Source organism: Uloborus diversus, chromosome 2, assembly GCF_026930045.1.
Source record: "Uloborus diversus isolate 005 chromosome 2, Udiv.v.3.1, whole genome shotgun sequence".
NCBI lineage: Eukaryota > Metazoa > Arthropoda > Arachnida > Araneae > Uloboridae > Uloborus > Uloborus diversus.
Window position 1 is genome coordinate 144,398,300 of NC_072732.1, and position 72,089 is coordinate 144,470,388.

General features: G+C 32.9%; 2 protein-coding genes across 3 annotated transcripts; both read left to right on the forward strand.

Annotated features, from left to right (window-relative positions):
- The first annotated feature begins 3,174 nt into the window (after positions 1 to 3,174).
- LOC129217388 (high mobility group protein 20A-like) lies at positions 3,175 to 40,683 on the forward strand. 2 transcript variants are annotated; one of them, XM_054851683.1, is made up of 9 exons: positions 3,175 to 3,298; positions 3,783 to 3,870; positions 16,235 to 16,296; positions 26,518 to 26,739; positions 30,616 to 30,730; positions 30,839 to 30,885; positions 32,920 to 33,004; positions 35,220 to 35,435; positions 39,811 to 40,683. In XM_054851683.1, the coding sequence occupies exons 1-9, from the start codon at positions 3,293 to 3,295 to the stop codon at positions 39,945 to 39,947; spliced, it is 978 nt and encodes a 325-aa protein (XP_054707658.1). In that variant the 5' UTR covers positions 3,175 to 3,292; the 3' UTR covers positions 39,948 to 40,683. The 2 variants fall into 2 exon arrangements, with proteins under 2 accessions (XP_054707658.1, XP_054707659.1); XM_054851684.1 differs by having other exon boundaries at positions 3,228 to 3,359.
- A 14,363-nt stretch (positions 40,684 to 55,046) lies between these two features.
- On the forward strand, positions 55,047 to 66,606 carry LOC129217389 (uncharacterized). The gene is made up of 4 exons (XM_054851686.1): positions 55,047 to 55,277; positions 58,387 to 58,519; positions 63,984 to 64,127; positions 66,377 to 66,606. Exons 1-4 carry the CDS (start codon positions 55,137 to 55,139, stop codon positions 66,550 to 66,552), a joined length of 594 nt encoding a protein of 197 aa, XP_054707661.1. The 5' UTR covers positions 55,047 to 55,136; the 3' UTR covers positions 66,553 to 66,606.
- Positions 66,607 to 72,089: the final 5,483 nt, after the last annotated feature.

Consider the following 72,089-nt stretch of genomic DNA (forward strand, 5'->3'; position numbering starts at 1 on the left):
GATAATTTTAGGGACTTCAATTTCTACAAATTTGTGGCGCACCCATGAACCCGAACAGTGCCGGATCTACCAGGGTGCATTCGGAAACAAGGATCGGTCGCCTCGGTGTCACTGCAAGCCTTAGGAAACGCCTGCGGTGGAACTGGAGACGACGTCACTTAACCGCGGTTGGAAACGCTGCAGTCGACTTGGTAGCAACCTGTCGCAGCGCTGTCTGGAAGCTGTTAGCAAGATCACAAACTTTACGAAGTCTGTGTTGGACAATCCGGTCGTGTTTCATGTTTTAATCGTAACGCACGTGACCTTTCCCATCGCCGAAAGTTACGCTTTGATTGGAGCGTCGTTTGCTGCTGAACTAGAACTACCGCGGTGTGACCACGAGCGTTCGGAAACACAGCTGTTCTACCAGAATTCCTAGAGGAATTCCAAATACGTCATAACCTGTGTAACCGGTGGATCAATTCCGTACGCAGCCTCACTGTTTTTCCTTCAAGATTTCTAAAACGGCCGCAGAAATATAGGAATTTGCCGCTCCCGGAAAAAACCGCCAGCGGCAATGGCTCTTGCCAGAGCCGCTATATAGACAGGCCGACGTATCAGCCTAAGTTTAACCACTTTGGATCGTTTTTTTTCATTGTTGCGAAGCTAGGGTTACGACAGCAAAGTTTCGGGTTTCGAAAAATTTGCGGAAAATAATACTTTATTTTAAAAACAATTCACGTGCCGCTAATAATCGCTTGCAGTGAACAATAACCAAACGCGATTCGCAACTCCAATAAACTATAGGGGGCGCTGCGGCCACTGTCTAATGGCGGATAAAAAAAGGTAAAGCAAACAAATGCCTAAACTTATAACTTGCTTTGACGCTTTGTGAATGACAGTAATTTTTTCATCGTGTTTGTGGGAAGCTTTCTTTTCTAATCTTCTGAAATTACATTACATCATAAAATGTCTGAAGCTTGTAATTTACCCCCCCCCCCCAAAAAAAAAAAACATGTGGAATGGAATGTTTAACCTTTTTCTTTAGTATTGTTAATCACCACAAGTTAGCGTATCCGAACTCTGGAGTTGCGAATTGCTCACCAGAAAAGACAATCACTCCAAAAATAAGCATTTTGTTTGAATTAATTTTAATGCTGCCGTATATGTTTTGGCTACGTTTGTCAATCTCATCGGTAGCTACCAGTCGGTTGATCACATGACAGCTATGACGTCAGACAAATAACACGCAGGTGAAAAAATACTTATTCACCAAATATCCTAAATAAACAAACAAACCACTGACGTAGACCGGAAGTAGCGAGTCTTATTTCCGGTTAAGCGCCAATCTCCATTGCTAGAGATAGGGGTTCATAGCGAAAGCGATTTTGTTGTTCTTCTTTAAAAAGCAGAATAATGTCTTCTGCGTATTTCAATGCATTAAATGAGAATGACAAACTTAGTTATTGTTAAAAATTATCTTTCAATGGCTGTGACCTTACCGATCCTTTAGTAGATGGATGGCGAATCTATTGCTAACGATTGATGTTTACAGTGTTCAGGCAATTTTGTTTTCTTTCAGTTCTAGGTAGAATCATGTCTTTTGCGTATTTTAATGCATGAAATGAGTATAATAGGCTTTGCTACTCTCAAAAATTGTCGATCAACGGATCTGATTTTCCTGATCCTTTAAATACAGAAATAAGGAAAAAAAAAAAAAAACGAGTCTTATTCGTTTGTCGATCATTACCGTGATTTCAATGATAAGCATTTATGAATACCTCCTAAACAGAAATAAAGTTGATACAAAGTCTGCTTTCAAGAATCACAAATCTACTGGATTGCAAGTATGTTGTGAATTGTAATTCCTATTCTTAAGTTGAAGAGCTATTTTTTCAAAGATGGAAGCTTTTCTGCACTGTGTTCACACAGAATGGCTATGACAGGGAGTTTTGGTGTCATATTCAATCAATTCTCCTGTTGTAGCTTTTCAGTTCACACACACTTATTGGTTTACAGTTGCTACCTAATTTTCAGGTTTGATATTTAATATATTTTATTACATATTTGTTCATCACTTTTTTTTTTTGTTTAATCAACTTGCTTCTGTAGCAAGATTGATAGGCATAAAAAAATTGAAAGATAACAAAATTTAAATTTAATCTCGGAGTGCTTTCTCCTGCGTTAAAATTGCTTTGAATGTAATACCAATAGCTGTACTATGATACTATACTATAACTTTAATTAATGTGTTTGTTTACCGATTGTCGAATATCTAAATTTATTTACAATTTAGAGCGCCTAATATTAAAGTACCGTCAATAACTCGAAGTCCCAAGAGACGGGTTAAATGGTTCGAGTTATTGATAGTTCGAGCTATGGGAAGTTTTTTTCTCATGAGGTAATGAATAGTGGTTCTTTATTTTAATCACACAAATCAAACTGTTTGAAACCCGTCAAAACACTGGAAACTTTCAGCTTTGCAGGAAGCAAATAAAAAATTGTTCAGGTTGAGTTTTTCTAATAATCAATTTAATATAGATCAATATAGATCTTCACACATTACAGTAAAAATACAAAGCTGATGAAATTAAGGTGAATGTTTCCAGCTCGTAAATACATCGCACAAAGTGTGTTTACTACATAATATTCATTAAGATTCAATCCTTTCGCTTTAAAGCATTGGCTTTGATTCGACGATCAGGACCTTTAGAAATTTGAACATCTTTATTTCTGACATCTTATTTGCTCCTGTCCTCATGCTGTACCCGAAAGCAGAACAACATCCGCTCTTTTTACGAAAATTTTGCGCCTTTGAAATTCATGATTAATTTAAAAAATTCAATCAAATTACAGATACGTAAACAGAGCAATTCGTCGTAAGAAGCAATACAAATAAGACTTCCGCCGGAAGTTTTGAGGGACCCCGTGCAGCCCGCCACCTAGTGTTCAAAAGAGTAAGCGTGGCTTGGAATTTGGTGAATTGGGCAAGAATGTCACGTGCTTCAATCAACCATTTTAAATTGCGGTCGACCGATAGATCATATAGCTGTCACGTGACAATCAACCGATAGCTACCGGATAAAACTGCGGTTAGTCACCGGTAGACAAGTCGAGGTCAGCGAACTCAACCATACCGGTTAAACATTTTTCATTTTAGACCACTAGATGGCGCTTAGAATGGATCTTTAACTGCTGTAACAGATGACATTTGTGTTTCCTCCGCGGTTTTCTCCATCTTCACAAACAAACAAAACAGACGCCTGAATTAAAATTTTTGCGAACTCGTGTACTAACTTTTTTCTTTTGCAAGATGAGGGTAAAATCTTTTTGAAAGTTGTATACTTGTCTTGTAATATGCATGCTATAGTTTTGTAAAAGTGAGTTGCGAAACTATTTATTTATTACCCGGCTAAATTAAAATTATAGTTAAAACACCTTTGCTTTAAGCATTGATTCTTCTGAAAATAGTTTTTAATGAATTAAATACATTCTTGTGTGTTGTTTTTAATTTTTCAGTTTTGACTATGAATATAACTTGTTTTGATTGATTTACTAAGCCCTCTGTTTTTCCTAGTTAAAAAAATATATATATAAATTAAATAAATAATAAAATAAAACTGACGAAGTTTCTTGCCTTACAATTATGTCAAAATAGCTTTCCCTAGGTGTGTTTTCCCACAATGTCTAGTTAGTCAAAAGGGAATTGACTCGGAGATTTCGTTATTTATTCGTAAGAATTTTTCAGGAATATGGAATTGATAATTAAGACTTTGAACCTTTAATGCTAATTCATTTTTCAGCATTTAATAATGCAAGGTGAAAATTTGGCTGCTCCTCCAAGTAATAATGGAAGTTCACATACAAACATCAGCGCTCCTTTGCCTTCTGGTAAGATAAATTTTGTTACCTTATAGTTAAGTACTAAAAAAATTAAATAGATGTCATTAGTAGAAGCATAGAGCTGTGCTGTTATATAGCTGCATTTATTTGTAACACAAATATTGATTAAAAATTTAATGATAAGACTGAGAATCCTGATGCATTTTTATTGCTGACAATTAAGTTGAATAACCTTGTTGATTTTCAGGTGAAGAATAAGGGGCAAAAAATCCATCTGGAGAGTTTTCTCTCTCTTCTTTCTTCAAAAACTGGAAGGCAATAGTTTTAGTTTATGCTATACTTAATTTTTTACTTTAGGGTTCCCACTACAGATGCATTTTCGTTTTCTTGTTCAAATAAATAAATAATTAATTAAAAAAAACCTAAGATCCAAGAGACGAAGCAAGCATGGCAATAGTAAACTTTATCTTTTTTTAAATCTTAGCTAAAGTATTTAAATTACTATTAAGTTAAGCAATACTTAGTCATATTCAATTTTTTTGGTTCAATTAGACTTTGTCCCTTGTCTTAAGGATCATTTTTAGTTTTATTTTGTAGTGAGCCATTTTTAAATATATATTGCTTGTCTGACTGTTAGTCTAAAACCAACTTTTAAAGTCTACCAAACTCTCCCCTCATATTTGATGCAATGCACTCAAAGCAGTCCTTCTTAGATCCAGAAAAGACAAGTCAAGGTACAGAAAAACATCTTTTTGTAAATTAAATAGGGTATTTGCCTATATGTATAGAATTTCATCAATACCTACATGGTCCTAAAAACTTAACAATTATCATTGGTACTCAAGCAAAAAGAAACTCTTCCTCAAGTAAAGTGCTGTCCATTCCTTCTAAAAAAACACACCTTCATACAAATTATTGGGGGGAGGGGGGCGAGCTTTATCAAGCCCCATGGAGTCTGCTCTAGTGCATCTGTCCCAAAAGCTTTCCGAAGTTGAATTTCTTAAATTATCTTTGTAGATGCCAAAGAAGATGAATAGGAGATCAGGACCTTCTCAATCTTCTCATTGGCAGCATCTCTATTTTATTTGTTTTTTTAATGAAAATGCTATGGGTGCTCCTGCCCTCTCTCCCTCATAGGTGAATCAGATATATAATAAGTGGTAAAAGATAAAAATAAATCACCTCCTCCTTGAAAAATTTCTGGATCTGCCCTTGTCCCAAAGAGGAGAAAAAGTCCCATAGAACACTCCCCAAAATTTTCAATGAGTCTTCGCCAACCCCCACTCTGACCATACATATGGGCTAGGCTCTTTGGATGATGGGGAGGGATTTTTTTTTTACTTAACAAATTCATATTAAAATCAAACTAATAATTTCTCCTGCTTTTTTCTCTCAAATAAAAATTGATGTTGTGCCATTTTAACAGACTTCAGAAAGGAGGCTATTATCAGTTCATACCGTATGTATGTTTTTTTGTTTTGTTTGTCCACTCACAGTGTCGCACCTAGTGAATCAATTTTGATGATACTTTTTTTTAATGGATAGGGGATGGCTCAACTTAGGTCCGCTTACTTTGTTTGACCACATTTGTTCTTTAAAAAAAGTTACGGGCAGAAAACAGTAAATTTCATGCAATTTCCCTATTAAATGATTCAATTTAAAACCCATTGTTACAAAAGCTTGGTGCCCTACATCAGTAATAGTAATTGTGGTGATAATTTTGAATAAAGAATCATTCCATACAGATGCAACGGATGAGTGCGCTTGACCATTTTTAATTTTTTTGAAACTCATATCCCAAAAAGATGCAAATGAATGATGTTTAAAACCACTTTTATTTTTTCTCTAAACTGGACCTTTGATTTTTTAGAGGTCATCAAAAGTGGTTTTCGCAGTCAAAAATGAGACTATTAGACCTTTGCATTTTGGCCGAAATCTATTTGAAATACATTTATGGCAGTTAATTTTACGCTTTGATGTTAAAGTACATAAGATGATAGTCTTACATGCTGAGTTACGTGGCTGTATTTTAATAATTAAAATAATGGCAACAGGTTAAAGTTCAAGGTCAAATGTAAAAATTTTCCTCATTTCAAAGGGGGATAACTCCCGTAGGGGACGGAAACACAAAATGAAATATGGCTAAAACTAATCACTGGAACCACGTAAATAAGAATATGTACCTGGTACTGTTTGTTTGTTTACCCTTTATAGATTACAGCCCCTCAAAAATCGGAAAAATGACAAAAATAACATTTTTAGATCTCTGTAAACCAAAAGGGAATGGAATTAAAAATAAAATTTCTTGGCCAATTGAATATTCCATTCAAGTACTATATATGTTATATATTGGCAGTTCTCAAAAGGTGGAAGCAAACACAGACTTCGACTTTGAAGCTTCAACACCAAATAACTTTCATTTTAATTAACTCTAAAATTTTTGAGATAAATTATAATGCTGTATAGAGACAAGAATTGACATAAATTATGGAAAAAAAGCTCTTTAAATGCCCTTAAAAAAATATTTTCTTTGCTAAATGGCACAATTTTGGACATATCAAAACGTTAACTGAGCAAATGTACCATTAAAAAATTTTTTTAAATTATTTCCATACGTTTCAAAAAAAAAAAAAAAAAAAAAAAAATTAAAGGTATGAATCTTACACTGAATAATTTTTTGTTAATATTTTACACAAATAACAAAAGTAAAGACAGATTATTTACTTTGTAAACGATTTTAGAAAAAAGTAAGTTTGAAATTTGATGCATGTCCAAAAGTTACAATCTTTACAATGCTATTATTTGAGAACTAAGTATATGATGTTTTCGTTTTAAAGGTATTTATCGAGCCTCATAATCAATTTTTAATTGTTTAAAAGTGTTTTCATAAGCTTTTATGCAGTATCTTAGAAGAAAAATAATTTTTCTTAAACATACATGTGAGATGTCCAAATAACGTTACGATCTTGACGCCGATAATTCTTTCCGTTTATTCATAATTTTTGATGATCTACTGTCTTCTAACCTCAATAAAAAAGGTTATTATGATGTTATCTTCTTTAATCCGTTGGTATTTTGCATAATTAATGCATTACACATTGAACAATGCATAAATTACAGCAGAAACATGGCTGGTTATGATCTTTACGAAAGCCATTTTACGCGAAAATCGCCAAGCAAACCTCCATGGGCAACAACACAGTATACGATAAGCCAAAGGTTACCAGAGGGGAATTCCAGTTTGACAAATGTAGTTAATCATCAGCTGCACCAGTTTTGGCGACTTTATCACCTGCGCAACCATTTTTTTCCCGCCGCTTTTATTATTTTAGATTTTTTTTTTCTCTTCTTTCTTTTGGAAACATAATTTATAACAATCTCCAAATAGAAATAAGAATTTCTTTTTTCAATAATTTGTTTTTAGACATCGTTTTAATTCTTATGACCTTAGAAAAAATATTCATTATTAAAACTGATGTCACTTTTTACGTTCTTTCTTAAAGCATATTTTGTTTATTTTTCCTTTAAAAAAATATATGTCGTATTTATTTGTCTCTTTTTTTATTCCTTATTTGTCCCAATTAGAGACGTACAGAGTAGCACTTTGGCCGAGTACCGAGTACTCGGCCTTTCGCCAACTCGGCCGAGTACCGAGTTACCGAGTACTCGGCCTTTCACTATTCGGCCGAGTTAACGAGTACCAATTATGTTTTAAAAAAAACCACCGACACGCATGTGATGAATTTTGAACTTATTGGAATAGTAGTATAGACCTCTTTGTCCATATAATAGTTTTTAAAACTAAATTCCTGGTGAAATTCAATTACGCATTATTTAAATATATATATATATATATATATATATACAAATACAAATACAAATGTGACGACCAGCAACAGGCACTGGGCCCAGCTAGGCTGGTCCTAGTCAATTAATTAGTCCCCAATGAAGATCAATGGCCCTCTTAAAGCTATCCACCCCCTTGCTCATTACCGCCTCTTCCGGTAAGCTATTCCAAGTGCCCACGACCCTGCTAAAGTAGTAGTTTTTCCTGATTTCCAAGTTAGCCTGAGATTTAAATAGCTTAAAACAATGACCCCTTGTCCTGCTTTCCCCACAAAAATTTAATCCATTTACATCTTTCATATTGATAAATTTAAATAACTGAATCATGTCCCCTCTGACTCTCCTTTGCTCCAGGCTATACATGTTAAGCCTATTAAGTCTGGTATCATAATCTAAATCTGAGAGTCCCCTTACTAATTTAGTTACCCTTCTTTGAACCCTTTCCAATACAAAAATATCTTTCTTCAGATAAGGCGACCAAAACTGAACAGCATACTCCAAATGAGGTCTTACTAATCTCCTATATAAAGGCAGAAGAACTTTCTTAGATTTGTTTGAAATAGATCTATTGATGAACCCAAGCATTTTGTTGGCTTTGTTACTAGCAATACTGCACTGTTGACTAAACTTGAAGTTCTGATTAATAAAGACACCCAGATCCATAACATTTTCTGCCTGATTTATGACTGAACCCTGTAAACGATATCTCATACGCTTATTTCCATGACCTAAGTGTAGCACTTGACATTTCCCTACATTAACTGCCATACCCCATTTATCTGCCCACTTAGTAATATGATCTAAATCCTCTTGCAGCTGTTTTACTTGTTCTTCATTTTCGACAATCCCCATAACTTTTACATCGTCAGCAAAACAATTCATGCTTCCAGAAATATTTTCATTGATGTCATTCATAAATATAATAAACAAAAGAGGCCCTAAAACTGATCCCTGAGGAACCCCACTTAAAACATCACTCCAATTAGAATGATTTCCTCTCACAACTACTCTTTGCTTCCTACCAGTAAGCCAATTTCTGACCCAAAGTAAAGTTTTTCCTCCTATTCCAATGTCAGCTAACTTGCTGAGAAGAGCAACATGCGGTACCTTGTCAAAAGCTTTTTGAAAATCAATATAAACAACATCCACACATTTTTTGTTATCTAAAGCTGAGGTAACCTTGTCGTAGAAATGCAATAAATTAGTAGTACAGGATTTCTAAAACCATACTGCAAACTAGTCAACAGACTATTAGTCTCTAAGAACATCATGATCTTGATTTTGATCAAAGTTTCGAAAATCTTACAAATCACCGAAGTCAAACTTACAGGTCTATAATTCCCAGCAATACCTTTAGACCCCTTCTTGAAGAGTGGCGTTATGTTAGCCAGCTTCCAGTCCTCTGGCACCGTCCCCGAGTTATAAGAAGCATTGAAAATATTCAAAATAACATCCACTAATTCCTCTGCACATTCAACTAAAATTTTTGGATAAATATTATCTGGTCCCGGAGCTTTAGTTGCTTTAATCTTTTTCAAATGAAATAAAACCTCCTACCTGGAAAATACAAAATCCTCAAGCTGTATAATAGCTTGTGTCTTGTTAGTGTCAACTGTTGAGATACAGTTATCGTTAAACACACTGGAAAAAAAGTTATTTAGAACATTTGCAATATCCCTATCGTTTTGGATTAAATTACCATGCTCATCAACCAAAGGCCCAATTTGACTGTTTCGAGCTTTCCCAGAATTAGCGTAAGCAAAAAACCTCTTAGGGTTCCCATCAATGTCATCTGCTAGCCTTTGCTCCAATTCCCTTTTCTGAATCCGTACCAAATACTTAAAATTTCGCCTTGCCTTACCATACTGGAGCCTCTCCGCACTCTGACCAGTTTCTTTAAACTTACGAAAAGTGGCTTGCTTATAATTAAGAGCTTCTTTAGTCTCCCTGGAGAACCACATGGGCCAAATTTTGGTACTAACACCTTTTCTCCTAAATGGAACATAGTCCCCAACTGTTTTAGCAAGTTTATCCTTAAATTCCGTCCACTGCTGATCTACGTCGCTAATTTCCAACCCTGACGAAAAACCTCTTTCAAGCTCTGCCTAAGTGCAACAAAATCGGTGTTCCTGAAATTGGGCACAAACCTAAAATTATCATCTTTGCACACTTCAAATTTAACCCGGAACCTAATGCTGTTATGATCACTATCTCCAATATGCTCCCCTACACTCAACCCCTGAACAAAACTAGCTATGTCACAAAAAACTAGATCCAAAATGGCCTCCTCTCGAGTTCCCTGAGTTACAACTTGATCTAAGAAACAGTCACCAATTACTTTTAAAAATTCCTCTTCTTTGCCATTACCAGGATAAAAATTATTCCAATCAATACCCGGAAAATTGAAATCCCCCATTATGATAACGGATCCCTTACTGGACATGTCACTAATAATACGGTACATCTGTTCATCTTGTCCCTGGTTTGAATTAGGTGGCCTATAAATGTTTCCAAAGCATAGCTTTATGCCCTTACTGCTCATCAACTCCAGCCAAACCATATCAATATCAGTAGGCTTATCATTTATGACCAATTTATTGCAAATAAAATTGTCTCTAACATAAAATAAAACCCCACCACCTCTTTTACCTACTCTATCCTGTCTGAATAAATTATACCCAACAATATGTAATAACTCTGCATCAGATTCGGTAGCCCATGTCTCTGTAATTCCGATAACATCCAACTTCTCATCCATAACTATGCTTTTCAATTCATCCATCTTGTTCCTAATACTGCGAGCATTGGTATAGAAAACTTTAAGCATGCCTAAGTTGCTTTTATTTAACACCCTGAAATTTCCTAAATTACAATTGTTAACATTACTACTCTTGTTTGTCACTTTATTTCCATTTCTAGCAATACCCAAAAACATTTCATTCTCTTGATACCTGGTGCTTGAACCATGCCCCCCATTCCAACTTAGTTTTTTGACTCCGAAGCCCTTAAAATTAATCCACTAACCATTTTGACCCCTGTAGAGCTCAGATGCAGGCCATCCCTAGCAATCCAATCCCGTTTACAGTGACTCCATACATCAATGAACCTGATACTGCGCTTTTCGCAAATTGACTTCAGTAGCAAGTTCATACACCTCGCACGTTGATTTAGCCAGCTCCTATGCACTCCATACCTGGGAAGCAAACCAACCACTTGGACATTCGTCGAAAAGCTGGTTGCTTTATCCAACAGGGATTCCCATTCCCTAGAAAACTCCTCATTTTTACTGTGGCCTACATCATTTGTTCCCACCCACAAAGTAACCATGTCCTCCTTATTCAATACTCCCTTCTTTTCAGCAACCATATTAACGTCTTTTACCCGACCCCCTGGTAAACAACACCTAGCCACCTTACGCTTTACTCTCCCAACTGTGTTACCCACCTCCCTTACCATAGAGTCCCCCAAAATTACACCCTTAGTTTCCCAATCTAACTCCTCATTTGAAACTTCCCCCTGAATCTCTGGAACATTTATACCCTCTACAACTGGCTTACACCCTAATGCTAACTGGGCTTCCAAAACTAGCATCTTAAGTCTTAAGTCTGAGAGTTCAGCACATTTAGTGCAAATATAATCCTCTTCAAAAACAGACTCATTTTCCCCCTTATACAGGCAGAACATATGACATAAATCACAAGAGATCCACCTGTCCCCCTTCCCACTCTTTACCTCTTTCTACTCTCTTTCTCTCTCAACACCCAATTCTACTCAGTGAATATGTTCCAAAAGGCAAAACAGTAAGATAAAAATGCACCATATATATATATATATATATATATATATATATATATATATATATATATATATATATATATATATATATATATATATATATATATATATATATATATATATATATATATATATGTGTGTGTGTGTGTCAAAAATTTTACAAAAAAGTTAGTTTTAAAATTAAAAATAAATAAAGGTATGATTAATCAAGTTGGAATTAAAACAAAATTATTACAATTATTATTATACCAATTTATTACAGTTCTAGTTCGCTAAACGTAAATAATTTTTAAAAGCAAATAAAACAAATGTGCATGAACATTGCAGACACGTGTTTCTGCGTTATAAGGAACGTCTTTTTCAGTGCATAAAATGTGAGCTAAAGAATGTAAAGACATTCAACAAAAAATCTGACTTTTGTCGGATGCCTTTAAATCCACCATATCACATTTTGTGCATCGAAAAAGGAATTCTTTGTAACGCCAAAACACGTGTCTGCAGTGTTCCTGCACTGTGCTTTTAACGTTGTTTTATTTCCTTTTATTTTTTAAGAGCAAAGGTATTTTTATATTTCTCATAACTAATTTTTGTTTGTAGCAAAAATCCATTTTTAATATTAAAATTCTATACTTACCTTTTTTGCACAATTTTTAATAAATAAGTTTTATTAACTTTGGGGACATTAAAATAAGGATTTACTCCATTGAAGCATTTAAAACTTCATTATTCCCAAAATTTAAATTTGACTTGTAAACTTGGATTGTAAATGATTGCAGAATATTATATATGATTGAGCTTTTTATAAATTTTTATATCTGTCTTGGACAACATTCAATTTTTTGCAACTATTCGGTATTGGTAGAGTATCTGACCAAAATTTGGCCGAGTACCGAGTACTCGGTACGTCTCTAGTCCCAATAAATCAAACTACAAGTTTGTATAATTATTTCCATGAAGCTTTTTTCTACCTTTCATCAACTTCTTCAAAATCATTCCAAAACTTTATTATCTGTAAAGAGCAGTATGTATAGCCATTCAAATACTTCATTAATATCCTCTTTATCATTAAATTGCAAAATTCAAAAAGCAGTAAATAAAATTTTCATTGGAAAAGTTAAAAATCAGATTAACAGTTGTCAAAGATGGTGAAACTTACATTATGATGATGTCCAAAATCCGTTACCTACAGGACAACAATGTCCAAAATCTGTTACCTACAGACTGCTAATTTAATTTGCTAATTAACAATTTTTACAATTACCTGCTGTCTTTTCATGTTCATATATTGTGTTCTAGGTATGCATACTATAGAATAAAAGCAAAATTGATATCAAATTCGAAAATTCTTGAAATTGCTCAAAGTTAACTTTTTTGTTCCCACCTTTTGAGAACTGCCCACATATTGTTTTGTGTATTTGGTTTGTGAAAAAGATACAGGTCTTTGAAATTGAGTAATTTGGCTAGTTAATTCACACACACTAAAACAGAAATAAAAAAGTGAAAACTTCATTGAACCTCCTTTAATTACGTATTTTGTGCTTTATATAATAGATTATACTGAAAAAACATAATGTAAGTATAAAAATAAATATTTTAATTTGATAACTTAGAATTTTTTGGACATGAATGAGTAGTTCATACTTGATTGACTGCTTAAATCATTAATTTATAGATTATACTATACTGATAATCTACACACACAAATTTTCAATACATACAATCATACGCTCTGTAGATTAACTTATCTAAATTGCCTTAAACATATGCAAAAGCATTATACATGCAAAATTTAAATTTTAAAAAGTGCTTTTCTTATTTCTCGTTGGAGTGCAGTTTTGAGAAAATGAACTCTCCTGGTAGTTCTATAGTTGTAATGGTGACTTAACTATATGGTGTTTTGCAATGCTTTACCTAGCCACATTCAGAATTTGATACTTTGAAACTGTACCAGGACCAAGACAATGACAGGGGTTCTAAATTTAGTGATTAACCCAACCTATGTAATAACCGTTTTGATAATAATGAGTTTTTTTTTTGGCAGTCTTTTTAGAAACTCATTATTCTTCACTCTTATTGCTAGTCAACAATAATTTTACTGTGATAATATTTAAATAGGGTTGCATAAAGCAGTGATAAGATGTTGTATTGGGAATTTTATTTGCAGAGACAGACATTTCTTGCAGCATTTTTTCAGCTAGTTTAATATACTGAGTGCTCACAAGGATACATGCAATGTTCAGTAGTAAAAATGCAGAAGGTATACATTTTTGAAGGAATTAAAATGTGACTTTTAGTAGTTCTTTGCAAGCTAGTCTTAGTATCAATTCTTTTTATCATACCTCAGATTCCGTTATATTGTCCATTACCATGTAATACTGCATAGAAACGCCATTCAGCTCTCAAAATGATATCCATTTTGTGATTACATAAATTCACAAAGTTCTTTCTATTTTTGTAGTGTGTTTGAGTAAAGTATTTCAGTGCGCTACATACTGTGTGACCACCAGAACTAATGTGTGAGTTCATTTTTTCAAAAGTACACTCAAACAAGAAATGAAAAAGCACATTTTTTTTTTCGATCATGTAGATAATGTTTTTGCATTAGTTTAAGGCAAGTTACATAAGTTAATGTACAGAGAGTATGTTTGTATGTATTGAAAATTTGTGTGTGTAAATTACCAGTATAGTCGATAAATTAACTACTTAAGCTGTCAATCAAGTATGAACTACTCATTCTTGTCCAAATAATTTTAAGTCATCAAATTAAAATAATTATTTTTATGCTTACAATATGTTTTTTTTTGGTATAATATATTATCTAGAGCACAATAAACGCAATTTAAGAAGGTGTAATGAAGTTTTCACACTTTTTATTTGTTTTAGTGTGTGAATTAACTAGCAAACTTACTCAATTTCAAAGACCTGTATCTTTTTTACAAACCAAATACACAAAACAATATATATAACATGTATAGTACTTGAATAGAATATTCAATTGGACAAGAAATTTTATTTTTGATTCCATCCCCTTTTGGTTTACAGGGGTCTAAAAATGTCATTTTTCCGATTTTTTAGGGGCTATAATCTATAAAGGGTAAACAAACACACAGCAACAGTTATTTTTTCTTATTTGCATGGTTCCAATGATTACTTTTTGCCATATTTCATTTTGTGTTTCCGTCTCCTACGCGTATTATACCCCTTTGAAGTGAGTAAGATTTTTACATTTGACCTTGAAATGTAACCTGTTACCATTAGTTTAATTATTAAGTTATAGCCACGTGATGCAGCATGTAAGACTATCATCTTATGCACTGTAGCATCAAAGTGAAAATTAACTGCCATAAATGTATTTCAAATGGATTTGGGCCAAAATGCAAACGTCTAAAAGTCTCATTTTTGACTACGAAAATGACATTTGATGACCTTTAAAAAATCAAGGGTTAAGGTTAGAGAAAAAATAAAAGTGGTTTTAAACATCATTCATATGCATCTTTTTGGGATATGAGTTTCAAGAAAATTAAAAATGGTCGAGCGCATTCATCCGTTGAATCTGTATGGAATGACCCTGAAGGCTTCTCTGAAGCAAACATCAAGTTTCTCCAGTGTCATTGCTTTAGATTGGGGGTATTTATATAGCGACTCTAGGTAAAGCTAACATGGAAGCGAGATAATGCAGTGATTAAAATCTGCTTAGCATTCACAATGCTACCAGGGTAGGTTTGCCTCAACCATAGAAGTATTTTTATCGTTATCATCTATGGTCTGGGCTAAGTAAGGAGACAGTAAGGTAACATATGATCTGGGCTAAGTAAGGAGATAACGGATTGCATCACAAGCAACTTGTATGTTGTGAAATGTAAATCGGTTAGGAAAAACATAATACTTAAATGATTATAATTAAATTAACACACAAATGAATTCTAGGGAGGAACAAAGATAAAATTTTTTAGCTCTTGTTTTTTAGTATGGAGCTTTATGAAAAAACATAAGGTGAAGTGAAACACATTTCACTAAAAAGAATAAAGTAAAAAAAATTTGAAAAAAAAAAAAAAAAAAGAACCCACTTCAAAATTGCTCTAAAAAGGGAAAAATAATTTTATTCTTTAAACACCATTTCGGTGATGCTTTTAAACATAACTTTTGAAGTTGGCACAAAAGCTATTGATAAAATCATTCACAGCCATAACTCAACTACTAATATAAATTTAACCAGACCCACTTTCGTCACTACCGCACACGTTATGCATTGATGACAGCATATGTGAGTAACTATATAAAAGTTTCTTTCCTAACTTTGGATGATTTTCTGAAAAAATATGTGCAAAGCATGGTTACAATGGATTTTAGTTTTTGTTTTTGTGCCAACTTAAAAAATTATGTTTAAAAGTATTGTCAATGGTGTTTAAAGAATAAAATTATTTTTTCCTTTTCAAAGCAGTTTTGAAATCAGTTCTTTTTTTTTTGCAATTTTTTTATTATATTCATTTTATTTGTTTTTATAAAAAAGCTAAGAAGTTGCTGACCAAAAAAAACCCCTCCCATTCTCCCTTTTGGATAAGCTAATGTCTTGGAATAAAAGAAAAAAAAAATCCATAAATTACTTTTTGTTACCAATAAAGTGTATTAAAATAATGTATTAATTGTGAAATTTTTTAAAACTTTTTTTGCCTTTTTCAGTATACAAATCTGTATGCACAATAGTATTGTTTCCAAATTTTGATTATTTATGTTACAAACAGTTACGTATTTATTTATTTTGTTCAATTAGATATCAATCCCACTGAAAGCAATATGTCCATGAATACTGATCAAGATTCCAATATGGTTGAGGTAGGTCATTATTATGATAGATTAAAATTACATTAAAAGTTTTTTACTTTTAGTGTGAACTTTCCAAATTTTGTGTTGCTGTCTACCAACAAATGAATATATAGTTGGACCCCAATTTAGCAAATTCATCAGGACCGAAACTTTTACCTTGTTAAATCGAGGTTATTTGTAATATCAGGATGAGAAAAAAAAAACTTTTAAAAATTGCACTAATTAATATTTGAAAGCCCTGATAAGCAACTGCACAAAAATATCCATAATTAGGAAGTGTACACTTTTTATTTAGTATTGTGCGACTTATTACACACTTTAATTTGAAAATTTGCTTACGCCTTGATACTTGACTCAAAATAGTTCTCATTCGACTTTATGGCGAGAAGAAAATACTGTGTCATTTACAGCCTGCTGCATGAGATATGTTTTTAGTTTCCATTCAATGTAAAGCATTAGAAAAAGTAAGTTTTAATGAGAGTTTCATTATTGCTTTCTGCAACAGATTGGCTATTCATTGGTTGCCCACTCGCCCCTCAAACATCTGATTCCACAAAAAGTCTTTTTCTGCTTCACACAAGATGGATGTATCATTTGGAAAACAATCCAATATTTCCTAACTCATTTTAATAATACAGTAGAAGACCGTTATAACGCACACCTTGGGACCACAGCTTTTGTGTTATACAGGATTTTGCGTTATATAGATCATTTCAAAAATTTTGAAACTAAGATTCAGAATATATCTATATATTAGCACTTCAGAATGAGTTTTATCTGCAATGAATATTAAAGCACCAATACTACAATTAGTTATTCCCAAATAAATATGTTTCACAATCAAAAGAAAGTGAATTATCCTGCACTTCTGCTAGCTTCATGGTTTGCACAACAGCTGCATTTTCAAGAGCCATCTGGTATTTTCTGTTTATTATTATTACTAATTCTAAATTTAAAAGCTTTGAATTAAGATGGAAAGATAGAAAACTTTCAAAATTTAATTTGCCTAACAATTTTTATTTTTGCAAAGCAAAACACAGAGATTTTTTAAGTTTCAAAACCTATTGTTTATTTCTTAAAAGTTGTGCGGTTTTTAGAGAATTGCTTTATATAGGTCGGCGTTATAACGGTCTTGTACTGTAATAAAATTTTTTTAAAAAATCGGCTGTTCTTTAAAAAGGGGTTCATTAAATCAGGGTCCGACTGTATGTTTACATTTGATAAAATAGGTGTTCACAACCCTAATTTCTTTTGCAAATTACCAAGCAGGTTTCTTTTATTTTTGATGCTTACTCCATGCTTATCATTCAGTTTGTTCCCATCAAACAGTTGGTAAAATTAGCCGGCTTCAAGTTCACTAAATGGATGAGGAGGGCGGGAGGGGGGGGGGGGGAGAAATCATTTAATTACGCTCTCAAAAAATAAATTTGTGACTTTGAGTGCAGAAAAGCCAAAACACAATTGGTAATTTGTGCTATGCCAAACCAAACCTAGATGCAGCATTAATGAACTATTTTTTGAAAAAAATATTACAGTGAAGCACCGGTTATACGTTTTTGAAGGGACCGTATGAAAAAAGCGATTAAATGTAAAAAACGTATAATAGGTCTACATTAATGTGTATTAGACTATGCAGGGACCAATTTAAAAAATGTGTAATTGATAAAAATATATAAAAGAGAAACGTATAAACGGTGCTTCACTGTACTTACACTAATTAATGTATTTAGGAATGTAAGCTTCAACAAATTAAAAGAATATATTTATCTCTGTGAGTATACTATTTCAAAAAAGTGACTGCTGATATTAGGGCTGAGTGATGATGCTTTGTGAAACATTGGTGTAGATCTCACATCATCAAACAGGTATAAAATTCTTCTGTAAGCTGAAGCATGAATGCCTCATTGACCATAAACCAAAATACTGATGTAGGGGACATCAGTCCATGTTCTCATTGCCTTTGTAATCTTTATCGCGTTGATCTTGAATTGGCCATGAGCCAAATCCCCATTAAAAGTCAGCCAGGTACTACATGACATGGCCGTAACCAAACTTTTGTTTCGGGGAGGGTTTTACAGACACATTTCTCGTGAAATCTCGTATATTATATTTGCTTTTGTAACAATAACTTATTCAAATCAGGGGATGGTACTTTAAGGGCATTAATATGACCTTATGAACACATATAACCAGGGTTCGCCGATATATATCGGTCGACATATATCATGATATATATCCGATATTTATTTTGAAAATATCATGATATTTTGATATTTATTTTTCCAACTACGGTATTTTCAATATGAAAATTTGATTAATCATTGTTATATTGTTCATTTGTTGTTAAAAATAACCAAGAAGTTATATACTATATTTTTATGATGTATTAATACATCATTAATATAACAAAGTAATATAATATTCCTTTTCATTTTACATTCATAAAATTATTTGTAACAATTTTGATTTATATTGAAAGTTCCTCATTAAGTATTAAACATTGGTCAGGTCTTGCTATGCATCAACTACTGCATATTTTTTTACTTCTGGATAATAAAACTATAAAAGCAGTTAACAGAAGAAAAATGAGTAAAACAGCTGATGCTAAATTAACTCCATTAAAATTGATAAAAATGTAAAATAAATTATGAGGTATAATTATAAAAAAATAATCATAATTTTGAATCGACATGTAGTAATAACAATATAAGAAAAGAAAGTGATTTGAGGATGCATTTACTATTTTGAAGACTTCAGTTTGTGCTGATTGAAAATATCAGATACATATCAAAATATCCGATATAAATCAAAATATCGGGTATTTTCGAACCCTGCATATAACAGGTGACGTATCTATTAAATGTAGATAAAAAAATTATGTAAGCATGCATAACTTCACTCTTATTAACTATTTGATGCCTTTTTAATAACTAGTCTATTTCTTGCACTCGTATTTTTGACACTTAAAAATATGTATTTTAAACTTATAGAGTTGTCACTTTTAAATGTAAAGAATTTTGATGTTTTTTTTTACAGCTTCACTCACGATCTGAAGTATTGTTTTGTAAGAAATGAAGATCACCATAGGCACATTTAGGGCTCACCATACGCAGATTTAGGGCTGAGTTCTTGGGGGGACAGACTTTTTTTTGAGCAAGATTAGTTGTAATTCATACTTACCTGCTCATTTTTGTATGATTTTTTGTAATTTTTAAAAAACTCGTCAGTTTTTACAATTTTATAAAGATTTTTTACAGTTCTACTAATCTGTGTAGGCTTTTAGAGCTTTTTATCAGATTACAGTAATTTTTCCGAAATTTATGATGCCTAAATCATCACGAAACTAGTGATTTTCATCAAATTTCTGCAAATTTTCCCAAAACTTTTGATGACTGAATTATTTATATTTCAATAATGACATTGACTGACTTATTTAGACTCAAATGATAATTGATAATAAGTAAAAACATTCCCTAACAGTGGTGTACATGTGTTTCCTTTTGAAAAAAAAAGGAGATGTGAGGGAGGGTGCAAGATGGCCAAGCTTAGCCCTCCTTCTCCATTTTTTTTTTCTTCATAATTTGAATATTTTGGAGGTGGAGGCAACAGTGCCAGATCTTGAATTTTTCTGAAGTGTGGCAAAGACTTGATACTGTCATCCTATTCATGATTCCTTATAGAGTTTTCTTTCTTACTTTATTTATTTTTATACGTGGAAATGGGAGTAATTCATAAAAACTAGGATAAGATTAATACTGAAAAATTTTTCATGTGCAACTTATTATTTTGAAGCAAAATGAATAATAAAAGTTACTAGTCTTAAAACATCAATTTTAAAATATCTCTGGTTACGTCAGAGGATGGAGGTAGGAGAGCATCGGTTGAAATCCTCTGGAAATTTTTTGAAATTGAAGTTGTAAAAAACAGTTTTTTTAGTCAATCTTTCGGGATATTAGGAGAAGAAAATATATGTATGGAGGAAGGGGATTGCCTGGCAGAAATATTCAAAATTAAGGTATAATACTGTAATTTTTGGTATATGTAGAGAGTAGAGGAAATTTGGGTTTTCTCCGGAACTTGTTCAAGAAGTTACGCTATTTTTGATGACATTAGGGAATCGGGGTTCCTCTGGGAAGCTTACTGACACTATTCTAAATAAGCAATTTATTTAAGCTATCTTTTGTGACGTAAAGGGAATTGGGAGGACGAGGTATCTCCCCCGAAATATACTGAAGCACAACTCAGGATATGTTTGTTAATTAAAGAGGAAGGAGAAGAGGTTCCCTCTTTTTTTTTTTTAACTTTAAGTCAATTTTAGGCTATCTTTGAGAAGGAACATTTCGGAGATCCTGCTTTAAAAGGATTTTTAAATTAAAAAACATAAATTCAGGTTATCTGTGGAGATGTTAAGTGGTGAAGGGCGGTTAGGGCCATCCGAAAATTTTAAAAATTAAAATGTTAAAGGCGTTATTTCTGACTATCTTTGGTAGTAAGGTTATGGAAAGGGTGGTGGTTTGGGGACTCTCCTCCGGTATTGTTTCGAAATTGATGTCCCAAAAACGAATTCAGGCGTATTTAGATCATTAATTTCCCATTATTACTTCAACTGTATGATTAAACCTTTTTTTTAATTTCTTGCTTGGGAGGAGAGTTAGGGGGAGACTGGGGTAGTGGCAGACACCTAAAGATAAATTAATATAAAAATTTACTTTGTGATAAACTTGAAACGCAATCATGCAAAATTGCTTACATATTTTTTTTTTCCTATTACAGACTCAAATTGGGCCTTAATTAATCTTACCTATTGGAAAAATAAAAAATATTGGAAGATCAGCTTTGATCGGTATTACCCCTACCCTGGGGTAGTGGCAGTCAGTAATTTCATTTACTACTTAATGGTTGTAAAATAAGAAATATGAGGATTTTGTGTGTGTATATTATTACATATATGTTACAAATGGGAAGGGGGCGCAGAAGGTTTTGGTGCTCATAAGGGGGTCAAAAGTCAAGAAAGATTGAGAAATCCTGGTTTATCCTATATTTTCATTTATATACTTGTCCTAATGGTTTTCTCTTCAATACAGTAATTTTAGCACCCTCTTGACAGCTTTGCTATTTGCATTTTATGTACGGTGTTTTTTTTTTTTTTCTGCCATCAGAAAAGGGCCTTTAATATTTCTCTTCATTTTCACTTCTGGTATATTCAAAAGAGAGAAAAAGAAAGAAAATCATTATTTTTTGTTTTAAGATTTTGTAAGATGTTTTGTTACTATTTAAAGTACTCCCAAAATTGGGGGGGGGGGGATTGCCCACTATTCCTCTCCCTTAAATCTGCCCGTGAAGATTACAATAACTACCACAAAAAATAAATTCTGCAGCACTGCATTTACACAATTTGTGAATAATAATAATTTTATTTTTTAAAAGAAATTGAAAAAAAGAAAAAAAATAAGTAAGTAAAGAATGCAACAGTAATAATAAGTTTTAAAGTTAAAAAAATATATATAGTAAAAAGCATATTTTGAAATAGTTTTGAAAAATTTTGGAAGGGGTTTCAACCCTAAAATCCCACCTCTTAAATACGATCATTTGTTGATGCCTCAAATTTCATTTGGTTATAATCCACTTGAGTGGTAGAAAATCTATCATGGATCATTTCCATTTCTGCAAATTTGAGCCATAAATTACCTTTGTTCTCAAGCATCAAGTGTTACCTTCCGCAATAGGTTTTAATATCTTATAAAATTTTATGAGATAACTTTGAAATCTTGCAACAAACATGTCCCTCCCCCCTTCTGTATGTGCTCCAGGGAGATAGACATAAAACTTCCTTTTAAATGCTTTGACTGTATCCTAATTTTTTATCAAAGTACTAGTCTCACACTTGGTAATTAATTTCTTAAAGTTAAATTTTCTAATCTATTGCCTAAATGGGAAAAATTCTTACCCTCCTTAAAATTGTACATTATTTGAAAAAACTCACCCCCCCTTTTCAAATTGAAGTTTAAATTTCAATTGCTTATTCAATTAGAACCTTACTAGCATTTTGAATTGCTCAAAAATCCTTTGCTAAACTCAATTTATGCTTGAAGTTCTTCATGCTCATTAGCTTCTTTACAGAAAAAAAAAAGCCAGATTGCCCGGCTTTTACTAAAAAAGACTGTTTTTTTTTTGGCCTTTTTAATTATATACTTTGCTATTTATACCAATGACCTCTACACATTTTAATAAGTTTACTAATGGTCAATTTAAGTAATAAAACTACCTTTGTTGAAAACAAAATGATAAAAGCAAGAAAAACTTCAAATCATTTCAAACATCTGACAAAATCCTTACACTTTTAGCTGGGGAGCTAACCGATGGAAAACTGCAAATTATGATAAGAAGATACCACTTGGTAGGAATGTTGTTTATGACTATAAAATGAAATTAAGACCCAGAGGCATTTTCAAAAACCGTTTAAATCCAAGATGGCGGCGTTTTTCAAAATGGCTACCCATATTAGAGTTTTTTTAATATATGTCGTACAAAAAAGGTTTTTGTATCGAATTATAGGTTTTTCAGGTCACAGATTTCATTTTTTATGTTGAAAATAAGCTAAATCTTTATTTTGGTTCTTTTTTTTTTTAGTATAATTTTATTACTTACAAAAGAGATTACGTGCTTTTCAAAGTACCAATATAAAAATAGGGAAAATATTAAATGAAAATATGTACCAAAATATTAGTACTATATCGTTAGTCAAACACTGCTTCATTCTTCGCATTAATTTTTGCATAGTAGTGTGCAGGACAGACCAGCACTTCTGCAGCTACACTTGTTTTTGCAGATTTTGCAGGTGCACTTAATGAACTCAGTGCACGAATCAGAAATTTTCAGTAACTCTGACCATTTCAGCTGCCATCCAACCCTATTCACTTGGAGATGGTGCACGTATAATATGTTAATGAGCTTGTCCCAAAATGTGTTCAGCCTGGAAAGAAAGCACTACGCAATACTTTGTTGGTGGCAAACTTTCAAGTGGCCGATTTTTTTATCATATTCAACTCTTTCCTTGCTTTATTTACAATTACGCTATTACTAGTGGAACAGTACAGTAGTACTACTACGTACCTTTCAGATTGCGAACTAAATAAAAGCGCCACAGTTGCTTCTTTGAATATCATCCATGCCTTTCAAGTTGATTTTTTGAACTTCCCAGTAAAGCTAGGAATGCTGTCACAAAACATACGAAGGCATGAAATCCGGGTACAGCTTTTCTTTTCCTTTTCTTTTTCAATAGCTTCATATATGGCATGAACTGTAATGCATTTGCTGTTGTTTCTTGTTACAAAAGCAATCCAATGTTTTTCCAGACTTAATGTCGACAAGGAAAAAAGTAAGATATTGCAAAAACTAACACATCTGCATCAACAAAGCACACGACAATATTCCTGAAACGGTTTTCTACCATGTCTTGAAGATGCACTATCATTCTTGAGCTTGTTTCTTCTGGGTCAGGGCAAGTAACATCAATGGAGGAAGTTTTTGCAGTACTATTTCTTTTAATGTCTTCATCGAAAGTCGTTGTACATTTGTTATGGTACTTACAGCTAACGTACCTAACAGCAGTGGTGACGGTTGAGGCTTATAAGTGGAGTAGGGGGGGGGCAAAAAAAAACACTAAAAGCCATGTGATTTTCAGCGGCAGCAAAAGATTTAAAAAAAAATGTATATGAAAAGGAATTGACATCACTGTGCACAATAATACTGCTATCGATTACGATAAGGTTCTGGTCATTTTCCAAAAATGGATTTCCAAGTTCCTTGAAAGTGCTATAAAGAGCTCGAACCTTAGTAAAATATTTAATTTTAAATGAGTGGTACTGTTCAAGATGGAGTCAACTATTTTCTTCGTGTTTTAGCTTAATATCACACTTAAACTCTTCTATTATTAATCGACTTATTTGTGGTCAAGGAACCATCCAACGCCTAAGTGCTGATGGATCCTGTGTCAATCCTATTGCACCGCCATTTCCTTTTACTATTGCATTATTTTGTTGGTGTGCTTGGTCAATACTGATTTTTGAGAATAATCTATTAGATTTTCTTATCTTAAACTCCCGAAATAAATGATCGATGTAGCTCTGATGGTAGTTCAATCTCTGCATCATAAAGATGTTTTTAGATGGATTGAAAACGGACGTGCGTAATTTAAAGCCACGAACCTCTAAAACATTTGTTGATTACTATGAAAACATATTTAAACTTTACGTTTGTAAAGATATTGAGACTTTCCAATGCCAGAGAATTGGTTTTATTTGGGGCATATATGTTACACCAACGATTAACGGTCATGCTTTCACATGGTACTTTACCTAAAAATTGGCCAGGATTTTTAAGAAATTCAAATAACAAAGAAGGGTTCTTTGCTCTGTTAGGTACGTTTAGCTGTAAGTACCATAAAAAATGTGCAGGTTGTAACGACTATAGGTGACGACATTACAGGAAATAGTACTGCAAAAACTTCCCTTTGGATTGCTTTTGGAACAGGAATCAACAGTAAATCCATTACAGTGCTTGCCATATATGAAGCTATTGGAAAAGAAAGGCTTTACCAGGATTTCATGCTTTCATAGGTTTTGTGACAACATTCCTAGATTCACTGAGAAGTCCATAAAATCCACTTGAGAGGCAGGGTGATAATTAAAGAAGAAACTGGCTTTTATTTATTTCACAACCTCAAAGTTCTATACCGAGCAATATTTTTGACATTTTTGAAAGGTAAATTGTAGTACTACTGTACTTTTCCACTAGTAATAGCGACACTCTAAATGATGCAAGGAAAAAATGGTTTATGACAAAAAAAAAAAACAGGCCACTTGAAAGTTTGCCAGCAACAAGTATTGCATAGCGCTTTCAAGGCTGGACACATTTGGGAACAAGATCACAAACATATCATATGTGCACCATCTCCAAGTGAATAAGGTTGGATGGCAGCTGAAATGGTCTGAGTTACCGGATATTTCTGATTCGTGCACTGAGCTCAAAAAGTGCACCTGTAAAATCGGCAAGAACAAGTGTAGCTGCAGAAGTGTTGGTCTGTCCTGCACACTATTATGCAAAAATTTATGCGAAGATTGAAGCACTGTTTGACTAACAACGTAGTACTAATACTTTTGTACATATTTGCATTTAATATTTTTCCTGTTTTTATATTGGTACTTTGAGAAGCACGTAATCTCTTTTGTAAGTAATAAAATTATGTTTAAAAAAAAGCACCAAAGTGAACATTTAGCTTATTTTCAACATACAAAATGAAATCTGTGACCTGAAAAACCTATAATTCAATATAAAAACCTCTTTTGTACGACATATGTTAAAAAAACTCTAATATAGGTAGCCATTTTGAAAAACGCCGCCATCTTGGTTTTAAACGGTTTTTGAAAATGCCTCTGGGTCTTAATTTCATTTTATAGTCATAAACAACATTCCTACCAAATGGCATCTTCTTATCATAATTTGTAGTTTTCCATTGATTTTTGTCGTTTAGCTTCCCGGCTATTTTGTTCAAACATCTTCCATCTAGTTGTTTTTTACCAATCATGGTGCATATTTGTGTAAAACAACTAAATTCTGCATTCATTAAAAATCACAATTTAGATTTTTGCCGCTTTGATGAGCACCTTAATTTATATGAAAGTTATGATGAAAGTCAAAAGTAAGCAATGTGATAAAAACATCCCATTTCTCATTTAAAATTGATAATTTCTTTAAAGTGTGATAAAAGCTTGCAGTAAAGAGGTACGTTTGAAGAATTGTTTCTAGGATATTGTAGAAGGAAAATAATAAAATTATTTATTTACTAGACTAGGTTATTTAACAACTGGCAAATTTTTAGTCTTGTTTCACAGAATTTGTTGATACAGTAATAATTTCATTAATAACTTAAATATAAGTTTCATTTTGGTTAAAGTAAAAAAAAATGAAAAAAAAAGGATTTTTTTTGGGAGGGGGGGATAAATAAAATAAAATAAATGTTAAGTTCCCCTGGATTTAGGAAATTAATGTGTTTCTTTGTATGTGGTGGTGGTTTTACCTATTTTTGGTACATTTACATTGAGTACATCTCCCCCCCCCCGCCCCCAGAATGCATTTTGCATATTTTTCCTTTTGATCTTCAAATATAATATTTAAAATTTTTCTTATTTTTAAAATTTACATTGTTTTATTTTTTAAAAATTTTTTCAGGGAGATTATCCACAGAAAAGAAGAGGTGGCTGGCCTAAAGGTCGAAAAAGAAGGCGCGGACCAAGAGATATGAATGCTCCTAAGCAGCCGCTTACTGGTTATGTTCGCTATTTGAATGAAAATAGAGAAAAAGTGAGAGGTGAAAACCCTGGAGCCAGTTTTTCAGAAGTAACCAAAATTCTTGCTTGTGAATGGAGCAAGCTTCAGTCTCAAGAAAAGCAGGTTTGTGCTTCAATATTTTAATGAATATGTGCAGTTAAATAGCATAAAATTATGCTCTTACAAATAAATAATGTGATTTTTTGAAATTATTTTACCAAAAATATTATAACATGCTAATGACAAGTTATTTCTGTCCTGTCATGCTAATTATAGTTAAGATTTAAGTTTGACACAAGTAATGCTCTAATTACTCACATTTACGTTGCATGAGCTCATACAAAAGCAAATAGTTTGTCTTTTTTGCAACACATTTCAGGAAAACATGAAAAATATCTTAGAATACTTTCTTAGGGAGAGGGGGAATCTATCTCTTCTATTCTCTCCTTCCTCTCTTATTGTTCCCTTCCTATTAAGATATTCCTGATGCTATTTGTGCACTCTTAGCTCTTATGAAAGTTTTAATCAGCATAAAGGTACTTTTATTTGCAGTTATAAACAAAAGTTAAAAACAAAAATGTCAATTTTTAAGTTTTAATGTACTGAATTTCATTCCCCCCCCTTATGCATGTATTTAGATTGTTCTATTAAGGATAATTTTGCAGTAATTAAGAATTTTTCTCGTTTTGGAATTTTTTTTTTTTCTTTTTCTCTTTTAGTTTCTATTTTTTGAATATCATACTTTCTTAGATTCTCACAATTCTACTATAAATAATTTAAATTCAATCCATAATTTGATACAATTTTTTTTAACCATTTAGTCATTAAATATTTTCTGTTTTTAATTATTGGGTTGTTCGGAAAGTAATTTCGTTTTTTCCCGTCAGAGGACTTAATTATGTTTTTTCGAAACCAACTTCACACTTAAGCCGCATAACCATTATATGTCTTGAGAGCTGATATTGCAAGGCTTGTGTGTGAAAAAGTTCTATTAATTCTACGCAGTAGTTTTTGGTTGGTGCCCTTTTAAATATGGAGAGCAATAAGCAGCATTTTCGTCATATTTTACTTTTTTACTTCAGAAAAGGTAAAAATGCTGTCCAAGCGAGAAAAAAATTGACGGATGTGTATGGAGAAGGCGTGTTAACAGTACGCCAGTGCCAGAACTGGTTTGCAAAATTGCGATCCGGCAATTTTGATGTCGAAGATGCACCACGGTCTGGAAGGCCGGTCGAAGCTGACAAAGATGCGATAAAGGCATTAGTTGATGCAAATCGGCGAATAACCACACGAGAGATCGGTGAGAGATTAAATTTGTCGAATTCGACTGTTTATGGCCATTTGAAAGGCATGGGCTTAACCTCGAAGCTCGATGTGTGGGTGCCCCATGTCCTTACGGAGCGAAATTTGTGTCGTCGCGTTGACGCGTGTGATTCGCTCCTCAAACATCAAGAAAATGATCCATTTTTGAAGCGGATTATTACTGGGGACGAAAAATGGGTTGTATACAACAATGTTAAACGCAAGAGGTCATGGAGCAGAAAAGATGAACCGGCTCAAAGCGTGTCAAAAGCCAACATTCACCAAAAAAAGGTGATGCTCTCCGTTTGGTGGGATGTCAAAGGAATCGTTTTTTTTTTTTTTTTTTTTGAGCTTTTGCCGGACAATACAACGATTAATTCAGAAGTCTATTGTCATCAGCTGGACAAATTGAATGATTCACTTAAAGAGAAGAGGCCCGAATTAATCAACAGGAAGGGTGTAGTGTTCCACCAGGATAATGCGAGACCTCACTCAAGTTTGGTCACTCGCCAAAAACTTTTACAGCTTGAATGGGACGTACTGCAACATCCGCCATATTCTCCAGATCTGGCACCTTCCGACTACTATTTGTTCCGGTCCCTGCAAAATTTTTTGGATGGCAAAACCTTTACCTTAAATGAAGATGTCAAAAACCACCTGAACCAGTTTTTTGCCAGCAAGGACCAAAACTTTTATGAGAGGGGAATTATGTTACTGCCAGAAAGATGGCAAAAAGTGTTGGACCAGAATGGCCAATATATAATTTAACAAAATATTTATTCATTATACGAAAACTGTCTTTCATGTTCCCCAAAAAAAACGAAATGACTTTCCGAACAACCCAATATAACCCTTCCTGCTCTGTTTCTTAATGAGATTTTCACAAATGCCTAGCTCTAGCATTTCGAACAGGAAGGTCTAAATCAGTTTTTCATAAACTTTCTCTCATCTACTGAAATCCCCTTCATCCCCTGAAAGAATTTTACCTAAGCCATCAACCACCTGCTAAAACTGCACTAAATTAAAAAAAAAAAAAAAACCCTGACTCTCTTCCTCCAATCAACTCTTATTTGAATTCTGAAACTTTGAATTCAAATTATGTTTTTCGCAATCACGAGTGGCGAAAAGACCCTGCTCATTAGAGCTATTGTTTCAAGAAATGGCTCCCCTCCCCAAGCATGTCCCTCCTCCTGGGCGGTTATGTGTGTATAGTTGTGTGTGTGCAGGCTTAAGTGTGTGCACGTAGGCCTGTGTATGTGTGTAAAGGCGTGCGCATGTTGGCGAGGGTGTATAAGCATGCGTGTGTAGGATATGGACGCCCCCACCCAGCAGAAGTGGATTCCGGGGGACAGTGCTCAGGACCAGAGCAGCCGCGCCGGTAGGTGGTGATGCTGCTGGTCCAAGCTGAAAAAGGAACCACAACGTCAAGGACTGTCAAATGAGAACAATAAGCAATCGTGATTGCTCAAAAAAAAAAAAACTTTTTTTTTTGTTTTGGTAATGAGTAATGGACAGTCTGATTTCACTCAGATGAACAATGTAAAGTGCAAACTTGAATAATTTGAAGCTGGAGGTTCCAGCAAAAAATATGATGAAAACTTTTAAGTTAAAAAAGTAACATTGCTTTCATAGGGAGGTTAAGAGACTAGAAAATATCTCCTAATTATCTACAAATTTGAATTAGAGGCATTTGAGTTATTCACGTTGCACTGTGTAAGAAAGTAAGATGCCACCCGAGTAAGCAACTTTCAAACAGAAGAAAATTTCATAACATATAGTATAAAATGAACTACACACAATATTGCAAAATTATAATTAATTGTTAAATTTAAAAAAGTAATAAAAATTTATTGTATTAAAATTAATTATAATTAAGAAATAGCAAATGCTTTCAATGAGAGTTGAGCTTGATCTTAAGCTCTTAATTAAGGTAGGATTAAGAGCTTAACATCAAGTTTAACATCTTATACTCATATTCCTCTACATGTGATAAACTTCAATTAATGCTGATGAAAGAACTAATAGGTAACAAAAGCATTGGCATTACGTAGTGTGGTCACTAAGGATACTGTGGAATCATACATTGAAAGTAAAATATCAAACCCTTAGTATGAATTCAACAAAAATGCTTTTTAGATTTATTAACTTTTCACGCCATATAGCTTAAAAATGCTTCTTTTATATTTGCTTATAAACTTTCCACAACCCTCTCTTTCTAAATGTAATATGTATTGCTTGAATTGCATTGCAATGGTATCTCTAATTCTAAAGTTCTGCACATAGTTATGAACTGTAAAAACGTTATGATGAATATTAAGGCCTAAAAGTAATACAATTGTGTGTCAGGTATTATACTTAACAATTTGTTTTTGTGTTTAGGACTTCAATGTATTTGTTAAAAATTTCATATGGTTTAACAAATGTACCTGGAAAATCACTTATTTATAAAATAACCGTAAGTTAAAATTGTCTGGACGGATTCTGACCAATTGACTACTGTTTTCATTTTCCAGTCATTAAATTTCGGAAATTATTCTAATTTTCTTCCTCAAAATGGTTTTATATTTTTAGAATTTAATTATTTTTTAGTGTCATCATGAAGTTTCAATACAAAATTCAATTTGTTTTGGTAAATGATACTAATTTAAATCCCAGCAGTTCTAATTTTATTATTACTATTTTTTTCCACCCCAACAGAAATATTTAGAAGAAGCTGAAAAAGATAAGGAACGGTACATGAAAGAGTTAGAGCAGTACCAGCAAACAGAAGCGTACAAAATATTTAAAAAACAACAAGAAAAAAAACGAAAAGGTTTGAATCTTGTTTATTAGAATAATTTCAAAATGTATTTTAAACTTTTGCTTTTTTTTATGATTTCATTTAATCAATTTAATGATTCACATTTTGAATATGTCTTAGAATATGAAGATGGAGATGGATCATACTACACATCTTCAGCAGTTGATGTAAGTTCACAATCTATGTCTTATTAGTTTTCTGAAATCTGCAGTGATATTGAATTTTGGCAAACCATTCAGAAAATAAATGAATAAAATTTTGGGAATATATAGCTTTTCAATTAAGTAATCTCTCCCTTATGCGTCAGGTTTTTATGCTCTCAGTTTTACATCACTTATCATAAGTTCAACCTAAACTACCATATTTTCCTACTATCCACAGCAGCATATATTCCATAAGCCTTAAAATTGACCTGAAGAAAAAAAATCTTTGTATAATCCGTGGATAATATGATGTCAAAGAACAAAATTGTTTTGATTTAACATACAATTTTAGCAGCTAATTTAAAAACATGAAGTATTAATTTTTGAGGTATAATCAAAATTAGTCTAAAAATAATTGCAGTATAATCTCGATTTAACATTTGTCAAAGAACAGGGAAAAGTTATCATTAAACCGAGGAGCATAGAGAGCATAGACTTTAAACCCAGACCAGTGAAGTGTAGTATCTTAAATTAAGGAAATTGCTAAATCAAAGTTATACTGTATTAGTTGCTAGAAATCGTGATTGTAATAGGCTTATTACTTAAAGACAAAGGAACAAACAGTCTAGTTCAAATGTAGACTGCTTCTTTCATGACTGTACCATTGTTTATTTTATGCAGCTTGAATCGTGCAAGAGGAAAATTGAAGCTATGTAAAATAAACAACCCTACAGTTTACAAAATGATATCCATTGGTGAATCTTGCTATAAATTAAGGTTCAATGCGTTGTCATTGAGAAAAGAAAAAGCACAGATAATCCACGAAAAAGTATAATCCTCACCTCATTAGTTTTACATCTTTTAAACAGATAGTACTCAGGAAAATACTGCATCTAACAATTAATGATATGTAACTTTGATTTATGTGTCAATTTCATAGGTATTTCTCAATTTTGAAAATATCACGCTACTTTTTTCCCTTTATTCTTTGCAAGTCTTTTTTTTTTTTTTTCAAAAATAATCTTAGACAGAGTATTGATGTTTCTGTTGTAATGCATTAACATTTAAAGAAGCTTCAAAATATTGTTCCAAATAGTGTAGAGGAACAATAACAGTCCTCTTTTTTTGAAGCTCTTCCAAAAGGTTGTAAAGCTGGTGTTTGAATTTCATTGTATTTTAACTTGATTTCTTCATTGAAAAATTAATTCGTTAAAATGAAGTTGAAATAATTTTTGCATTTGTCTTGCTATTTATTCACTTTTAAACTTAATTTAATCTAAGACAAAGTTAAACTTTGTTTATGTCTTTCTAACATTTGCCTTTTTAATTTTTTTATTATGCTGACTTACAAATGAGACTGTTGTACATTCTTTATTCAAAAACACACCATCAGTTAAAAACTTTCTGGGGGAGGGGGGGGGGTGCATACTCCATGCAAATTTTATTGGAAATCAACAAAAACCAGGCCTTTTTATGTTTCAAAACATTAATTTTTCAAAGCTGGGAGGACGGGACAGCTCTTGAATGAGGAGCATGTTTAAAAAGGAAAGAAAGTGATTTCTTTATTTTTTTGTATCAAACTGTAAAGCACAGCTTTGTGAAAAGTTAATTTTTGTTTATAAGGGTTTAACCACTTCAATTCGAGCGCAAGCTCAATTCGAGTATGAGAAAGAGCAGTGTCTTAGAAGAAAAGTGTAAATTAAAAACTAATGTTCTATTTTGATTCAATGCTTCTTTTGCTCTAAGTCAGTTCAGGTATCCCAAATTTCTTTGTTGGAACTGAACTTTTGTGATCTAGACAAGATATTCAAAAGTTAGTGTAAAGTGGATTCTAAATGGTGTATATCCTTCATTATTAAAGTTTTCTAGTTAATATTGAATTATGTCTGAGACGAAATGAAGTAAGAAACGGGGGGGGGGGGGGGGGGTTCTAAATATTGAAGTATTAAAAACAAAAATAAATATTACATTTGCTTAAAGTTACTGAAATTGTTGCTTAAATTAGTTACAAAAAGTAATTACCTTTTTGTGTATTTTGTTTTTTCTTCTAAATAATAGCAAATGCATGAATCTCATCACGATGGTGAAGCACCTGGGTTTGACATCCCTATTTTCACTGAGGAGTTTTTGGATCACAATAAAGGTATTAGTAAGAAAATATTTCAAACAAACTTTTATTGCTAAACCACACTACAAACCCTTATAGGTTTTAAGACTTTTTTTCTCATCTAATATTCTTTTTATATGGAAAAGGGGGGGTCCAAAATGTATTTGTGGGGATAGCAAATTTTATATTTTTAGTTTTTGTGAACAGAAGAAGTTCTATATCACACCTAAAAGTAAAATTAAGAAAAGAAATAAGTTTGAATCATTCAAAATTACATTTAAAAAATCTTTACTAAACTCTTTAGGAATTTCTCTGAATCAACTGTTCCTATGTTTTCTTGTAAAAAATTTTAAAACTTTCTCTTCGACAGAATGAATAGTTTGAATTGTTGCAACCAAAGTACAGCTTGTCTTCAAACAGGATGGTGGCCAAGAAGTATGATCTATTGAATGTAATTTACAAGAAAAAAAATTCAAGTACCTGATTGTTGTTGTAAGATAGAGAAACTGTCCCCTATCTTTAAGGTTGGATGCGACTCCCTACAGAGTAACAAAACTCTGCAAATGTACTATCGATAAACATTTCTTGCCACAGATTTTTCGGCATGCTTTTGTCGGTCAAATCGAAGTGCTGATTTCTGATTTTAGTTCAGGAATGGATGCTGGAAGTGGCTGAGTGTAAATTCATTTGGTGTCCAGTCAAAAAATCATGACCCCAAATGGGTGGCGTAATTTTAACTGAATACCAAGTGAGGTTACACTGAGCCTATACCTGTATTCATTCCGTAACTAAAATTAAGAATCAATTTGTTTGATCCACAGAAACATGCTGACAACTCTGTGGCAAAAACTAATTCACCAATGGATGGGATATTTACGGATCAATGAAAGAAAGTTATATTGAACATTTGTGATAATGATAAACTTGGAACTGTTTCTCTGTCTTCCAACAATATTTATTGTCATTGTTTTCCTGTAAATTATGTTCAAGAAATCATCCTTTTTAACCTACTTTCTTAGATACCCTGTATAATGTAGTTATGTACTTTATTACCTTCGAGTTATTTAGTTCTGTTCCTAAAATATTCTAATTTTGATTTTTTTATTGGATGCATTTTGTTTTTACTTTTTGACAATAACTTTTGTGTTTGAATTATCTTATTTTAATATTAACATTTAAGTTTTAACCAAACTTCATTAATAATTCTACTTGGTTACTTTACAGTATCCATGGAGTAAACATCATAGATATGCATTTACTAAGAAATGTGTGTGATTTTGTTTATCTTTATTTTCAAGAAAATATATTTCATTTGTTATAGGAAAGTATGCCATATAATTTCAGATAGTTCCAATCCAGCATACAACCTGCAGTTTTATTTTAAGGAGTAAGTTTGGGAAAAAAGAGTAATCATTAATTATAGCAAGAAATTTATTCAATTTTCTGCATGATGGATGCATAAGACCTTTAAAAAAGAAAATAAAATCCATAAAAACATTTTAGTTCAATACAAGCAATTGCATATCATTACAATTACAGTGAAGCACCGTTTATACGTTTCTCTTTTATACATTTTTACCAATTACTCGGTTTTTTAAATTGGTCCCTGCAGAGTCGAATACACATTAACGTAGACCTATTATATATTTTTTCATTATACGCTTTTTTCATACGGTTCTTTCAAAAACGTATAAACGATGCTTCACTGTAATTACATTGCAATAAATGGAATTTTTATTATAATTGGAAACAAAACTGGTTTTTAAGGGTCATGGACAAATGTAGCTTAAGCTTTTTTTGTCTTGGCAAACTGCCTGCATAATAATTGTTTGGAGCTTGAAAATTTTGCACTGTGACTTTGATATGTATTCAAAAGATTAATATAATAGTACAGTATTAAACACATGAGGCAGTTAGAAGCAAAGGAATGTAAGTGACCTTTTTTAAGTTTTAATTACAATGCGCGCTAAGTTCAAACCCTTGGTGAATTTTCATTGAAAAGCTTTTTGAAATCATGCTGTATAGCAGCACCTACCAGGGCTAATATTTCTTGCCATAAGAAAGGTTATAATTTCTTCTACCATTTGTATCAGTTACCCCCAAATTTTTAGTTTTGGCACTTACACCCCTTTGCTTCTAGATGCTTTATATGGTTCTGTACTTCTGAAATTAAACATAATTTTTTTATTTTTTCAAACTCTTCTGTGAAAATCATGAAATTAATTTTTGTCTTTAAAATTATTTTCTTTAGCACGAGAAGCCGAACTACGTCAACTCAGAAAGTCAAATACTGAGTATGAAGAACAGAATGCAATCCTAACAAAACATATTGAAAATATGAAATCAGCTGTGGAGAAGCTTGAAGTGGAGAATTCTCAGCAGCGTAGCAATAATATTGCAATGCAGCAGCATTTGGAAGCTTTGCGCAACATGTTATTAGATAATTTTTCCGATTTTCCTTTGCCAAGTAAGTATAACTTCTGGCAAATTGTTTGATAATTCTATATTAATAGTATGTTTTTGGAGTCTTGTTAGTATTATCCTGTTACTTTTGTTGCACATTCAGATTAGTATTAAACACTTAATAGTAGATTCCCTCCCAAACTAGCAGCAAAATTATCTATACATTCATTTTTTTTTTTTAAATCTTTCTGTGAAAGATATGATTTTTCTTAAATTTTTTCCATTTTGATGTCCAAGCAATTAGAGTTGAATCATTAAAAAATTTTGTTTGTTTCATTTTCTTTTTCTGCATATTACTTTTACTATCTTAACTCACTAGACAAAAAAAAAAAAATCAAAATGTTTGATGTATAGCTGTAAGTTGAGTACTCTCCAGATTTATTTTTTCGATATCAATTACATCTTATATATTATGCAAAAAGTAAAATATTGAGTAATTTGGTTACATAAAAACTATTTTTCTTGGGTTAAAATGAGGGTTCATTGATTTCAAACAGCTTAATTTAAATCACAATTTGGATCAAGTGATTTTTTTAAATTAATTGATTACAATCATTTAAAGATGGTTTAAAAAATGATTTTTCAAGTTTTAGAATTTATTGCTTTAAATTTAAAATATGTTGCATTTACAACCATAGCTTCAATCAACTAAGATCCTTCTCTGCCTATCCTGTGTGTATTATTTCAATGCTTTAGAGCAGCGGTTTCCAACCCGTGGTTCGCGAACCCTGAAGGTTCGCGAGAGGTTTTCAAGAGGTTCGCGAAAAAAATATTATAATGGTGGAGTTTTAACATGCCTGTTTCTGATGAAGATTCATGCTCAAGCGGTTTCAAATAAATTTTGCTCCTTTTTTATTCATTTGTCTCTCGCACATTCGACACTCTTAACTTGAAAATATTTGCTTACTTCCTGACATATGTTACATTTGAATAATTTTCTATGTCATTGCAAAGTGCCGGTTTTAGCGCTTTCTTTGACAATGATAGCCTTGAACCCATGCTGAAAAAGCTGTACTTATGAATACAATGTCCTCAAATGAAAAAATTTGAAAGAAAGCTTTCGTTTCCTCTGAGGTTTTTGATAGGAAAGACTGATTAAACTTGATGGAAACATTACATGTAGCAGTAGCATATATGAGCATCTAAAATATTTTGATGTTTAGTTTCTTTACCATTTGAATCCGACTAAGAGCTCTCACGGTCTCTCTTGTGTTGAGTTAAAAATGTATAGAAGTGAGATCATGCTGTTGTTTTTTGCTATTATTTTCACATTACACTGACTACAACTAACTTCAAGTTTTATTGTCGAGAAAGGGAAAGAATGGCTAGCAATCCAAGAATGCCGCAGGAAGTACGAAAAATTAAAACTTTCGTGGGTGAAAGTTTAGCAGTGTGAGATTTATACAGGAAAAAAAAATCAATGAAGTTTAACCATGCAACTTAATTTGCGCTATATGTAAATAAGGAATTTGTGAAATTTGTGTAGAAAATTTCTCTTGTAGTAAGTGAGCTTAAAAATATTTGTTTTGTTAAAAATTACATATTGTGTAAAAATTGGAGTAAATGCGTATATTGAAAATAGACGACGCTATTATTTTTCAATAGTATATGCATTTTACTTCTCAATTATAGTATAATTACAAGAGAAAATTCTTCAGTAATCAAACAATTAATGTATACAGTATAACTTTATCAAAGAGCAAGACTCATAGTTCTCTTCAAGGAGACTTAAACCTAGAGATCTTTCTCATTTTACTGTAAGAAAAAAAGTTCATTTATTTAATCTGAGAGTTCCCTGAAAGGTATTTTAGAGATCATTCTTATTTTTGGTGAATTCAATTTGTATTCATTTTTTAACGATCATTTTAGTTTGTATCAATATTTGTAAATATACTTTCCAATTGTGTTTTCGTTCTCGTAATAAACTATGCAGCAGCATCAAACTAAAAAAAAAAAAAGATGCATTTTTTTTTTTTTGCTTATTACTTAGTACCCAAGGGTTTCACCAACTTCTTTTGGAGTTTGAAAGGGGTTCCCAAGGGAAAAAAGGTTGGAAACTGCTGCTTTAGAGGCTAAATTATATTTTCAAAACCTAGTAATGTTGCCATTATTTTTCTTATTCTTCACAAATGAAGAACAGTTAAAAAAAGAAAAAATAAATCTGTATACACTAATATGGCCATGAAATTAAATTGTTCAATACAGAATTCCTCTGCTCAAAACATACGTATTATTGAAAACTATGAACTTTTAACTGGATTGATAAGCCCAAAAACCAATCACCTCTTGGGTTGACTGGTTTTGGGGTTCATCAATTCAATTTTATTCTAAACAAAATCTCATTTTACACTCCACAGATTTTACATATTTCATGTTAAGGTTCAGAAATATATTATAGAGTATATCGTAATTTCATTAGTGAACTGCATGATTACATTAATTCAGATTGCTTTTCATAGGCTTTGGTAATGAAGTGAAACAATTCATATGATCTTACTCAATGGGTCGTTAAAAACATTTTTAATACAGAAAATATTTTGAAGTGTACTCAGTCTAAAAAAAAAAAATAATGTGTCATGCTCATTCAAAACATGACACAATTACTTGTCTTATTTTTGCTTTCAAAAGTAAAAGAGAATTCTAGTTAAACTTGCCCAGGTTTTTTCACATTTAGTGTGCAATTATTCTTGGTCCCTTTAATGATAAATGTGATTTAGGTCATTTTTGTTCAAATCTTTTCCTACCTTAAAAAATAGTTATTTTCAAGCTTAAAATGTTTTTTTAAAAGATATTTTTCAAATATTACGTATGTTCATAAATGCAGCGCAATTAATAACTAAAATCCTTGAAGTACGTTTAGAAAAACCAAAATACAGTCGGATCTCCATATATCAAAGTAGCAAATTGCTAGAAAAAAAATCGATATATAGAAATTTCGATGTGTAGAAACAATTTTATTTTATCATAAGAATCTCCTAAAACATTAAAATTAAAGCTTATTTTCGTGTATGGAACCCAATTTCTAATTTATACCAGCATCGGATTAAATAAAGGTTAATAATTAAAAAAAATGAACAGAAATTACTTTTGAGCCTTCATACATTTTCATTCTTCGGCAATTCAACATGATCTGCAACATTAGCGGATTTTCGTTTTGACAATGTAATCGAGAGAAAAGTAAAAAATCAATGTACTTAACTTGAATGATTTTTACTGAAGCTAAAAAGACTAAGAATAATAATCAACAGACAAAAGGGAGAATTTGAAACTGATTTTACAATGTTAATGGTTACAACTAAGATTTGAAATAAACTTGAGGGAATTTAAGAACTCCAGAACGAAACAACAACCTATCCACATACCCCTCAACCCCAGATTCTTTATGAGTTTCGTAGGAAACTTTAGTGAACATAATTTTCTCCCCTAACTTTCATTTTTCATGAGACAAACAGTCAAAAGTGGGAAAAAAAATCTATGAATGCCTTGAAATTTTTTCGAGCTATAGAGATTTTTTCGAAATATAGAAATAAATTATTCTATGGGATTTTGATGTGCAGAAAATTTTGATATGTGGAAGTTCGATATATGAAAGTTCTACTGTAATCAGATCTAAATCAAAAAAGCTGTATGCTATTGTATTTTTTCTGTATGTGTTAAAACATTTGAAGTTCAATTCTTTTAATATCATTGTGCAGCAAAAAAAAAAAAAACCATTTAAAATTTTTCTCCCTGATTCTTATGTAAAATGTCATCCTGAATCTAAATGTGATCACTCCCTCCTCCCCAATTTTTGGAAATGGCACCCCTTATTATTTTCAGTTAATGACAGTTTCAAAATCATTGTTTTTATTAGAAGGATATTGAAGCATTATGTTAACCATTAATGGGTTCTTCTGAGGGGCTAGAGAGGTGAAAAGTTCAACTGCTACTAACTACTGATTGATAAATAAATAAATAAGTAATAATTAAATATTTAGGTTATTCGGGCAAACTCATGTATTTTTTAGGAGATATTTTTATGTCCTATTGAAGTAGATTTGTTAAATTACAATTAATAACATATTTTAATACTAAGTAGATGTACATTCAGGTGTACCTGTACATCAAGGCTGAAAGTATTGTCCAGAACTAAAGTTCTTAAGATTTTATTTGCAATACAATTCAACAAAAGTATTTAAGGTGATAATAAGGCAGTAATTCCTCTATGCTTTAAAAAGCAGGATATTTTCAGGATTTCCGTGTACTGCAATTTTGGTTATAATTCCCAATGTCATAGAAAAGAAGAATAAGTGTAACATTTAAAAAATTGCATTTACACTTCTGAAGTCAAAACATCTTGTACTAATTTCTATATTTATTTTATCCCTTCAATTTTTCAGTTACCAATGAAGTTCCTACGCCTGAATCAATCGACAGCTACATGGCTCAACTTCACAGCATACTTGAAAATCCAGCTGAAAATGAAACTTTGATAACTAAAGCGAGAGAAATCCTAAGCAAATTAGATTATCCATAAGTTGAAAGGAACATCCAGCTATACATTTCAGCTATCATCTTATCTCTGTTTATTTGAATTTATTTGAAGGCAGCCCTGCCGGCAAACTGCCACATAGGATGCATTCCCCTGTGATCTACCCCTCTCTTTTTGTAAGGCAGTTTTGGTTTTGAGTGAAATTATTATAACTGCTACACACAAGGATATTTTTCATAATTCATTTTGTCTATCATTGGTCAAGTACAATCATGCTTTTGTAACAACTGTATTTATTCATTTGAGGGGGGTATTTAACTATTAAATTTTACCACTCCTTTTTATGTGTACAATATTTTTACATAGGTAGTTCGAAAGCCTGACTGTAAAAACAACCCAAGTTTTAATTTATTTTTTCAAAAAGCTGGTGTCTAACGGAAGCCATTCATTTTATAAAACTGCCCATTGCAAACATATTTCAGTCACACAAAAAGAAAACACAGAGGCTGAAATTTTGAACGAGCCCTTTTCAAAATGACCAATTTAGATATGCTTTCCTACCTGTTCATGATATATAAAGATGCGCCATCTTTACATTAATGACATGTTACTTTGCATAAAATGTATGTGTAGCGCAATATAAATGTATATTATGTCTTTGCTAAATACTACCTTAATTTGTTTAGCATCCTGAAATGTGATTGCTATTGCATATTGTGCATTAAAGTAGATATGGCATTTATAATTAACAAACCCAATGCTTTTTTTGTACCTGTATGTGATAAATAAAATCATTTAGGTAATGAATTGTTGATGTTAAGTTGTTGATTTGAACACACAAATATAGGTAATGTGCAGAATATGTATTAATATGGGTATTGAATTATTTAAAACTAGTTTTAAATCCAGTTGTTTAGTTATGATCGTTAGAATAGTATTATAATAAATATAGAAGGTGGAGAGCAATGTTTTGTAGGCATAATTGTTCATGTTTTTCGTCATCTTAGATTTTTTTTAAAAAATATATTTTACTTGATCAATTTGTTTTTTGAAACTTTTAAGTGCATATTAAAAAAAAAAAGAAAAAAAAAAGATTTTTGGTGACTTTAATCAAAATATTTTATTTTAAACTTTAAAACATTTACTTCATTATCTGCAGACTTGACAATTACTTTAAGGTAGTGACTTACGATTTAACCTGTTTGAGGATCTGGAGCTATGGAATACCTGCAGAGAAAAGGGGTTTTAAAATGTAGGAAATATAAATGTAGGAGAATGTGGGGCAAAATGAAGTAGTTAAGATAACCTACCTTTTTCAAAATAAACAGTTTAAAAAGTTTTAACTGCATCTGGTGGAAACAGGGCGTCAAATCTTCGAAAATTGATTTATTAATTTGATGAATATTATTTTTATTTGTACTACACAACTTTTTTTTGTGAATTTATGTGATAAATGAATATTTTGGAAAATGTATTGCACATGCTGAGAGCATTTTATGGTGATACCTAACACAAACCACCTATAGGCGTCTAGCTGGTTAATAGCACAATACTAAGGTTCAAATTTTCAGCAGTTAAATTTTACTGGCCCGAAAAATTTATTTGATAAGATATGATTTTCAAAACTGTAAAAGTAAAAATTGAATAAGAAAACCTTTTTATAATTTTTTTTAATTAACGAAAATATAAATGTAGGAGAATGTGGGCAAAGTGTAGTAGTGAACATAACCTACCTTTTACAAAATAAACAATTTAGAAAGTTTTAACAGCATCTGGTGGAAACTAGACGTCAAATCTACTTGTTTCATGCTTCAGTGCCTTAATGGTGGCATATGAAAGACTGATACCTTTTCGGGGAGGGCTCTAGGTCTGGTGGAGGAAACAAAAAAAGAAAGTTGTTTTGAAAATTATTGTACATATTGAAAGAACAGTATACAGTCGACTCCCGCTACGTGATCTGACTTACGCGAAATGGCTATGACGCGAATTTTTCACGAGTCACGAATTTTAGAGCTAACGCGAATTTTTTGCCCACAACATGGATTTTTTAGAAGGAAATATCAGCTTTGTTATTGGCTACTAAATATTGATTTCGTGAATGTTATTACGTCCCTTTGAGCATCCCTGACAACCAAAGTTCCCACGCCAAACTACTTTAGTGTATCAAATAACAATAATAGCACCTTAGTGTCATCTTCATCTAAAGTTTGAAAATGTGAAGAAAAAGAAAGTTTCTGATAAAAAAATTTAAAAAGGCTAAGATTCATGATATGCTTGAACAATTACAAAACGTCGAAGGTAGCGCGACAATAAGTATGAGTGAATCTTCCATATGTACAAATTAAAAGTCAAAACAAAAAGATGTCCGTAAAAGTTTAGAACTTAGTTTCAATATTGAAGCTTGCAGAGCAGTCTAGCAAAGCAAAAATTATGAAAATGGAAGCTACGCGCGCTGTTGCATTGTGGATTAATAAAAAGATCAGGTAGAGGAGATGTAGCCACAAATTGAAACGTTTTAAATAAAAGGTGAAGCGTATTTAAAAATGTAGTAGATAAGAATAATGATCTGATCTTGGAGCATAAATCATCACTAGTATCCTCATTTTTTAACTCGTAAATATTGCTACTGTATCTACTGTACAGTACTATTTTGTGCATCATTTTAATTTTACTGCATGCAGTGTGTACCGTGTTTTATTTTATATCTCTTATTCCCATTGGTCATTCATTTTGTGCATCTTAAATATTTCATGTTGAATAACAAATTTTTATTTCTTAAATTCCCATTGGTCATTCATTTTGTGCATCTTAAATATTTCATGTTGAATAACAAATTTTTATTTCTTAAATACAGTAAAAGTTCAGTTCTTATAGAAGAAGCTGTAATGGTTAAGGAATGCTTTAGAGCAGTTTGAGGGTTGTTTATAAGTGCCTAAAAGTATTTGGTATGCTTTAAAAAATTTGTATGCATATATTTTTCCACAACGCGAAATTTCAACTTACGCGAGGAATCTTGGAACGCATCCCTTACGTAAGTCGGGACTCGACTGTATTTTATAATGAAACTTGCATTGAAATATTATTTTTCAGTTAATTTATTTACAAAATTAAATAAATAAATAATAAAGTGGAAAGTTTTCCCTTTGTCTCATGCATGGGGCAAAGGGAAATATATAATTACTTTTCTAATGAAATATTTTCAATTTGATGATTAAAAAATATTTTCCATCAAATGTATGAATAAATAAACTAATAATGAAAATACGATAGATTAATAAATTAATACATAAATAATTGATGTATGAAAAAAATAAATGAGTGAATAAATAAGAAAATAAAAGAATGAAACATTAAATAAATGAATTATTAAATAAAGGAATTAGTGATTTGATAAATAAACTAATTGGTAAACAAAATGAACTACTTTACCCTTTTGTTCTGCATGCACTTGATGAATTGCATTAAGCATTTGAAATGAAATCATTCTTAATATCAACTTTATAAGTACTGCACTGGACATTAATAGCTTTCAATTATTAATTAAAATGTTAATTACGAACTCTTCATCATTTTGCAATAACGAAAATTATTTTTGATAAACCACAAAATATTACAATATGTAAATGTATTGAAAATAGCTTGTATATGCCTTGATCTTTTGAGCTACTCGTTTTTAAACTGGAATCAACCGTATGTTTGAGAACATGGTTAAAATATTGCTAGACACAGGTAGTTATCAAAATAATAGAAACACTCTGCCATAAATGTTGATAAAGATGCCTTCTGAATCTAATCATTCACACTGGTGAATCCAGATGGTGATTGAGTTCTCTGGTCATTTTTGCCGATGGTTCGCTTTTTAGACATTACAATCTTCTTCAATACCGTCGGTTTCTTTTACTAAGCTTCTCTTTCCGTCCACTATTTTGCTTTGCCGAGCTTGTCTTACCGCGCCGAGTGTATGCTGTCATGACTTTAGATACTTCAGTTACACTTGCTTCATCTAGACGCGCTCCAACAATTGGGCCTCTTTTAAAATTTGAGAGGTCTGATATTTCACGTGCTTGAAAAAAATCCAAGACGTCCAGAACTTTAGTTAATCCACCATATACTACCAAAATATGTATGTTGCTATTTACAAAAAAAAACCCAGATATCTAGTTTGATTCTTTATTACATATGAAACATTCAAAAATGTCACTTTTATTCACAGGTGTTTCCATTATTTTGATAACTACCTGTAGGTTTTGTTTCAAGCTGTGAAAATATTTTACCTTTTCACTTTGCCAAGCTATTTCACTTTACCTCACATTCCCCTACTTACTATTTTTATTATGATGCTGTAGGTTGGACCACTGATCAACTGCTGGTAAAAAGTGTTTGGCAAAAATATTCTTCAAAAGTGAAAAATTAAGGCTTAGCCTCTTTTAAGGATGAATAACCGAAAGTAAAGACAATTTGAACATTCAGCTATAAATGTATTTTTATATCATAAAACTAAATTACAAATCAAAATAATGAAATGATTTCTTCATATGAGGCAGCAAAAGCAAAGGGATGTAAGTGACAAAATTAAAAATTTGGAGATAACCAGTACAAATGGTAAGTAGACCTCTCCTCTGTCTTGGGGCAAGTGATAGTACTAATAGCCCTAGTAGGTGTTGCTGTACCGCATGATTTAAAAAAAAATTTTAATAAAAGCCTACCCAGGATCTGAACTTTAAACGCGATTTACTGGAAACTTTAAGTAGTCCACTTACACCCCTTTGCTTCTCACTGCCTCTTATGTTAAAGGTAAGGAATTGATTATTATTTTTAAGAACTGCACAAGTTTATGTCAAAAGAGGAATCTTGAATCATTCGTGGACCAATTATAAAGCTGCAATTCCACTAGCAACTAACTGACATGTCCGAAACAAAATGATAAGGATGTTGTTACATTCCACGCAAAATAAAATCTTTTTTCCTGGTTTTTTGCTCTTTTTTAAGCTGAATTTAATGACGCAATTGAATTTTGAAAACATTTTTTGGTTGTTTTTTTGAAAAATAATTAAAAACACGGTAACTGACTGATATTAACGACATTACTCTCCGAGGGCCCTTGTACCTATCAACAATGAAGATATTAAAGACGGGGACTGACCTGGGGAAATGATTTTTTAAATAATGTATATTTTGCTTGGAATGTGACAAAATACTTATGGTTTTACTGCAAAAATGTAACTCAGTTACCTGTGGAATCCCCCAAAGAAGAAACACTAAATAAATTTTTAAATAAGAATTAAATTAATTTTTAACCAAGATATTTTTTTGGATATCTCATCACAAAGACCTCCAGAAGCTAAAATATGTCTATAATAACAGTTTTAAAACTGCCACAGAAGGCATACGTTTATGCTTTGCAAAATCATTCTGAAGTTGGCATGGTAGTAGACACTAAAAGTTAATCAGATAGCTAGAGCTACAAAGATGTCAAGATTAATCACTAAGGTAAGACACTAGTAAAGATACTAAACATCGCATGTCAGTCCAAATTTGCAATCTGTTTTGGTGAGATTTTTAGTGAGTCCAAAGCAAAACAAGGTAGTTAGGAAATATAAGTAAATCGTATTGTATTCACTGCTCCTTAACTAACCAGACCATAGAAAGAAGCTTCCTTGTATCACTAAACCTCGGTATTGTTTGCTTAAGTCGGGTATTAATCCTATTCTAATCAACTTAGAATATTCAAACGTAATGCATATGCTGGAAAATGCATGTGAATTTCAAAGGTATACATTCCTTTGTGAACTACCTAACGTGTGTGTTCACATATACACACATTCATTAAAGATCTTTATTATGAGAGTTTTGTTATGGTAATTTTTTAGCAGTATTTTTTTAATTCTTTTTAGTGCAATGTCTTTAAAAATCCCCATTAGGAAAAAAAATCAACTTTCTATGAAAATCTACATTTGAATCAAATTCTTCATAAAAATTAAAATACCTAAAAATCTGTATATAATTGATGATGACAATTCCTCCTCCATAAGAATAAACATATAGTTAATAAAAATCCCCATTACAAAGAGGGAGGCAGTGCCTAAAATGTTTGGTCAGAATGAGAACAGTTCCTAAAGAATGTCACCAGTACCTCATGGATAAAGACCACGTTCCCATTGGATTAAAAATTACGATTCCCGAATTCCAAATGAGAATTAGAGGAGCCACTCTTATTTTAGTTCTTTAGATCAAGTATTCTCAAAATTTCAGACCCTGCTCCCCCATTACGAGGAACCCATATGATAATTTAATAATGAAAAAAAACGTAAATAAGTAGCAGTTGCGATATGAGGTCTTAAATTTAGAGAGTTTCGTGAGCAACGGAATACACACATCTTTCACATGCGTTGCAGATGGTTGTCTGCCACTTCAGACGGTGAAATTGATGAGTTATCTTCTATTGCTTGCCAAATCTTTAAATTTGGCTCGTTTATTAAAATTTCGGCAGTTATTAAGACCTTGATAACGGGGGGGGGGGGAAGCAAATCAAATTGCTTCAACAAATAGTTTAATATGCTTTTTTGATTGCTACAACCTATTTTAGTTTTTTTTTATTATTACACTATTCATGCACTGATTAGAACAGTGATGTGAGGTCATTCTTCCTTCCCCACTGCCATATGTGGTCAATACAAGTAATACATTCGAAATTTAAGCTGATTGTTAAATGAAAATATTGTTGAGTTTTATACAAAACTAGCTGTACCCGACGCGCGTTGCTACGCCAACAAAAAAATACATCATTATACTGATTTTCATGACAATCGGTTGAACGGGGCAGAAGTTGCTACTCTGCAGTGCCACCTGGTGGCGAGTGGCTTCAATGAGCATATTATGCACCTTCTCCGTGGAAAAATACATATATATAGCAATTTCATTCATAATAATCGGTCCAGGTATTAAGTGAAGCCGTGACTATACTCAAATTTTGTACTCACGCAGTTTGAAAGATCAATCAATCGCTAAAAATATCAAATAGAAAAAGTTTTAAATCCCCCCGTTGCATGAAAAGCCATAAAACAATAAAGAAAGAGTTTATTTGTTCAAACTCAAGAAAAATGGTAACAGCTAACTTCTTATCAATGAGATCTTTCACGCGAATTAATTTCTGCAGCCGATAATTTTATTCGTATTTATCTAATGGATTGTGACTTAAATTTTAATAAAAAAGGAACTATCGATCGGATTTTTTTCGAACTGGTCTATAAACATTCCCAGTACCAAAAATAACAAACGGTGAAAGTTTCAGCCAAATCTTGAGTTCATGGATGACATACAGACAAACATTCATTTATATATATATATATATATATATTAGATATTACTATTCATTACTTTATTTTGATTCGAATAATCAAAGAACAAAATATAAATTGAGGCAGTGTAGGATCAAGGTGAAGGTGGCATGTAATACCATTACTGATTGCAAGGCCGTAGCCTGGATTTTCGGGGAGGGGGGGGGGGGGGCAAAAAATTTCGACTTACCAAGAGTACAAGTTACTTTATCAAAATGTGAGTAAATGTTTTCTCAGATAATTTTAATTTATTATTATAATTATCATTTAATCAACATTCAATAATATACAAGTTTTTTTGGTTCAGAAAACGATGTGTGATGTGGAAAATATCGCAACTGCCTAAGGTACCTATGACATGAAGACCATTAATTGGCCCTCAAGTTGGACATGAAATATTAATATGTACCACCAATCCATAGGCGGATTTAGGACTGAGTTCCTGGGGGGAGGGGAAGGATTTTTTAGCAACATTTTTAATGCCCCCCACTCCCATGTTTTTGTCTTTTTCCTGTGATGCATAAGTCCATGCTTTACTTTTTTGTGTGCCGCTTTCATTAATGTGTGTTTTCATGCTGTCCTTTTTGAATTGGCCTTAAGTGAGGGAGCTGGTATCAAGAGAGTGACGGAGGGTTCCCTTTTAAGAGAGAAATAGAATGTCTCCAATTTTGGGGGGCCGGTGGTTTATCCCCCGGAATAAATTTTGTAAAATGGATGTAAAATTCTGCATTTTGAAGCCTTATAAAGGTTAATTAGATAGACATAGAAATTGATAACTAGATTATACAGTTGTACTGTATTGTTCAAACTTTGTGAGAAACAGCCATTTTAAGTTTGAAAAAAAAAAAAAAAAAAACTACAGATTTCTCATTACAACAATCTTTTTTTAATTACAAGTAGTGCAGAAAACGAAAAGGAATAGAGGTAGTGCTTCATTTTTTTTCCTGGCTAAACAGATTAACAATATGCAGTAGAAGTAATTGGAGCCCACTTTGCTTAGGATTTTCAAAGACTTATCTAATTATTTTCAAGGACTCTAGAATAAATAAAACTATTTAATGCACTTCGTTTTTACTTTCCATTCTCTGATATTTTAGTACTTGATTGTAAATTTCTACAGTCCTGTTCTAACGTTGTGAGAAATAGGTATTTTAAATTTAAAAGAAAAAAGAAACCATAGATTTCTCATGACAACAACTTTTCTTCAGTTGCAAGTAGGGCAGAAAACGAATAGAAATAGAAGTAGTGTGTATTTTTTTTCCATGCTAAACAGATAGACAATATGCTGAAGAAGTAAAATAAAAGCAATCAATACAAAAGAATTTCCAAAATACTGCATTCGGGATTGAATAAATAGCAAGATATGAAATATGTGAGTCACAAAAATTTATTTCAAATAATATGTTACCAACGTGAGAACCATGATTTTTACGTTTTTAATACAGGATGTGGCAAGGAGCTGAATTTGACATACTTTTGGCATTCCTCCCCCTCTATCATTTGTTAGAAATTTTAAAATTTAAGGTTTGTAGCCACACGTTTCCAAATATTCAAGGTTTGCAAGCACTTAAAAATTAAATTACTTTTTTCAAGCAATTTCCATTTTTTAAGGAGCAAATGATGAATTTTTTTGGGAGTTAGGGACCCACTTCAAAGCAGGGGCCCTAAGCAATAGCTTGTTTATCTTATAGGCAAATTCGGCCCCATTTGTAATTCACTCTTACCTGCACATTTTTGCTTGTTTTTTTTTTTTTTTTTTTTAATTTTTACGAAAATTTGTCAGTTTTTATTTTTAAAGGATTTTTTACTATTTTACCAATCTTTGTTAGGCTTTCATAGACTTTTAGGCTTTTATGACTTTGCCCAGTGAGTTATTTGTACCAGTTACTGAGATAGAGGTGCTGAATTTTGGATTTTTAAGTTCAATAAGTTTAACGTAACATTCAGCAATGAAGCATTAAGCTATCGATTCAATACTTGAAAAAAAAAAAAAAAAAAAAAAGTTATTTTTAATCTGTTTATGCATTTCGTATTCTCATGCAAGGTACATGTTATCATTCCAACAGAAAATGTTTCTGGGTGATTCTCAGTCACATTTTGCTCAACGGTAATCATACTCTAAAAGTCTTGAATACAACTTAATACAATGGTTGGATTCTTGAAATACTGTTCAGTGTCAGATACTTCAGGCCATCCATACTTCATAATTTTTCTTCTTCCTCTCAATTTTTTTTTTAATGACATTCAATCACTATGATAAAAACGTGACAGTATTTCAGGCTTTTCAATTTGATTTATTGGAATTCTCGATTACCGATTGTGAACATGTTCAGTATATAGAGAAATAATAACTGAAGGGGGTTAAAAATACGTTCATAATACTGGGGTGTTCATATTATAGGGTGTTCAGAGTACAGGGAGGTCAGCCTATGTTGAGTCTATGGAGTTTCGCCGGGACCATCAAAATGTGTTCAGAATAGACAAAAATAGGTGTTCACGTTAGAGTTCACAGATAGAGGGAGTTCACTGTACTATATTTTTAAGGTGTATTAATACATCATTAATATAACAAAGTAATCTAGTATTCCTTTTTTATTTTACACGACTTTGCCCGTAGTTGAAAATTAAAAGGTCATTCGGCTCGCCTGTATATTTACAAATAATGGGTGATGAATTTCTCGCTAATTGGCTATGTTCATTCGCTCTCTCATTCCACGTCATGATAGTTTCGTAATTTACTCGTCCATCATATGATAATTTTGTTCTTAAAATTGGAATAGAAAAAGAACAAAATCGAATTTTCGAAAAATCGCTTCGAGGTGCACGCTACAAACTAAATTTGTGCCAAATTTCATGAAAATCGGCCGAACGGTCTAGGCTCTATGCGCGTCACAGAGATCCAGACATCCAGACAGAGAGATTTTCAGCTTTATTATTAGTAAAGATTCATAAAATTATTAATAATGTAAAAATTTTAATTCTTATTAAAATGCTTAATTTAATTTTAAACATTGGTCAGAAAAAAAAAGAAAATGTCCTATGACTGTGCACCAACTAAAATACATATTATTTGAGGCCCCTAGTTTCAAAACCGGATACTTGTAGAAAACCAAATTTTACAGGAGACGTAAAAGTCCGGTTTTGAAACTGAGGCAGACCTTCCCGCCCCATTTCAAGGGGGAAAGAAGCGGTTTTTGAACCTAATATTGAGCAGGCAAATAGGCCTTATGATTCTCTACAAGATTAACAAAAAAAAAAAAGAAAATCGAATTTTTTGCAACTATCCGGTTTTGAAACTAGGGGCCTCATTTATTTCTCAATCATATTATACCTTTGTAAAACTAGCTAACAGAAGAAAAATCAGTAAAACAGCTAATGCTAAATTAATTCCATTAAAATTGATTAAAATGTCAAATGAAATGTTAAATATAAATAATAAAAGAAACTTTAATTTTAAGTCTACATATTGTAATAACAATACAAGAAAATAAAGAGTGTTTTGAAGATGCATTTACTATTTTGAAGACTTGAGTTTGGGCTGATTGAAAATGTCGAATACATATCAAAATATCCGATATATAATATATATCAAAATATCGGATATTTTCGAAAATATCATGATATTTTCGAACCTGCATACCAAACAGACACTGGGTTTGGTATCTCATTTTAGATGCAATTTCAAGAAATATTTTTTTAAATAACGCAATTTCAGGCTATATTTGGTAGTAACACTAGGGGGAAAGTTTGGTTTGGCGCGCGTTCCCATGGAAATTTTTGAAGTCTTAAAAAGACATTTGGGACTGCCCCCGGAAAATTTTGTTATTAAAGTTTTAAAAACGCAATTTTGGGATACATGTTGACAGGTTAGGGGAGGAGGTGGGTAGCTCTAACTCGGAAATTTTTTGAAGTTGTAAGGTCTGTGCTTGATGATCCTAGGAGAAGGTTCGGGTTGTTCTCAAATTTTTGAGAATAACACTATTACAAAATTTTTTTTGGGTGAGTTTACGGGAAGGTGATGGAAATTTAGGAGCTTTCCCTTCATAAAACACATTCTAAAGTTCTTTTTGACAACGTTAGACAAAGGAAAGAGGTACCATACAGACAATTGTTTGCAATCGAAGTCCAAGAAATATTATTTTTGATTATGTTTGGTACGACGCCGACGGCATAAGGGGCGGGTAATCGGTAGCTGTCCTCCCATAAATTTTCGAAATCAAAATTCTGAAAATGCAATTTTCAGTTACCTTTAGTGTTATTAAGGAGGTTTTAAGGGTTTAGAGACTCTAACTCGAAAGTTTTCCAAAATTAAGGGCCCAAAAACGAAATTTTGGAGTCCTTTTGGTCTTATCAAAGAAGTTAAAATCTTCTTTTGGATCAGCGGTGTTTTTATCGCACATATGGCTATTCCGAGGTCAAAAAAGTAAAGAGGTACAGTAGACCCTCGTTTTATGCGGGGGTTATGTTCCAAGGAAATGCCGCATAAATTGAGATCTAATACTAGTGTTAAAATAGGAGTTAGGTTCCGTAAATAACAAAATACTTCATTCTAGTTATGACTAATTGTATAATAAGTTTAATGTATCGACTTTTATGCATAACATGCATAAAGAAAACATAAATTAATTTCGTGTCCTGTTTATAAAGAGAATCTAGCTATGTTAGTCTTTTGGCAGTCAGACTTTTTCTCTGTAATTCTTTGCAGAGCATTAACGCATCTATGATCACTTACGTCATTTCCATGAGAGAATCTTCCTTTACTAACAAATCAGAAATATCATTTCTATTGTCTAGGAATGGTTCAAAATTTTCAATGTGAACGTTTTTGGTTGTGCATCACGGACGTCGGCATCCTCGTTTGTTTTGGCCTCCTTTGTCACTCCTAAAAGCTCTTCTTCTAGTGAGTTCTGAACTGTGTGAGTGTAATAACTTTACTTCTGGAAAGAGCTCTGGAACCAATTGCATAAAATGTCTCCAGTGGCCCAAGCTCGATTATTAGCACGCCAAAATGCAGTTGATTACGCGTAATCTGCAATCTTTAGGACTTCGGATTTTGAGAGCGGGAAAAATTTTATCTGTTTGCATTGCTGCATCCGCGTAAAACCGAAACACATCCGCGTAAAATAAAGTAATAAAGGTGTCAAATCTTAAACCGCGTATAGTCGAAACCGCGTAAAATAAACCCGCGTAAAACGAGGTTCTACTGTATATGAAATTAAAGGCTTTGTTTTTTTCCCCCCATCACATGTGTCTTAAATACGCTTCTTCCCCAAAAAAGTTAAACGATTTGTGGTTTCAAAAATGCATTCTTGACGATCTTTGGTAATGTTTTGGAAGATGAGGTTTAAGGGTGCTCCCCCACCCATTTTTCGAAATTGCAATTTTAAAACCGCAATTGTTATGTCCCCTAACTATGTTAATAGAAGGACGTTTCGGGAGCTCACCAACGAAATTTTTTTTAATTGTAGCTCTAAAACGATTGCAGATCATCTTGGTAGACGTTAAGTGTACTGGCAATCTTTCCCAACTGAAGCTCCAAAAACGTAATTTTGGTTGACTTTCAATAATATAAGGAGGAAGAGTTTTCGAAATTCAAGCCCTGAAAACTGAATTTAAGACAATCTTTAATGATGTTGGCAAGAAGGGGGGGGGGGGGCGTGGAGAGACAACCCCCTGAAAAAATCTTAAAGTTAGCTTTTAAAACACAAAGTTTAGAAGATCTTCGGTAATGTTAGTGTTAAGATGGGTAGGTGGGCCACTCTTCGCCGAAGAGTGCCGTTAATTACCGAAGAGTCTTCGGTAATTAACGGGGGCGCTCCCCCGGAAAAATGTTCGGAATTGAAGCTCTGAAAACGGAAATTTAGACGATCTTTGGTTGTATTTGGGGGGGGGGGGGGGCTGGAGACAACTTGAATTTTTCAGAGTTAAAGTGCGAAAAACGAAATTTTTGGCATTTTTTTACAGCATGTGAAACTTTGAAAATTTCGAGGGAGGGGGGGGGGGGGTTCTGATCCTCTGACCCCCCGCGTTGGCTACGGTTTTGAGTGATTGCAATACCGGTATACCGAATACCGGTTTCTAGTTCCGGTATCAGGTTTTAAAAGTACCGAATACTGGTATTACATTTTTGATTTAGTACTGCAATTCCTAAATACCATACATAACAATCTCTTTCTTTCATAACAACAGGAGGTCTGCAACTGTTCGGCTGATACTTTTTTGCGCAAGGTTCTAACTAACCAAGTGCACTTCAGGTCACTTTTAGTACTTTGCTCAATATTTTGATTTTATGTATGCAAATGGTGAAAATCTCGATTCAGAGATCCGTGCAGAAAATTGAACCAAGAACTCCAAGAAAAGAAAAGAGCGATAATTTCGAAAATATTTACTTGCGGCTACAAAATTGAGAAAATTATGGTTAATAACAGTCGTAAGCAAAGTAGATTGAGCACAAATTACCAATTTGCTAAATTGTGCTCTATTTACGTTGCTTTTTACTGTTATCTTGTTGCACTAAGGTATTTATTCATTTCATTTCAAATTAGAGTTACTTTTACTTTTTTTCTTTCATTTTAAAAAAATTTATATGCACAAATTGATCTGTTGTCAGTGTTAAACAAAAAGAGATACAACTTACTTGAAAGAATTTTCCAAACTTTAAAATTCGACTCATTATTTGTGGCGAATTCATCCAAATAATGGGGCATCCTTCCTGTATGTTTTCATCCAAAGAAGCTCTTGATCTATTGAGGCACAACGAAGCAAAGGGATGGAAGTGGACTTTTTAAAGTTTTGAGCACTAAGCGTGCAAAATTCAAACCCTAGGTAGGTTTTCATTGAAAAGTTTTTTTTATTCATTCTGTATAGCAGAACTTTCTAAATGGTACTAGTACCATCTCTTGCCCCCAAAACAGAGAGTTTATTTTACCATTTTCACTTGTTATCTCCAAATTTTTATTTTGGCGCTTACTCCTCTTGGATTGTGGGTGCTTGAATTAGGAAAAGCATACGGCGGTCACCATGCCTCCATTATTAATCTTCGGTTCTGCGATGTAACTAAAAATGGAAAGTTTCTGTTTAACTGATGATGATCAATTTGCTATTGATTTTGACAGTGTAAAAGATTACAAAAATATTGCTTACGGTCTTTGTGATTCATGTAATAAAACACATATAAAAAATGGAAAGGAATACTTCATTGAAAAGAAGGACATTGAATCAACATATTCTTTCTTTCTCCGACTTTACAAAAGAAATAAATAGTTAAAATACGAGAAAAACCAGGAAATAAACTTGAATGTGAAATTTGACGGATAAATCAATTTGAAAATATACTTTATTGCTTAAAAAATAATCAGAAGTATTTATACCAGTGTTACTTGCTATTGTTATGAAAAATTATGTTTAGGAATATATTTTGAGTCTGTAATATTCTTTTTTTAGAGCCTTAAGAAGATAAGAGTGAAAAAATATATTTTTTGACCTTAAAAATGCAATAATTCTTTTCTAATACTGGCGATCTTGCTTATCTATTTCAGTATACTTCAGTTGACCTTAATGCATGCAAAAAGACGCGATTTAGATGTTCATGAGTATATCCCACGTTGCTAGACTACAAAAGCATGAATTTTGCAACAGCGACATCATAACTCTAAGAAAGCTTATTCAAAGAAGAAAATCCAAAAGATTTTTTTCATATGATTTGAAAAACAACTTGTTGAAACAGCGAATATCTTATTATATTCATAGCAATTATTCATAAGCTTTGCACATAAAAGCGTTGCAGTCTTCAAAGTTTTTCAAACAGAGGTATTTTATCAGTGGATAACGCGTCGCCTGATTTGTATTTGGACTCGTTATAGTGAGAAACTTGGATCGAAGTTCGTCTGGAATTATAATGACACTAAGAATCACACTTGTGCTTTTAATATCGTTTATTGTTTGTACAGCATATGATCCTGAGCTTTGTCGTGATAAGTTCATAAGAAATGGCTTTATTCCGAAATATACATTGGACATTTCTGATATAAAACTTAAAGTAAGTTTCTTCCTTTTTTTTTCATTTGTGTCTTTGTTGTAACGAATTTCAATGAAATGAATACTACGGAGTAAAAAAAAAAAAAATCAGGATTTTTTTAAAGCATATTCTAATTCAGCGGTGCCCAACCTACAGCCCGTAAGCCACATACAGCCTGCTAAGCTGATCTGTGTGGCCCGTTGTTTTTCTCAATGTTACAAATCGAAAAGTAAGATTATGACAATGTGACAAGTTTGGAGCCAAATATTTAGAGATTGATTTCTGAAAAACAATTACAATTAATAAATTAAGCATTATAAAAAGATAATCCAAGAAAACAGGAAAAATTTTAAATATTTTGAAATTTCATATGTGTTCTGGCCCGAGAGAATCATTTTAATATGAGGTACAATCCTCGTGTAAAACGTAGTTGGGCACCGCTGATCTTACCTCTGCAGGATAAATAAATTCGTATATTCCAGTATTCCAGTTCAAGGTACAATTTTGATTCTTAAACCTACGTAGAAGTGAAACACAAATCTAGGTTTGTCCAAATCGACGTAGATATTCACAAACTTCCGCGATATTGTTTAATAGATTTATCAGCCATCTGAAATCGATTTAACAATGATTTCACTTTTATAAAAAGGAATCTACTTTTTAGTCATAATAAATGACAAAATAGGGCCTCAATTTAAATATTCTTCAATTAGAATCGTACTAAAATAATCAAAGAAATAACAATAATAATAAAAAAAATCATTCCGTACAGACAGTCAGATCAACATACATATCTAATAAGCATATTTTCAAATTAATTGATTTATTTTTTTCAATGTGTGGTTTTTTTCAAACTTTTCCCAGCGGGTTTACTTTTTTTCATTATTTTATATATTTTTATGTATTTTTGTTTGTTTCTTTCTTTCTCTCTAATATATATATTTTCTTTCCTTCAGGAAAAACTAATCTAAGAGATCCGATGTGGATACTCCATATGACTTTATTATACGCCTATTAATAAACTTGCCAGAGTAATGAAATGTTCAACCGGGGCTCCCCCTCCCCCCTTTGAGAATTTTCCAAAGGGCGAATCTTCCAAACTTCCACCCTTGACTGGTTTTTAACGTGCTTTAAAGGGTAGTTCATTCTCAATGCTATGAATAAATGGATACCAATTATGAGCCGAAACTAGGGGTAATAATAAATGACGCAACCAGATAAATTTAAAAATTTTATCTCTTACGAGTAAATATTTCTTAGTTACATTAGTAATAAGAGATAATTTGAATGAGGAATATTTACATGTATTTTTCATTCGTTAAGACTTTTTTTGGGATTTTTTTTTTTTAAATTTATTGTAAAAATCCTCATAAGCTGATCCGATATTAATTTTACAAGTCTATATTTCAAATGATATTTTACAAGTCTATGACAAAGTAATTTTCCTAAATAATTCTTCACAGTTAATTATTTTAAAACTTTTTTGGTTATCTGTAACCAATGTAACCAAGGCTTGAGGTCAAAACATGCGGCCAAAACAAAATTTCGCGTGGACAAAACTTTGCTCTGTCGGACAAAACTTTGCTCTGTCGGACAAAACTTCGCTTGGACAACACTTCGCTTGGACAAAATTTCTCGCGATCAAAACTTCGCCAATTAAAAGTTCACGTGGTGAAACAGACTTCAAAAATTATGTTTAAAAACTGTATGCATGATGTTCAAATAATAAAAAAAATTTTGATTAAAAAAAAAAAAATAGAACCGACTTCAAAATTGCTCTAAAAAGTGAAAAATAATTTTATTCTTTAAACACCATCGATAATACTTTTAAACATAATTTTTGAAGTTGGCGCAAAAACGATCGATAAAATCATTCACAGCCATAACTCAACTACAAGTATAAATTTAACCAGGTCCAGTTTCTTCACTACCACATGCATTACGCATTGATGACAGCATATTTGAGTAACGATATAAATGTTTCGTTCCTAACTTTGGATGATTTTTTGATAAAAATATGAACGAAGCATGGTTACAATGGATTTTACTTTTTGTTTTTGCGCCAACTTCAAAAATTATGTTTAAAAGTATTATCGATGGTGTTTAAAGAATAAAATTATTTTTCACTTTTTAGAGCAATTTTGAAGTCGGTTCTATTTTTTTTTTCAAAATTTTTTTATTTCATTCTTTTTAGTGTAAATGCAGATATTTCAGTAAAAGTAAGAAGTTACCTAGTAAGAAGTTCGGCTCTATATCACTGTATTGCTTTAGAAAAGCCTTTATTCAAAATTATCATTACAATTACTATTAATGTTACTGTTATATGGCACCAAACTTTTATAACAATGAGTTTCATATTGTCACGTAGATGAAGATAGCGAAGACAATGTGAAAGCCAAATGAAGTGAATACTCGTTAGCCTCAACTCGAGATCTTTATTCAGAACCACGAATGAACGTTACATTTCCTTATATACAACTTGAGAAAGTGCTGGAACTTTCCAGACTTGGAAAGATACAGAAATTAATAGAACATTCGAGAAAATACGGGAAACAGTAGAGACGAAATTTTAGTAAAAATCACTTTGTCCTAGTCGGGATTTGAACCCGGATCGCTCGTGTGGGAGGCGAGAATTCTACCACTGAGCCACCGTTATCCGCGGATGAAAAGTGCGAACTTCGCTACAAAATCATTTAATAGGGAAATTGCATAAAAATTACTGTTTTTTGCCCATAACTTTTTTTTCTAAAGAACAAATATGGTCAAACAAAGTAATGGGACCTAAGTTGAGCCATCTCCTATCCATTAAAAAAAGAATCATCAAAATCGGTTCACTAGGTGAGACGCTATGAGTGGAAAAAAAAAAAAAAAAACATACATACGGTATGAACTGATAACCGCCTCCTTTTTGAAGTCGGTTAAAAATAACTTTTTACTTTTTAGTCCAATTTCCAGCTGCAGTTTTGAAGTCGGTTCTATTATTTTCAAAAGTATTTTATTCGATTAGAGACTAGAGCCAGAAAAAATATTCATTCACTCGAAGATCTTTAATTTTGTAAAACTGACTATGATAGGCCACGCTACGAGAAATACAAAATTTTGTTCTTATATGTTCATATTTTAACCATAGGTAACTTTCAAGTACACAAGTGGACACAAAGCAGGCTGTGGAAATATACTTGATATCCGCTCCGTGAGCAAAGCCCCGTTTGTAGAAGCAGACGTTGGCCGAGCGTGCAAATACCTCACTGTTCTAATAATGGGTAAGTTAACATGGATGTACACAAATGCATAAGTAGTATATAGGGACTTTTGTGATACTCAACCTGCTTTGCATACGGGTATTTCGTGCTGGCCAAATGATCCTTTCGGTCCAAATAGACACTCGAGTTCGGAAAAAATCGCACAGAGTTAAAAATTAGTAAGGATATTATTTTTCTGATTATTACTAATAATAAAGCTGAATGTCTGGATCTCTGTTCAGATATTTGTCGGGATGTCTCTGACGCGCATAGCGCCTAGTAGTCCTGGCCCCACAATATAGTCCCGTAAAAATTTTTAGGTCCAGAGAATTTCTCTTTAGAATCTTGATCTATAGGTGTTCTAATGCGAGAATATCTTGGGTAGACATGTTGAATCCTGCGCGAAATAATTTTACAGGCCATCAAAGAAAGCGGCCATTTTGGTTCACTTGCTCATTACGTTTTTCGCAACGGGCGTACCTACAACTTTACTTTTAATTTTGAACTGCAGCTTTTGGAGTCTAGGAATTCAATTAATGTATTAATTATGTCATAAAAGCCGCCCTAGCAGTTTCCACAATTTTAAGTGGAGATATCTCTGACATTTATCGTTGAATATTCTAGATACTAAAAAGTGTACAAAATTTTATGAATAATCCAAAATGCTCATTTTAAACTCGTGTTTATCACATACATGTTTCTTCAACAACACAATAAACGAAAAATACAAGATTAGTACTTTTAAAAAAGGTTACGATCTATTTTTGTATTTCATGTTATTGCACTACGACGGACGTCTGTATCATTTGATGCCGTACCACTCTTTTTGAACCATTTTTATCAGCCCAGTCTATGTGTCGAAAAATTCGTAGATCTGCATCTTATAATGAGTTATTCTAATTAAGCTCTTCAATGATCTGTCTCAAATCTCCTATGAAAAGTATTGCAGATTGCTTCTTCATTAACTGTTAAACCACTTGCAATTGATGAAAATGTAGCATTTTTGGACATTTCTTCTATTTCCTTGCGTGCTGTTTACTGTAAATGTTCCTTATTTGATACTGAAGACCAGAAATTTTCTACCTGCATAGATACTAGTGCTTTTCTGACAATTACAGCAAGGTTTGTTGTGCCCTTAGTTAGTTCTCTTCTCATCCTTTCTGATTATTTCACAAAATGCTGCAAATAACTATCGAACAAGACATGAAGTTCATGAAAAAAGCATAGAGAAATGAATCTCTGCAGAACATTGCTGATAACTTCGCCAAAAGTTTTCTTTATTTAGCAGACTTGTGACATGAAATATATAACGAGTGCAATTTTTATTGGGGATACTTTGCTAAATAAAAAATGTTCTGGCAACAGATATTTCTGTAATCTAGCTTGGTAGGTGAATCACCATCACCAGGGGCATGAAAAGGGGGGGGGGGAGAAGAGAAACCTGTTGCCCCGCGCCTTAGCCTGAAGTGGGCCCAATATTTTTAAAACTAGGGGTGAAATATATGGGTAAACACTATGGAAGGGGGCCCGGAAAAGTCATTTGTGACGGGCCCCAAAATTTCTGTGCACGCCCCTGACCATCACATAATCTGTTCGTTGGAAAAAAGTCGTAATCCAAAATATTTTTAATGCATTCTCCCCTTTCTTTCGCTATTTCCATGTCTCTGCACCCTTTTTAGAGTTGATTCTTTCCCATTGGCTTAGAAGTGATATTTCATGAAGAACTGTGTGCATCAAAGCATGGTAGGTTGACTTTTGAAAGTAAATCAGACAATTTTTGAAACAAAATGTATCCAGTCTAAGCGGGCGGTACTGTTCTAATCAATGATTCATCATATTCATGATGCTGAGACGGCGAATCTTGACACTACCATTCTCAAGTCGTTTACTGAGAAAGCTGTTAAGTTGCCCTGTTTCAGAAATCTCGTAGGATTTATATGTTGATAGATAAAATCAACAAGTCTTTTGACATTTATCAAAATACTATCTATGAATGCCTATAAAAATAATGATGCGGGACACTCTCACAGTGATCCATTAAGTGAGAACTAGTAAGACCGCAAAACACATTGCAAATCATTAAAATTTCATGATACTTCTAAATGCCACTCGGCAACATACTTTTTCTCGTCTGCCCTGCAATTTCTCCGGCACTTTTCTGTGACCGTTGAATTGTTTCTTCCAACTTCATCTCTGACTTCATAGCATTGAATTTACCATTCTATTTTTTAACAACAAATTTACCTTGAATGAATTTTTCCTGCAGGTAGGGACACTAATTTTCTAGCGCCCTTATCCTCTCTAAGTACCATGTTGCATATAGTAGATAAATATTGCAATCAAATACACGAAAGACTGGAAACAGTAATTCAACAGTCCGAACGTATAATTTGTAACTTTCTTCGCGATCAGCAATAACCAAGTGTTTTACAAGTGAAACCAATGAACGAAACACTTCCCAATATCTGCACAGTTCCGATTTGTCACTGCATCCCTTAACAAAAACTCAATCTCTGTTTTCAAACTTTCAGTTTTTTTTTTCGTAGCGATTGAATAATTATTTGACTTTTTTCCTCATCCTTTGACCCAAGAGCATCCTGAACCATCTTTACTCGCTTAGCAGAACTTCTCTTGTAGTCTAAAATCAACATTTTATAATAATTTTCTCAAGATTCTCAATGATTTTCTGCAGTCTTCACGGCTTTTTGTGAGCTAAAAGCAGCAGCAAGTACTTTTGGAGATAAATGTCTAGAAAAAACCAACAAAAGTTCATTATTTCTTTCGGAAGCACAGAAAGGAATGCTTTCATTATACGTTGTTACGATAAATAGTTTTATTTCATTAATATAAACCAATGCATTTTCATCTACATTCCGCATTGAGCATTAATTCTTTTATTTCTGAAAGAATAAATCCATGCCCAGAATTTAAAAGTGGCTTTAATATTTAGTTTGCTTTTTTAAACAATCCAAATTTGAGGATAGATGTTGCGGACACTGTATTGGTTTCTCGCTCATACTTTCGAATATTAGAACTTAACAGTTTGGATGTGCATATAAACTCGCAGCAGTCTGCATTTTTTTAACCATTTTTTTAGCGTTTCTCCTCGCGTGTATTTCTTGTAGCACTAGTTGCTGCAATGACACACTATATTTTCTTGCAGCGTTTTTGAATATTGCGTCTTTGCGTATTTCAGCAGCTTCACGAACACGTTTTTGTCGGAGAATATAATTTTTCTCTTGATTCCTCTTGACAAACTACATATTCGTTTGTCAAAACTGTCTTCAAGATGTCTTCAATTGCCCACTAAAATTTTTTGAACTCAGATTAGAAATATCAGACATTGCTTAAATAGTTATTGTCAGAAAAACATGAAACAAAAAATGTTTGGAACCGTGGAATAGTTTTACTCGAAAATAATTACTTTGATAGCAGACGATAATAACCTTGAACAGTGGCGGAGTGAAGGGGGGGGGGGGTGGAGGAGAAAAACCCTTAGCCACTGGTTTTAACATGAATGCACATATTAATACAGTAGCTTGTGCAAATAAAAGGGCTGTTTTGATCAACAAACCCTTTCATAAGGTATTTTTGATCAAAAATCCCCTTCAAAAGGTATTTTTTGATTGAAAAAAACCCATTCAAAAGGTTTTTTCATCAAAAAACCCCCTCGAGAAGGTATTTTTGATCAAAAAACCCCCTCCAGAAGGTACTGATGGCTGCACTGGTGACCTTGAAAAATATTGATTTACACAAAAGATTTTACACGTTAAAATCGTTTGGTTTCATTAAGAGTTATTAATTTTTGTACACTTTTTAGTAACTAGAATGGTAAACAAAAAACGTCGGAGATATCTCACTCAAAAATTGTGGTAATAGCCATAGCGGCTTTCATGACGTACTTATTACATTAATTGACTTTCTACGCCCCAAAAATCTCAGTTCAAAACTAAAATTAAATTTATAGGTACGCACGTTGAGAAAAACGTAATGAGCAAGTGAACCAAAATGGCCGCTATCTTTGATGGCCTGTAAAATTATTTCGCGCAGGATTCAACATGTCTACCCAAGATATTCTCACATTAGAACACCTGCAGATCAAGATTCTAAAGAGAAAATCTCTGGACCTAAAAATTTTTACGGACATACATTGTGGGGCCTGGAATATAGACCGTTCGACCGATTTTCATGAAATTCGGCACAGAATTAGTTTATAGCATAGGGGTGTGCACCTCAAAGCGATTTTTCGAAAATTCGATTTTGTTCTTTTTCTATTCCAATTTTTAGAAAATTTTACCGAGCAAATTATCGTAACGTGGACGAGCGCAAGTTACTATAACGTGGACGAGCAAATTATGAAAACGTGGAACATGGGTGAGCAAAATGAACATAGCATATTGGCGAGAAATTCATCATCCATTATTTTTAAATATACAAGCTAACCAAATGACCTCTCAATGTTCTACTACGGGCAAAGCCGTGCGGGTCTCGCTAGTTATAAATAAAGTACTTTGAAATTGCAAAATAGATCAGAACACTGGTACTCTATTCACCGGAATACAGGGGTATTGCAGTCACTACAAACGGCATATTTATACAGTACAGTGGCAGACTTACGGGTTCGGGGGCCAGTCGCAAAGCATTTTTGTGAGTCCCTTAGCGATGAAAAGACGTAGGTAAAATATTTTCATAAAAACCTTGTTGGATCCCTATTTTAATAACTCTCGCTTTAATAACATTGACTTCTACAAAGACTCCAGTTATGTTATATTCTTGTTTCATTGCATACATTTTATGAAGAAAATCAAGGGCGGAGCTAGGAATTTTTCAAGAGTGGGGCGAATATGCACCTTTAAAAGTTCAATTATGGAAATTTTACCTACAGTTTCCGAACATCTCCCCTCAACATCATCGAATATGGTGTAAAATACCATTTCTGGAATTGCAGTTTTGAAAAATTAGCGGAGGAAAGTGCTTGAACTCCATTCATTCCTTTAACGTTAACAAAGATGGTTTGAAATTGCGTTACAATTGAAGTTTGTCTAAATAATACTTTTGAAACTTCAATATCGAAAAATTGCCCGTAAAGCAGCTCAGAGGAGGGGTGATCGCCCTGATCAATCCTCCCTTGAATCCGCCAATAAAGAATGTAGAGTCTATTTCTATGTAATGCAATTAAATTTTGACTATTTCCAAAAAAATATTGAAGTTATTTCACTCGTTCAGCAACGGTCGTATCTCATAAGATAGGTCCTTTACTGAGTCAAAAACATGGTTTAAATAATGCTTTGGGAAATTTTCAAAAAAGAAAGTCTTTGTTTTCCATTAAGTTATGCAATAAGGCAGGAAGCTAACATATTCGGAATCTTTGAAAGCTTTTTTGTGCAGTAAATGATAAATTTACTGAAATGGGGAGTTGTCCTTATGTGTGTATTTCTGTTCATAAATGTATAGATTTGAACAGTTTTTTTTCATCCACTTTTAGATGTGGATTATGAGCGAGGCGCACCGTTTCTTCATATGTTGATCCATAATATAAAAGCAAGTGAATTGGAGTTTGGCATCGATTGTAGGAAAGAATGGGAAGGAACAGCAGCAAACTACTATATGCCAGGAAAGACCGGATATGGTAAGCCATGGATCTACGTTTTCCAATGTTGTAGAAAGTTTATACAAATACTGATATTTGATGCTATTTATCTCTTTAATTGATGATAATTTGTAATAATGTCTTTTAGTTGATGACCTTTCAGTCACTTTGATGTTCAACTACGAAAGGTGACGTGGCAATCGTGAATCAGTTTTAATATTAGTCTTTAATATTTCGACTTCTAAATTCTTATTCATTTTAAAATAAAACACTTTTATTCATTCAATTTGGGAGTATCTGAGATCAGATGCCATTGGGCTTTTTTTTCCCCGAGTTCCTCTTAATGCAGAAAATAACTGCAAAAATATATTTGACTTGAAGATATTTTCTTCCTGTTTTCGTAAGGTTTAGCAAGGCATGAACTCTTTTACTTGTAAAAATTAATGTCATTTTCTCCTTAATCAATTGCAAAATTTTTCTTTTATTAAAGTTCTTTCTTCTGACTCAACTCAAGAGTAGTAGTGAACTTTAAATCACTCACATTTCATCAGAGTAATTAAGTAATTGTCATTTCCTCTGCAACCAGCTAAAAAAAAATGTCCCTTACTTTAAGTTCTTTTATCTTACTCAACTCAAGAACAGCGGAAAATCTCAAATTACGACTTTTTAACTTAAATACACACTGCTCTTTTCTCTACGATCAACTACAAAAGCTGTCTTACTTTAAATAATCTCAAAGAATGTTTAAGGGAATTTATTTATTTTTCGTATCTATACTAGAGGGCTCTACCCCCTGCTCGTCGACCACCGAATAATGCTTCGCAATCTTATTTGATTCGCAAAGATTTAAATCGTCAAGTAGAAAGAAACAGATTTAAGACGCATTAAGAGTCCCCTTTGGAACAAAAACACCCCTTCCCCGGGTTTCAAAATAACTTGTACCAACTTACAGATCTGTAAGGGCTAAGGGGCTCCTAAACATTGCAAAACTGCAGTTTTGTACGTTTGAAAAGTCGCTTTCATATTCGTGGTCTCTATTAATATATTTTGCTTTTTAGCTCGGGACTTGAATTGAGTTGAACCTAAGATTTTCCGTTAAAATCGAAACCCTTAACATTTATGAATAAGAAAGAAGAAAAAAAACGAATCTAAAAGACGCAACTATGGCAACATCAATAATTTGAATGGAGATGAGAATTTTCGAACTTGATTAAAGTGGCTTGTAATATTTTTCCCTTTTTAGATAGAAGCTTAGTTTTTCGACCATGAGTCGAGTTAGATCTGGACTAAAAAAAGCTACTATTTCCAGTGGTGTCAAAAACAAAACTGTGGGACCATTTTACTGATAGATTTAATGAAGAAAGTAGTGTCTAAATTTCAGCTAAGCCTAAAAAAAATTTGAGCTGAAAACGCAAATAACTCTCGCCGTAATTAAGTTAGAGCATTGAAACAAATTGCGTAGAATGCAGAAAATTCCACCCTTTCTAACGATATCTATCATTAATATGTGCAGGTAATTTTCAAACTTTAATAGGCAATTTACGCGAAATTTAAGCTTAAAAAATTAATTACAAGAAAACTAATTTGAAATTTAAAAAACAATCCTAAGTGCAAACCACCGGGGCTCGAAGTAATTTTGTACAAAATTTCAAGGCTGTTGGTGCTATGGGGTGTCTTGGACACAGGCCCGCCACAGACTTCCCTTCAGAATTTCTTTGACCTTACTTTTTTTAAGAGATAAACTAAAGAATGGGGTCGTTTCCAAAATTTTAAAAGTATTTTTTTTAAAGGAGCACGTTTAAAAACATAGGATCTAACCATTTTTAAAATAATATGACTAAGTTTAATATTAAAAAAAAAAAAATTACTTTAATCGGTGCGCTTTTATTGTTTAATGCTTTTGCCGATGACATCACAAATGATGAAATGCCATTCACTGTTGCCAATCAGAAGAGCACAATATTTAATTCGCATCTTTACTCACGTGTACTGGCAAAGATATGGTTGATAGCAAGCGTAGAGGCAATTTTTAATTCGCTTTTTGATTATCATAACGTGTAAACACAGTGAAAAATGCGCCAAAAGACATCATTTGTGACGTCATAAAGACCACGTCTTGTTGGAAAAATTGGACATTTTTAAAAAATTAATTAAAAAAATAACTGTTGGGAAAATGAAAGTATTTTCTGAGTCCATGTTATTTTTTTTGCTTATTCTATCAATTTCTGTGACTAAAAGTAGTACTTTTGACTGAAGGAAACTACCCCATTATTATGTATTTTTGATAGGCTCCTATCGGATGGTTGTACTCGCATACTGTCAAGAGCATTACATTCATCGAATGACGCATCGGTACTGGGTGTACAACGATAGAAAGTACTTCAAACCCACCCACATGGCGAAAGAGTATGGATTCAGGAGAGCGATTGCTGGCACATATTTCAATGTAACATATGATAAGTGATATTGATGTACGACATTGTACTGTGCAACTTATTTATTTTTCTTTTAAATAAAACTCGGAAGTTTCATATCGGTGGTGATTTTTTTGCATCATGTTTTCTGCAATGTTTTTATCAATAAAAAGTAAGCAATTTGAAAACTAAAAAGCTGAATTTATTGACGCAATTTTTCAGTTATTTTCATAACAAGTATCTAAAGTGTTTGCATTATAAAATCATGTTTCAGAAAAGATTTCATAGAAATGACTATGTAGGCAGGCTGCTAGGTATTTTGTCAACAAGAAACGAATGCTGACTAGAAATTTCAGTTAAAATTCAGTCAACAAAAATTTTTTTTGTTATTGTATAAAAAAGCTCTCTGTAATTTTATTACTTCATGTTTAAGGTCAAGAGACAATCTTCTGTACTTGATTTTCAAGCCTAACTTTAGATCAGGAGCAAAAGCAACAAAAACAGCGTCACTTGAATTCTGCGAATACTTCCAATATTTCAACTTTATGCATAGTGCGGAGGAGCAAAGGAATTTTGATTGCTCTTAGCGTGACGACTTGATTATGACTCTCCCTCACAAAATAGTCTCACGTTAATTCTGAATCAGAAATATTCCCTTAAGTATATACCCCAATGGCTCAGCGTGTTGAGGAGGTTAGAGGATTACCCTAAGGGTTTTCACACATATTGCTAATCCTAATACGGTAGCCTTTTAGAGCTTTTGACGAACCTCGCCCCAGAAGGTAAATATGCTCCAAATATGATACATATAGATATATAGATAGGTTTATTTGATTATTTATTAAATAACATCAATATCATATTCGCATATACGATATACATGTGTATGAAATGAATAAGGGGAGCAGATACAAAATGGTGCCAGCCTGAATTCTTCATACGCCAGCTCACGTTTCAAGTAAGTAGCAATGTCTCAGATTTTATAGGCCTACCTTTCTATTGCCTATTCCCGAATCTTTAATTTCTTTCTGGAGTTCTCTTCTCACCTGGGGTGGGCATTGAGGCGAATTGATCCCAGCTGGAAGCCTTTCATTCAATCAGGCTAACCATGGTTTCTTTGTCATAGACTCAAAGCAATTTCCGGCAGCGTTCTTATAAAAAACCTGCACCACAAAACGCCATTTATCAAGTGGAATCAGAGCTGCTGAGTTATGACATAATTACTATAGTACTCATACTTTTCCGTTTTTTTTTTTTTTTTTTACGAGGGTCATGTACTTTGATTGAGCAATTAGAATTCAATTTGATACTCAGTGGGAGGCGTAATTGATGGTTTTATTTGAGAATAGGGAAGAGTAAGGTTAAGCTTTTATTGCAGCAACAGTTGAGCTATTTTGTTTTGAGCTTCGGAAAAAAAAGGGACTAGCACTTAAAAATTAACTATTTAATTAAAGTATTTTCTTCTCTAAAGTTGTGTTTTTGCAAAGGAACCATGTTTGTTTCACTTGGTGTTTGAAATACATAGGGTTGCATACCAAAAATTTAAAGCCATCAAAATGGTAAAAATATTGAAATTGGCCAGCCATGTTATGGCATTTTTATGAAAATTGCTTACAATGTTAAAGAAAAAAAGCAATCAAAAGAAAAACAAATCAGTATTAGGAGCAGTTACACTATACTGCGAAGCATTTTCGCAACTGAACTCTTAAGAAATTTACTTACTCAAACAATCTTCTGGCATATGCTGCTTCTTTCTGTTCTTCAAAGTAACTTTCGCTGACATTTTGGGCAGATTTCACCGTCTTACTCGAGTCTTCCATAGGAAATTTAATAATGATTTTCCGGAAATGTTTCAAGTCCTTCGGAAGTGGGAGATCAAGACTCTGTGTACCTGCTGATAAAATAAACCAAGTCATAAATAAAAATATAGTGGAACTCGCTTATAACGAGCGCAAAGGGACCACGATATTTGTTCGTTTTAACCGAGTGCTCGTAAAAAACGAGTTAGTGAAAAAAAATCATAAAAATTCATCATACACTGGCCTCAAAAAGTTAAAGTACAACATGTTTTTCGAAGATCACTATAAAAAAAGTGGCAGTAACAATAAAATGCATAGTTTGCATGAATGATAAAAGCTTACTTTAAAACCATTTATAACCAAAAAAAATTGTTACCACTTTTATTTTATAGAAAAGAACATATTTTTACGAATGAGAAGAAATATGCAAATATCGAGTTTTCGTACTTTTGTGTGTAAGTTGTGTTGATTTTCAACTGTTGCTGGCAGTTTCGGTGGCAATAGACAATAGAGTTTAGAAAATGTCTCAGAGACGTCGTTTACCTTATTCGTTAAGGTGGAGGGCAGCTGGATGGAATAGAATTGTCGCAGGTTGATGCTGATAGACGTCTCAATGTGTTTCGTATTGTTGCTCAGCGACTTTAGGATCGATACCAATCCAAAGATTCTGTGTCTAGAGAGCTGTTCCAAAGAGCTGTTCTAGGCCGACCACGAGCTATAACACCTACAGAAGACCGTTTTCTAGTTCTTTCGGCCCGAAGGAGAAAAACCACTACTGTGCCGCAGCTGTTGAAGACCACTTTGCAGCATCAGGAATAAGAATCTGCTACTGCGGTGAGAAATCGTCTTAACAATGCAGGTCTCAATGCAAGACGACCAGTTATGTGTCTTCCCCTCAACGGACCATAGCGAAAGATCCGCTTATGCTGGGCAAGAGAACATGTTTCCTGGACCCAGCAGCAATGGGCTTCTGGGCTGTTCACAGACGAGTCCAGATTTACATTGGAGAGTGATTCAGGGCGTCTTCTGATCTGGAGGGAACAGCGCAGTAGATACCATCAATTCAAAACTGTTGTAAGACCACAGTTATAGAGTTGGTGGAATCATGGTTTGGGCACTTACCTCAACGGTTTGGGACGAATGGAATGGCCAGCTCGATCTCAGGACTTGAATCCAATAGAACATCTTTGGGACTATCTTGGCAGACAGGTTGATGCTTTAAATCATCCTCCAAGGTCGTTACATGAGCTGGAACAAGGCTTACTATGTGTCTGGTCTTCGCTTCCTATTCCGGTGTCCAACAACTTAATAAACAGCATAGAAAATCGATGCCGCCAATGAATTCAAGTTAGGGGAGCCACATTCTTTATTAGAACCCATCTTTGTGTTGTTTCTCTGACATTTTACTACATCACGCTGTGATGTTCTGTTTTTTTTTCAAGAATGGACTTTTCCATAAAGATTGCTTTTTTGTCATAAATCGTTTTTTCAATACACTTATACAAATTTCTATGACACATTCAGTAAAAAATCATTTAATGCACATATCCTCTCAATTTTTTGTTTCTACATTCATTCATTTGCAAATTAGACGCAATTACCCGTTGTACCTTAACTTTTTGAGGCCAGTGTAGATGCATTTTTTCTACTCTTTAATTACTGTACAGTACCAAAGAAACTGGTTACTTTGTTTTGAACTGTCTCAATGTCTGATGTGTTATTGTTCTTGATTAATTCACATGTACACACAGCATATTTATAATTTTTAAATGTTTCTTTACTCCACAAATTAAAAAAAGTGCTGTGGTCTATTGTTCTTAGGATTGATGATTTTTGTCACTAACTTTAGTTGAGTTTGGAATGTTATCAAAAAAGGGTAAGCAGAGCTGGAAGTCAATTGAAATTTTATGATTCACAAAAATATTGCTCGCTTTAAGCGGGGTTTGCTCGTTAAGAGCGAGTTATGCTCCCACAGACTTAACATTGCACCAACCAAATATTTCAAATTTCCTTGCTAAATCCGGGTTCTGGTTAAATCAGAGCTCGTTAGAAGCGAGTACGACTGTATAACGGCAGTGGAGCCCCGGTGAGAGGTCTTGGGAGGTCTCTGTGACCATCCAAAAATGTTCCTTGTCTGCATTTTTGTCTGACAGTTCGGCAAATATGGAGACAAGATCGCAATATATTGCGTATTTCAAGATGGCATCTAACGTCTGTTCTCATTGGATGTGTGTGTGAAGGCACATATTTTATCATTCGCTAAAATTCAGAATACCATTCGGTAAATTCATAATTTTCCCCTACAAAAAATTAAGTTAGGGACTCCCCTAAGTAAAGGTTTGGTAAAATAAACCGGATCGTTATGGACAGAGAACTTTTGCACCGAATTTTTTTTTTCTAAAATTCGAGAAGAAAATGGTATTTACTGCGCATCTTAATATTAAAAAATCTTCTGTGCGGACGTTTGTCACCATAAGGCTTTTAAACGGCTGGACCGATTTTGATCAAATTTTTTGTGTAATTAAGTTGTGGCGAAAATGGTTTCGAAGCGCGATGGATCGAATCGGAAACGTTTTTGTTAATTAATTAATTAATTTAAACATTGGGATGGTTATATCTCCCAAATAATTAGTATTTATTTTAACCTATTGTTGAGCGAGAACTTAAATAAATATTTAACCCGTTACCAAAGGACAGGAAGAAAGCCAGCTCTACTTTTTGTAATGAAATTTCCTACCGTGATACGTCAATTGAGAATAGATAAAACGTAGAGAGAGAGAGAGTGAGGCCTTCATTTCTTGAAAGCAACGATTTTAGGTCCTATGGTATATTTTAAAGTACTGGAAGGTTCACGGAAAACGTGTGTTCTGTCGTCGTAGTTGAACCATGTGACCGGATCGGTGCTTTAGGTTTTCCTAATCAAATGATCAGAAAGCATCGTACCTAGCAACATTTGTTTCTCGGCTGAAATCATCTGAGTTTTGGCACCAATGTCATTAATACTTTAAGGGATTATCAAACTAATCAGTACATTAATAAAAGAAAAGATGATGGAATTTAAAGACGAAACAAATTTTATTTTCGTTCAGATAAATTACAACAGGTTAGTTCTGTACACAAAAGATCAGTGCAGTGAAAGATCTTGACAAATTAGGCAATATATGAAGTTTAAAAAGTTTTCGTTCAAAAGATCGGACCGCTAATCGGTCTGAGTTGGCTTCGCTCACTGATCGGTTGGATTACAGTAACGTGGTGACTTGGCGACTTTGTCTATTTTTCATATGGGGGATGTTGCAGCGGGATTTCCCGTTTATTCTAGATGGGTAGTTAGAGTTTTACACTTAATATCTGCGGACGCTTTTTATCCTTTGAGTATGGCTGAAGGAACAAACCATCAAGTACGAGAGAAAAAATAGTTAATAAAACAACTGCTCAGTGGGCATTAGATAAATCAAGTTGTACCAAATATGCCACTTTTGACACCATAGCAGCTTAAATCATTCTTTTTACTTATTTTTTTCAACAGAACGGTTCAATCACTTGATAGTTTATTGAATTTTTTTTAACTTTTCAATTTACAAAGCTTGAACAGAACAACGTCTGTCGGGTTCTCTAGTATTTTTCCTAAAATATTCCAATACAATTCCTACATTAAAAATCCTTTTTATTGCTTATTTACACTTTCTTTAATTAACGTTCGCAACTGAAGGATATTTTTGTATCAGAAAGATTATTGTTATTTAAAGTTAAACGTTCTAAAACTTTGAATACTTAACTAAGATTTGTTT

Excerpts from the sequence above, each read along its gene's own strand:
- LOC129217388 (XM_054851683.1), top strand. Across the intron at positions 30,886-32,919 it reads ACACATCTTCAGCAGTTGAT|CAAATGCATGAATCTCATCA; the intron begins GTAAGTTCACAA and ends TCTAAATAATAG. Across the intron at positions 33,005-35,219 it reads GTTTTTGGATCACAATAAAG|CACGAGAAGCCGAACTACGT; the intron begins GTATTAGTAAGA and ends TATTTTCTTTAG.
- LOC129217389 (XM_054851686.1), top strand. The coding sequence starts at position 55,137 with ATGACACTAAGAATCACACTTGTGCTTTTAATATCGTTTATTGTTTGT. Across the intron at positions 58,520-63,983 it reads CCTCACTGTTCTAATAATGG|ATGTGGATTATGAGCGAGGC; the intron begins GTAAGTTAACAT and ends ATCCACTTTTAG. Across the intron at positions 64,128-66,376 it reads GCCAGGAAAGACCGGATATG|GCTCCTATCGGATGGTTGTA; the intron begins GTAAGCCATGGA and ends TATTTTTGATAG.